This window comes from Aphelocoma coerulescens, chromosome 1A, assembly GCF_041296385.1.
Source record: "Aphelocoma coerulescens isolate FSJ_1873_10779 chromosome 1A, UR_Acoe_1.0, whole genome shotgun sequence".
In the NCBI taxonomy this organism is placed as follows: domain Eukaryota; kingdom Metazoa; phylum Chordata; class Aves; order Passeriformes; family Corvidae; genus Aphelocoma; species Aphelocoma coerulescens.
Window position 1 is genome coordinate 73,510,543 of NC_091014.1, and position 72,089 is coordinate 73,582,631.

At 39.6% G+C, this 72,089-nt stretch overlaps 1 protein-coding gene across 1 annotated transcript; it reads left to right on the forward strand.

Annotated features, from left to right (window-relative positions):
• The first annotated feature begins 13,194 nt into the window (after window positions 1-13,194).
• Window positions 13,195-44,926, forward strand: ETNK1 (ethanolamine kinase 1). The gene is made up of 8 exons (XM_069003503.1): window positions 13,195-15,276; window positions 24,693-24,952; window positions 25,658-25,798; window positions 26,509-26,651; window positions 33,027-33,110; window positions 34,750-34,910; window positions 36,893-36,966; window positions 38,070-44,926. The coding sequence occupies exons 1-8, from the start codon at window positions 14,854-14,856 to the stop codon at window positions 38,140-38,142; spliced, it is 1,359 nt and encodes a 452-aa protein (XP_068859604.1). The 5' UTR covers window positions 13,195-14,853; the 3' UTR covers window positions 38,143-44,926.
• Window positions 44,927-72,089: the final 27,163 nt, after the last annotated feature.

Consider the following 72,089-nt stretch of genomic DNA (forward strand, 5'->3'; position numbering starts at 1 on the left):
AGGGGGAATCAAACAACTGGATCTGATGCCACATTCTCAGCCAGTAATTTGATATCGTTTCTCTTTCTCACAGTTCTGAGGGAAATAACATTGCATGTGACTTGGTGCTTTTTATGAGTGGCAATGGCATAATTGGGATATCAGTTCACAGAGATTGAACCAGAAACCATGTGCACATGCTCTAGCAAAGATATTGAGTTACAAGCAGTAGAATAAAAATAACTTCCCAGAGTCCTTCCTGTGTACAAAGCCCTAGTTAATTAGTCAATATCTAGTAAATAATTTAATTAAATGTAGTTGTCAGCAGCGGTATTTATAGCATTAAAAAATAAATAGTCCTTCAGTGACACCTTCAACATTTCTGCCTTTTTTCCTTTTAAGGGTTGAGACAAATGAGATCTTTAACGGGGTCAGTAATATGTATTAGCCTTCCACAGTTATTAAAACAGTTATATTTGCTGGTTATATTATGTTATTTTATGTTGGTATTTTCCTTTTACCTGCCTAAATGTAATAAATAGATCCTTTATTCAGGTCCCACACCAAAACATGGACATATTAATGAATGCATGTATTTATATGTTGAAATTGCTGTTAGGATCAAAGGTGATGATCCTCCAGTTTTGAAGAAGGTTAAGGCTTATTAAAGCCATTGTCCTTGTATGTCTCATCAACAACTATGGCACAGGCAGCAAGAACACATAAGTGCTTCTCCACAGGTCAGTCTGGGCTGCCAAAGAGATTATTTCAACTGTAATAACTGCATAAACTATCTTTAGAATAGTCTTCAAGATACTTCACAAGATATGAAAGTTATTTTCTGGTGCATTAAAGACATTAAATTGGATTATAATCAAAACAATAAATCTTTATATTCTAAAACATGGAGTGAGTGCAGTTCTTAATAATCATGTGATGCTTTTGCTTTGTATGTTCCATTTGAAATGGACATGGTGATGTGAGTTATTAAATGTTAAAGTATTAAATATATAAAAAATAAAGCTCATTAACAAAGGAAATTGCTGAGTTTTGGTTTTAGCAGTGTGTGATGCCTCACATCCAGCTTCTTACAGAAGTGGAATTCAAGCTTGTGTCTACACAGTGATACCTATTTGTTGTCAAAACATGATACAGAGGGGTTTGTGTAGTGCCAAGCCAAAGGAGACTGAAGAGGCTCAAGATCTGAATTCTGAGTCTTCTTATCCATGGCTGATGGGTTAATGGAACAAGATGAATAATTCTAACAAAGCAAATAATTATTTTAGACTTATCTTTATTCCTGAATGCATACCCACCTGAGGTCAGAAGGAAATATCCATTCACTGAGAAAGCAGAAAAGTTCAAGAACTGCAGGATAACCCCAGAAACCTTTCAAAGAGTCTTAATGTATGTATAGCGGTGGATTCATAAAACTGAATTATGTACAGTGGAAAGAAGATGATAATTCCTTATTATCCAACAGGAATTAATCCAGTTCACTTTCTTGATTATTAGCCATTTGAACAAACTACTTGCCATCTTAATTCTCAAGCAAAAACTCTTGTCCAGTAAAAGCTGGCTAAAGGAGAAGCCTATCATTGGTACTTGTTCTTTGAGTACTTTCTTAATTCATTCCTGGCAGAGCTGTGTTCAATGCTGCATTTGACTCTGTTAACAGCAATTTATGGGGCTTTTGAAATGCAAGGACAGTGTCTTCAGACTGTCTTCAAAGCACAAAAATTCTCTTTCATCAGGCCTGTGCCGCCTTTCTCTTCTTTTACGTATGGAAGAATTATGATCATCACCTTGGAATTTCTTGATAGCAGCTGAGGGAGATGCTGCCTTGATTTTCTTAGGCAAGATTATTATGAACAGCATGAGTTGAGAAATACTTGCTAAATAAATTGCTTAATTATACAGAATAATACTGCAAAATGACTTCCTAGCACCAAAGCACCTAGCAGCTGGGAAAATTCTACCAAAATTAAAAATAAACTAGTATTTAAGACAAAATAAGGAGACGTGCTACTGTATTTTAAGAAGTAACAAAAAATCCCTCTCTACAGTAGCTGAGAGTTTTCATGTACACAAGTATATGATTGCCATCCTGTAAGAGCTGTATCCTACAGTTTAGGCTCTTGGAGTAAGAAAGATCTCTACTACCTTGCCATTATTAATATAAGGACAGACAGACCGTCCTTTGCTAATTTTAGCAGTCTGAAAAAGGCAAGGAGGAATAAAAATATTCCAGTACATCCATCCTTATTTTTGAACATGTTCACTAAATTTGTGTCATAATTTTACATTCCCAGTCTTGAGATGCCACAGAAAGTCACAGATGACTTTTCAGTAGTATGAAAACCTACTGGGCTTCCTGATTTAATTGCTATGGGTGCTGAACCCTCCAGTGAAGAAATTTATATCATCAGTTCACAAAGGACAACCATTCCAAGAATTTGTTGCAAAGTGTAGCTGTGATCTGTGTGAAGGCCTAATTCTAAATCTGAAGAGTTGACTGCCTTTACCTGGAGCTTCCTATTTTATCTGTGGCCTTCATTTCCAGTGGTTTTCTTTTTATGCCAGAGATTACATCAAAGTTTCAGTGCCTCAAATCAATAGATTAATCACTTCATCAGCCTTCATTTTGGAGGATTGTTTTGAAATTAAGACAGATCTATATTATTTTAACCTTGTTTTTGTTTTCATGTGTAGGGAAACAGCTTGATAGAACTGATCTTCAAGTTTAAAAAAAGCACAAATTGTCTCAGATAACATTTGAAACATTTTTGTTGTATATCTGCCATGTACAATCTTTCTTAATAAACACATGCATGTAAGGGCTTGGTTTTGGTTTTTAGGTATCTCCAAGATAAGACAATGTGAACTATCCCAATAGAAGAGTTGTACTGCAGATAGATTTGAATTTACATGTAGCCACTGATGTGGGGTTGGTAGTTGGTGTAGTCAGACTACTCATAGTCCATGAGCTGAGTGAAGGCCTAGGGGAAACTCTGCTAGAAGTGGCTGGCTTTTTATCCATGAGTAGGAATTCTCATTACATTATGAAGTGTTTGACATGCACACATACAATCTGTTTAACTGTCATGGACTATGATATTCCTCTGAGCCAGGAATCCTTAGCGCAGAGCCTTAGACAGATGAGAACATGGGAGAGAACTAAGAGGCAAAATATCTTTGGGATTGATGCTACCAAGGTGGGGTACCACTAGAGAAGGTGGAAAGGATGATGACTCCCCCTGCCATTTTAGATACTTGCCTGTCCTTTGTAATTCACATCTTTCAAGGTTTTTTTTTAATCAGGGATTGTTAGATAAGCTTAAAAATGGTTTCCATGAACACTTTTTATTATCTGCTTGCAGCAGAGAAGTAACAGCTCAGTCTTTCAGGTGCAGGTTTTGCAGCTCTGATCTTTTCCAGCCTCTGAGTCTGTGTTATCAGAGCAGGCTGTTAGAGAAGTTGTGTTTCAAATCTCTCTGTGAGAAGTTTTATTTCAAATCTCTCTGTGATACTGAGTGGCTCCCAGAGGGAAGGGAATCTTCACCTCATAAACCAGATATGTGGCACAGTTTCATTTTCTGTTCATGATAGTAGACATATTTTTCACACAGCCACTGAAAATGACTTTGTTATGTAGTAAAATGCAATCCTCACAGCTTTGTTAACTGGAGGTATCTAAATTGTGATGAACAAAATCAGGTAGTTGAAAAGTGCAGCTAAAAAGTAATCTGGAAAAAGAATAATTCTGTTATAACAACATGGTCAGATGCAGAGAAATATCAAAACTCTTAACTAGAGGCGGGCTGGATGTATACGGGGTTATGCTTCTCTGTATATCCCTCCTCATTCCAAATTGCAACAACTGAAAATAGTGGGATGCTGAATTTAAAGTACAGCTCTAGCATTCCTGGGAATGTCTGGTGTTCCTTACAGATATTACACTACCCAGCATTAAGAAGCCTGCTATTTTTGATTCAGTCTTGAAGAGGACAGAGTGATTAGGATTCTTGTGATTTAACTATGCTTGTTGGTTGGTTGATTTGGGGGAGTTTTGTTTGTTTGTTTTGTTGTTGTTGGTTTGTTTGTTTGTGGTTTTGTGGAGGTTTGTTGTTGTTTTGGTTTTGGGGTTTTTTGGTTGTTTTTGTTTTTTTTTTTTAATTGAGACATTTCTTGTCCCCATTGCTCATATTTGAAGTCTGTTTTAGGACCTGTGCACGATTAGAAATTTCGAGGTAGAACTCCAGTATCAGTTTATGCTGGATATATTTTCTGCACACTAATGTTGTTTTATAGCCTAAATGTATATTTTGCCTTCAGGATACATCTGTGCAGAAACTTGTGATGAGTGGTTCTGTCCACACACAGCTCTTCTGTTAGGAGGTGGAACCAGCCACGCTACAGACTTCACTTACAAGAGGATGGGAGTCTCCATTTACCTTTTTATGTCATTATCCTTTATCCATACTTGTTTTGGTTTTCTGTTTTGTTTTTTACTATATGAGACCAGAATTGGACATGGTGTTTCAGATGAGGTCTCAGCAGTGTTTATACTACAGTCCCCCTACTTCTTTACCCCATATGCCTCTGGATTTGCAGGTAGTCCCTGCTGTGACTACCTTTTCTAATACATCCTGAGATTCCTTCTGCCTTTTTGACAAGTGTATTACATTAGTGAAACAGACAAGTTTATAAAAACAGAGTAATGCCCATTCACAGTGCAATTATGACAACAGAAGTCTAGAAACTAAAACCTAATCTGTGTGTGTTCTACACATGCAGCACCAGTTGATGAACAGCTGGGAATGTGCACTGCTTGTGCAGTGGATTATCCCTCTGAGGACCTGGATTTCCTCAGCAGCCACTGAAGGGCTGGGAAGCTCATTAAGGCAGCAGAAAGGCTTGGCGACAGGACTCATTTCCCTCAGATCTCCACGCCAACATGCAGCAGCATTTGTTCTGAATACTCAGTGTAGGAAAGGGTTCTAATTCTTCCAGAACACCAAACCAGGAAATTTAAAACATACTAAAGATGGCTAAATGAATACTTTAGCATCCTTTTGAATATACATACAATGCAATATACAGTTCTCACTGCGAATTTCTGCAGTGCTGTGTTTGCAGGCCCGGTGGCTTTCTACCACAGACACCAAAAATAATCCGATGCCAGATGATATCAGTGATCCACTCTTATATTACCAGCTGTATCCAAGAAGCAGAGGCTTCTTGGTGAACATATTCAAATATTCCCTAAAAATATACAGTGAGCAATAAAAAAGTTCAGAAGAAGAAATTCACTCCTGACTTTTGGCAATTTAATTTATACTATATGAGAATGAGATTTAATCACCTTTATCTTAATTATCCTTAGCTTGGTATGTGCAATAGCTGCATGTATTGCTATCAGCTATGAAATTATTCAGCCACAAAATTTACCTGAACTGCCCAAAGCACTATTTTCTACATGCCTATCTCAGCTAAAAATGCCTTTCTTTAATTTATTCTAAATTCATTGGACATAAATTTTATTGCATGAATTCCTTGTTTTGCTGATAAGGGTCATAGAAGTAATGATTAGTTTTTGGAAAAGGTTTCCATAGGCTATACCTATGGAAACAGCTTATCTTATTTTTTAAATGCCTGTACTGCTTTCACTCACCTTGTGTTCACATGGAACATCTTTTCCTCAAGTAAAACTAGAATTACCTTTGGGGTTTTGTAAAACAGGGTCATAGACATGAGAAGTACTTCTCCATGGCTGCTTCTGTGCCTATTTCAGCTGCTTCTTGTACTTCAAGCCCAAGGTTCTCTATCATGAAATTTTTCTATCATCCCCCTCCTCCCAATTAAGGTTGTGTTTCACAATACAGTATTCAAACCCCCAAGCCCTTTACTAATTACATTTCATTCTCTAAACTTTTTCTGACCTTGTTTATGCATTTATCAACTGCATCAAAAGTGTTCTATATTCTTGTACTTGTGTTCTACTCTGTGATCCTTCCCATATGACACTCAGATTTTGCCAGGCTCTTTCGACCAGGTGAAACCTCTTGTTTGTGATCTTTTCTATCCAAGAGAAGCCTCACTTTTTTTAAAATGAAAACATGTAGTGAATTATGAGGATCAAATTTGAACAGCTAGCAGGAAAGGATGCTGAAAAACACCACAAAAATAAAAAGGGCAAGTTAAAATACAACAGAGAAGAGCAGAAGCCCAGAATATTTCTGGAAGTAATTGAAGAGTTTGCTTTATAAAAGAGTAAGCAAGTAATATGTTATTATAGGGAAAGTAGTCTTGGCCAGAGGTTTAGGTTTTGGCATCAACTTTCTTGGTGGAAAAGTTTTCCTTCTTGGTGGAGGAAATGTAAATCCCTGACTGGCAGAAAGTGGACTACCAATAAGCTGTGACCCTAAATTCATCAAGGAGATTTTAAAGGTGATTTTTTTTTTTTTTGTAGGTTCTGCAGGTTCAGATATCTGGGTTTATTCTACTTCCTTCATCAGAGTGTGATGCTGCTTTGTAAGAAAGGATCTGATTGAGGCTATGGCAGAGCTGGTTTGGGGACACTTCAGGAATCACACAGAAGTCGACCGTGAGCCAATGACTTTATGCAACTTAGCAAAGCAAAGGAAGACAATGATTTATTGAACTAGAAGTGATTGTCCCAGAGCTGCTATCTCACGGGTTCTACTTGTCCACCACTAAGGGTCTATGAACAGCACTGCAGGTTTTTATATAAATACATAAATCTGGCCAATTAATCCATGAGATGATGGCATCAGTCAATCTACCCTTCTAACATTCCTTCAGTATTCTTGCTTTTGTGTACTTGTGGGTTTTTGCCACTTGGAGCTTCCTGTTCCCAAAGACAGTGGGGAACAAATACTTGTAAAGGTAAGCAGGGAGTTTAGTGTTCACTGAATGGTTTGGAAGCATTTTTGTCATTTAGTCATCATAAAAAGACCAGTGGCCAGCTTTTAGTCTTTGACTTAGTGATACATTTTGATAACATGATCAATAACTACATATTAATGGCTTCCTACTGTTGCTTTCCACCGTAAGTATTTGCTGTTGGGGCCAGAAAGATTATTTCCTTTGGAAAAAAAAAGAGGAGGAAAGATGATTATCAGGAAAGCTATTAGAATGTAAAACACTTCTAGAGAAACTAAAAACAAACCTCTCAAGTTCCCTACTTTTTTTGCATTATAATGACCTGTAGCAGACATTCAAAAAAGCTGCTGACTGGCTGCTTTGCTCCCTCTAAGCATTCCTTTAATGGTGAAGATTAAATAAATACATTGCTGCAAAGCATGATCAAGTGATTTTTAAAAAATTATTATTGTTAAGAAGAGGAAGTTGGATTAGAAAAAGTAATTCCTCTGAGAAGCAATACCTCCAAAATAATCTTTCAATGAAAACCAAAAAAACCCCAAAACAACAAATGAAAACCAAACAATACAAAACCGGAAAGAGTCTTAATTAGCAGAGCTAGCTGACGTGCTGTTCTTTAAAAGTTAAAGATGTACATCAGTTGGAGATAGGATATCAAGTATCAGTAGGGAGAGCAGCAGGAAACTTTTTCCACTGGATGAAAGGGATAAAAAGAAGAAAACCAAGTCTCAGTTGCAGGAACAGCTGACTAGCTCCGGACATACTTGAAACACAGCCGATTGTAACAAATACCAGGGAAAACAGTATCTTCTAAACAAAAATTCTCCTCACTTAGAATCTAGATAAAAAATGTAACTATCATAATAACATTGAAGCAACAGATACACGGATCACAAAGTAACAAAATGTTGCAGCTGCGATTGTTTGCACAAGATTTTCTCTGTACTCTGGGCGGACCTCAGCCTTCAAGGATTGCGGGCAGGGAAGCCCAGCTGACATAGAAATGCAAAATTCCAGTCAATGAGAAAGAATCACAGGCATGGCTCCACACCTCTGGTGCTCTGGGGGAAGGGGTGGGGGGAGGGGGAAGCCTGAATGAATATTCTTTGCTTTACACATGTTAAAAGTTTGGTGGATTCAAAAAAACCCCACAAACCTTACTGGTATGTCGCATCTTCAAGTGCAAAGACTGCAGAGTTGGATCTGCTACACAATCCAAAATATTTTAAGGGAAGAGAAGAAAGAAACAGAATCTAGGAAATCTGGTAAAGATTAAGAATATATGTTTGCTTACACTGCAGTGACACTTCCAGTTCTCTTCCAAGATATTTTGATAAAACTTAAACTCTGAATTTTACTTGCAATAGAAATTCCTAGTAAGACACGATGTTCTTGTAGCAACTCTTGATACCTTTCTCCTTGATTACCCTCCTGATTGCTTAGTGCTGTTTGTCCAAGCTGCAGGAACCAGGGAAGCAATTCTCCCCTGCAGTCCTCTGTGCTTCCTGTGGCTGTTGAACTCTATAACCCTATGGAAGGGAAAATAGAGAATTGGGGAAAGTTTGGCCCTTTACCTTTGATATAGTTGCTATAATTTTATTGTATTTTTTTTTTATAATATTGTTTTACTTTTCCAAGAGGAATACATAGCTTTATTATCCTTAAACCTGAAATGTAATTTAACTAATGTTCCAGATCTCCCTTAAGAAAAGTATAAATGAAGCTGACTAATTTAGTAATTTTCTATGCTTAGCGACAGTTGTAAACAGACAAGTCTGTAAAAGATATTTACAGCCTGTGATTAAATATCATGCTGTTCTGAGCTGTTCTTCTCTTGTGCCCACAATATTTCTTTTGCCAGTCCTCTGAGAATCAACACCTTGGGAGTTAATAAAATCTGTAAGGTAAATAATAAAATAATCCTGAAAGTAATAATAATTATCTGTAGGGCTTTCAAAAGCAGCCTGAGATGATGACCTACAGATTGTAGCCTCCACCTGTTCAGTAATTCCCATTTATAGGATTTAAAACTACCTTTGGGATTAAAAGACCTAGTGAAATTCTAACGTTGCTCCTTCTTAAGTCAGTAATGGAGGGCAGACACAAAATCTGGTCACATTAACCTTGATTCTGTAGGAAATGGGCTATGAACAAAGTTGAAGTAAGGCCTAGAGAAAAAGTACACAGAGGGGCACCAAAAGAGCATCCAGCTTGGAGTCTACTGGATACACAGGCCTCAGCACACAAGCTGGAATGCTTAGGAAAAGGACGTGGTGTTGTCCCAGAGTCCTCCTGTCATCTGTCAATTTAATGTAAAGGAGCTGGCCATAAGCACAGGAGTGCAGTGCAACTTTTGCATAATTTCTGGTTTTATTGATCCTTGACTTCTTGAAACTACCAAGAAGGTTGCTGGGAATGGTGTTTTTGTGAGGAAGACATATAAGCCAGTTTAGTAATTTCTTCTCTCACTGACACAGAATTGCAACAATTTCCTGCTCTTTCCTTTCCCTTCTGTCTCTTATCTCCCCTCTTCAACACCCTTCTTTGCCTTTCACAGAATCACAAAATGGTTGGGGTTGGAAGGCACCTCTTGAGATCCTCTGGTCCAACCTCTCTACTCACCTGAAGCAGGTCATACAGGATCAAGTCCAGGTGAGTTTTGAATATCTCCGCATAAGGAGACCCCTTGGCCTCTCTAAGCAGCCTGTCCAGTGCTCTGTCACCTTCAAAGCAATATTTTCCCTTTTATTCAGATGAATCTTCCTGTGGTTTTTTGTGCCCATTGTCCCTTTTCCTGTCACCAGCACTTTTTGACAACTTCAATTAAGAAGCATTGATAAGGTCCCCTCCCAGTCATCTCTTCTCCAGGCTAAACAGGCCCAGCTCTCCCAGCCTTTCTTTACAACTCCAGACCCCTAATAGTCTCCACAGCCCTCCACTGGACTGTCTCAGGCATTTTCTTGCCTTTCTTGTGCTGAGGAGTGCAGAATTGGTCACAGCCCAGAGGTGGCCTCACCAAGGTTGAGTAGAGGAGGAGGATAAAAGCCCCCTTGACCTGCTGGCAATAATCTTCTCAGTGCAGGACACCAGGATGCCAGGACGCCACTGGCCTTCTTGGCCACAGGGACATAGTTCTGGTTCATGGACAGCCTTTTGTCCACCAGGACTCCCTGGTCCTTCTCGGCAGAGCTGCTTTCCAACAGGTCACCCCCAGCCTGTGCAGGTGCTCTTCCTCCCCCTGGTGTAGGGCCTGTGTTTGCCCCTGTGGAGCTTTGCTGGATTTCTCTGTCCCTAACTGTCCAGCCTGCTCAGGTTTTACTGAATGGTAGCTCAGCCTTCTTGTGGATCAGCCACTCCTGCCAGCTTTGTATCATCAACAAGGTATCATCACCCAGGTCACTGAGGAGTAAGTGGAACAAGACTGACCTTGAGGACACCGTAGCTACAGGCTTCCAACTAGGCTCTGATCACAACCCTCTGAGATCTGCCATTCAACCAGTTCTCAGTCTGAGGTTTCTCTCTCCCATTGATTCAGGTTGAATGTAAAGTGGCAGCCATTTATATGTGATAACCATGCTCTCAGTCCCTCAAGATAATTCCCTACACAATTTTTAATTGTTCTAATTTAGTTCAGCAATCTCCTCCTTGCCCCGCTTTATACTGTAAAATTGATTAGAGATTTCACTAGAGAATACAGAATGACATTCTGATAGTACCTTAGAAAGAGGAAAAAGTATTCCAGGCTTCTTTTACAGCTTGCATGACATTTAAATACTTATTTGATATTGTCTTTTTCACAGACTGTGTTTTAAATTGCTGGTGTTTGTAACTTTCCCTTGTAGGAGGATGTTTGATTAGTCAATAAAATGTTAGAAAAGCATAAATTTCTAGAAGGTACAAAAGCTGTTCAACTCCTCCTCCTGTATTGCTGCTGGTGAATTTATTCTTGAATGCAAGAGATCTTAAATCTGCTGAAGTAGACTCTTTTTGGGTACTTACACAATATGTGTACTGGTTGCCCTTGCGAAAAACACCAGGATATGGTAAATCATTGGGCACATGTAGAGTTCAAGTTTGGTCAAGGATCAGTCAACTTGTAACTACTCTTCAAATATTAAAATACAGCTTTGTCTATTAAAATGAACGCAGGCAATGGCCTTAATTATGATTTTGTGTTGCTTTATTTAATCTCTATTTTTGTACAGGTATTTTTTGAGTAGTGTAATTAATATGAAGATTTTTTTATTCTTTCTTTTAACTCAGTGGCTATATTGTTTTATAAATAGCCCTAAACAAATATACAGCATGGAGAAAATGGATAAACTGCAGAATTCCTTGCTAAGCAGCTTGTTTTGATTTAGCACCTGCTTAAGTGTAAACATATCTTTGGTCCTACTGACTTAGGCAGGTTTTATCAGGTTTTATCTCTTCCTGGTGTTGAGATTAATTAACAGGCCTGGTTAAGGGGTTTGTTTAGTTTGCTAAGGTTTCCAGCAGGAAGTGTAACTGGGTAACTATTCACATATAGTTCATGGACTTGGAGCCAGGGACAGCACAGAGGGAAGGTTCCTGGACATTCATCTGGAGAGGCCTTGGAGGGTAACCAAGCCCATTAGCACAGATGTCTAGACTTCCACTAGAAAATTCTTAGGTTTCTATTTGAAACCCTGAAGATCTGAAGGAGCTGGAAACCTCTTATCTGTTTCCCATGTAATCACATATCCTAACACATTACATTATGCACCATACCACTCCCATGTTGGAAAAAGGATTTAGATAGTCAGGAACTAGGTTATGTCGGGGTTCTTCCCCCCTGCCGTGGGATCTGGGGGGAGGGGACCCTGGGGTAGAGGCACGGGGTTTCCCTACTCCCTGCTGGTCCCCTGATTGTCGGGGTTCTTCATCAGTTGTCTGGCCATGCAGCTGGAGAATAAAGATGTCTGAAAAACATCTATCAAGAATCGGTCTCTATTTCTTTTCCACAGGCCTCGCTGTCTATACATGTTGCAGAAATCCCCACTGCAACAAGGTTATGATATGGAGTGTGTTAAATGAGTGTCAGTAATTAGGAGCCTACTAGAAAATTGAACTGTAAAACTGCAGTGAGCGTTGAGGCTTTTTACTGTCTCATATAGCTTTCAAAATACACTTGAGAAAGCTATAATCTATTATTTTTTCAAGCAACTTGCTTGAGAGAGGAGTTTTTACCATTTCAACAACATACCGAGCAGTATCCATCTTCAAGAAATTTCTAAGGTGTCAAGATTTTTGTAAAATAAACTATTTCAAGCTCATCTTCCCCAAGATGAAAATGAAATTTGTTTACAGAATACAATAAACGTGACAGAACAATCAACTTTGTGTGTCAAGAGTTGTTGCTGGTAAATCAGTATGGATACCAGGCCACCAGGCACTTCGAAAATCAATATAATAAATAAATATATAAAGCTGACTTACAGTTTTATACCATGTGTACGGAGACGATTCATCTTGAAACAAATAATATATGTGGGATAATGAACAGAAATTAAATGCTTGAATGCACTGAAGAAATCCTGTGATCAAAGGACAGGACTGGATGTCAAAAAATTATGTCCAAGCCCACTATCTGGTCTAATGGCAGATTTAACTCTCTGATGACTCAGTTCTTTTATTTGTGAGATTAGGACAATATAAAGCATTTTGAAATGCTACTATGCAAAATGTTATTAAAATTAATTATGGCTAGAAGGGGTCCCATTTCTAGTCACATTTATGCAATGAGTCCTTCTGAAACAATTACTGGCTTTGGAAAGCAGCCAGGTGAACTGCACCTGGGAAGTTAAAACTGGTTCTGATCCTGATATTGCTCTTTTTGCTTTTTCTTTTCTTTTTTTTTTTTTTTTTTTTTAAGAGCTTATAAAGTGTCCAGCACTGACATAAAGGCAAGGTGAAAAGTGTAGGAATAATTTAAATGGCACAACCTGTTCCCTGATTAACAGAAAAGGAAAAGAGAATGGCAGAATGAGGAGGATATGCAGGTCAGACAGGCTGCCTGGTAGAGCACAGGCCTGGGAGAGAAGCAAAACATCCTATTTCCTTCAGTTACTTGTTGTGAGCATCTCTGACCGGCCTTGGAATGAGTTTAGTTTGGTGCAGTGGACCTGCAAATGCATCAAGCATTAAGAGAAAACATACTTCTTGGGGGTTTGATTTGGACACAGCAAATGTTGGTGGGAAACAAAAGGTAAAAATGGAAGGAAACCGGGTGAGTAGCTAACTGCAACTTTTATTGATTAAAATAACAGGAATTAGGAAAACTAGGCATTTTTATAATTTTTTTAAAATTAAAACGATGGGAATTAAGAATTCCCAATGTACCATGAGAACAAGCCAAAAGGCTGTGTCTTTATACCATGACCAGAAACATGAGAGTGCTACTGGCTAAGTGTTTCAGGTTCTTTCATTTACTTTTGTAAATATTTAATATATAGAAGTTCAGCTCTTATCATTCCCAAACAATCTAAGCACCATGACTGCTTCAACTTTCCCCCTTTATGTTAAAAATACACTAACAAACAATTTATGGAAATCTAATCAGACTTGGGTAAGTTCACAAGGCTTCTCAGAGTTAACAACTGAAACCTTCTGGTAGATGTATTTATTATTCTCAGCATTAGCAAGACTGAATCTCTGTTTAGACCAGTTCTTGTTAAAATTAACATTTGGAAGCTGGAAAATTCAACCTTTGATATTTTATTTCAACAAAATATCACATTGGCCTTAATCTACAAATAAATCTTAGTTTATCATCTACCAAACTGCCTAAGCAGAAGCAGAGGCCACCATGAATCACATGCTTGATCTGGTAGAGTGATATCATGCCTCCATGGTAATATTGACTTATAGGGCTAAACAGTGTATGAAGGTGAATGTGTTGAAAGAAATCTATTTTTCAAGGCATTTAAATTTCAAAATATCCTTACTTGCATAGAAGAAAAAGTGAAGTGGGATAATGGAAGAAATGGGTGAAATTTTATGGCATTTGAAATTTGATTCTTTCCCTTTTAATGCTTGATAGAAAAATCCTATTAATGTAGAAAAACATACTTACACTAATAACACCAACCCATAAACATTAAATTTTAATTTAAAATACAGCAGAAGGAAAATTTATTTTTTGAGCTTCACAGACAGATTCCTGGCTCTGAAGATTTTAAATACTTGGTCTGAATCAAAGTTTAGATGGAAAAGAGTACTAAGATTAAAGATCCCCTGACCTGGGTCTGTTTTAGGGTAACAGCTCTTCAGGGGAGCCCGATTATTACTCTGTTTACATGGTTCTTGTGTCTTCGTCTAACTCAATTCAGTTGTTTTTACAGAGGAACTTCTTGTTCAGTGTTTCCCTGTGTGGGTAGATCATAGAATGTGAAAGGAGGCTGATACTCGTAGGACGATTAGGGGGAGCATCAAAATATTTCTAAAACGCTGGGATTATTTTTCTCCCGGTTGGTACAAGCTGCGGTATAGTCTGGGCTTTTTTTTTTTGGTTTTGTTTTGTTTGTTTGTTTGTTTTGTTTTGTTTGTTTGTTTGTTTTTTCCCCCGCCGAAAATAACTTCAACGCAACAACATTTCCAGAATAAAATAAGTCAGGGGAAAAAAATGAAAGAATGTAACTGTCCTGTAGAAGGAACGGATCAAGGTGCTGAGAAGGTGCGCGCCCTGCAGGGGCACGGCAAACAAAAGGGGGGAGGCGGTGAGGGGTTCCGAAAGCCGAGACGCAAATTAAAGACAAAAAATCAACCGCAGCAGAAAACTCCAAGCCCGATTAAGATCAGCCGCTCGCCCGGTAACTGCCCGGGCGGCGCCGCGGCAGCTGCCAGCCCCTCATTCCTTTACGCCTGCTCTCCCGCAGCAGCCCCGAACACATTTGGTTAATCCCCTCCCTGGCCGCGCCACCGCCGCGGGGTCCAACGGCGGGCAGGGTGATGCTGAGTGGGACAGCGGGGCACTGGACGGGGAAAGGCGGATGCTGGAGGGGTCAGGCAGGTGAGGGGAACAGGCGAAGGGCAGGGCTCTTCCCGGCTCCGCCCGCTCTCCCAGGCTGCTCCGCGTTGCAGCCAGGGGAGGTGGAGTCGCTTTATCGGGTGCTGAAGTGGAAATTTCCCTCAGTTGCCGGTTCCGCCGCGGAGGAAACACCAGCGTGGGCAGCCCGTTCTCGTCGCCCCGTATCGCGCCGCGTTCTGCTCGCTGTCATGTCCAACTACATCCACGTCCCGCCTGGCTCGCCGGAGGTTCCCAAACTGGACATCACCGTCAGTGAACGGGAGGGGCCCGGGTATCGCCAAGGCGCCCTGCAGCTCCTGCGCCGGTTGCGCCCGCACTGGAGACCCGAGGAGGTGACGCTGCAGGTACGGCGGGGTCCGCGCCCCGGTTCCCGCGGGGGGTGAGGTAGCTCGGGCTCGGGGAGGGAGGGGAAAAGCAGGCAAGGAAGGGGGGAGGGCGAGCGGCCATTGTGCGGAGGAATTGCTGCCTCGCTTCCTCCCCCTCCCTTCTTCCCCCGCTCTCCGCCGCAGCCCCCTGCGCGGAGCCCCATTTGCTAGGCGGCTCGGCGGCGGGGCGGGGCGGCGCGGCAGCATCCCCGGCTCCCGCCTTCCCTCCTTCCTTCCCGGCGCTCCTCCCTCCCACCGCCCGCTTCTCTCTTCCTCCTCCCATTCCCTCCCCGCTGGAACTCGGCTGCCCGCGTTAGCGGCAGGGAGAGCTCTAGTGCCGGGGGCGAGGGAAGGAAGAAGAGGTGTTCCTGAGAGTCGCCCTCGCCATGTCTCTCCTGGGTGGGGCGTGTTTGTAAACCGAGGACAGGCCGCCGGAGGGGATACCGCCGCCGAGGTCGCTGCTGCCGGTCTGGGGCGCTCCCACGGGCCGTGGAGCCTTTGTTGGGTGCTTCCTGTAATCAAAAATGTAATAAATATCTGTCATGTATTCGCAGCCGGGCTGGGGTTCAGGCTGGCGGTATCGGCACACACCCGCCCCGCTAACGCCCTTGCTCGCTGCTCTTGGCAGAAGTACCGCTGTTCTCTCTGGTGTTCTCTAGGTGAACAGTCATTCGTATTTATGACGAGTCATCTGCTGGAGGATTGGCTGCTTTTGTGCTTCTAGAATATACTTAACATGGTCCTTTGGACTTAAAAAGTCTTTAGCCAATTTGGCTGGCTAAAATAACAGTTCAGTCTGTGGTTAGTTGAGCATTTTATGATATGCTCAACTGTGTTATTCAGCAGTTGCTATTACGTGGAGGTGTCTTATTTCAATGAAGTTCCTCTTCAGAGAGCTGCTGAACTAATTTGTATCGGAAAGCTGAGCACATTGAGGTAATGGCACATAATTTGACAGAAATTTTCTGAAGTGTCTTGAAAGGAAAATGAAACTTGACACATCAGTCCAGTTAGCATGAAAATAAAGCTAATGAGCTTTTTCTAAATAATTTGTTTGAGGCAGTGGGCCATAAGTTATGCAGAGTCCCAAGATCTCGAGGTGCAATGAAAATAATTTTACAACATGTAAAAACAAGGTTGTTAGAGTTCATAGAATATCTTGAGTTGGAAGGGATGAGTGAGCATAATCCAACTCCTTGCTCCTTGCAGGGCTACATGAAGTTATACATGGTTTTATTTTTTTGGTTCTCCGATGAGTGCAGTTCTCAGCAGAATATTTTTCTTTCTTTCATTCGGGGATGTTGAAAAATGAAACCAAAACATTTTCCTGTTAAGGAGGGATAACTATCCTTTGGGTAAAGTTCTAGTAGGTTTAAGAAAAAAAAAAAAGTTGCTTCCTTCCACCACTCCCTTTGCAAGAAGCAATTAACAGGATGAAAAACACCATTGGTGCAGAACAGGGATTCTCTTACTGATCACGCAGAAGTGGAGATTACTGCCTGTGGTTAGAGGTTTCTGTCTAAAAAATGTCTTGAGTTTAGTTTTAACCAAATTACTTTAAGAGCACAACTTTTCAGCTTGGTGTTTTCCTTTTTAACAGTGGGAGAACAATCTATTCACAAAGCCCTTTAATGGCCTTTTATTTTTAACTCTTTAGCCTGTGTTTAAGCTGCTGTGAGTGTGTAACAAGCAGGAATGCCTGTGGTTTGAAACAGGTTCCAGCAGCCGTGATGGTAATACAACCAGTTACAAATGCATGTTGCACGTGCATCAAATACAAAAAGGTGTTGAAATGAAAAGTGACTCTTTTTTGTGAAGGTGATGGAGTGAACAGGAGGATGCCCTGGAGGGCAAGTGTTTAGGCGGGAGATGAGGGTGGGACTCCTGTATTGCATGGAAAATATGCCTGACTAATCTGAAACAGCAAAGTGGACAAAGAACAGTGATAGGTTTAATGAACTACTGCTTCCTTGGTGAACTCTGCCATTAGCTACCTTTGCTCTTAGTAATTCTTGGGTTAGAACAATTAGTAAGACATTGAAGAGCCCAGAGTTTGATTTGAAAAAGTTAGTTAACTTCTCTTGCAAAAATTTACTGTTGTGTGTTAACTTGTTTAGTCAGCTAAACAATTTTGAAATTATAATTAGTATATGTTAAAGCTTAATCCTCACTTTTCCTAAGATTTATAAGTACCTAAAATCAGGAGTATATTTTAACATTTAATTTTTTTTTTTTTACACCATAGCATAAAACACAAATTTAGGGACGGAAGATGAAAATAATTAAAATCTTCAGTGCTTAAATTATTCTTTTATTGCATTATTTATCAGAAAGTCTATAACATCAGAAGCATTCCCCATTTTTTTTTTAAATGGAAGCAGCTATACTGTAATGTATCTCCTTTATATCAAGTTATATGTGAATTTTATCCCTACAGGGCAGTACAGATATTCAAGTTATTCTGCATTGCTAGGGAGAAACAGAATTTTTCTGTCTAAACACTCATCTTCATGTAGGTACATTGTGCAGTTGTCAACTGAAAATGTCCTAGGAACGGTATGGAATTTGGTGCTTGATTTTCTAACTCCTGAATTTTTGAGGTTTGCTTTCTCTGCTTTTTGTGGTAGTCACTTTTGATTCTGGAATGGATGTTTTTTAGTAGTAGAAACGTTGAGTAGTTCAGGTTGGAAGGTATCTTTGGAAGCCTCTCTCCCAACCTTGCTGGAAAACTCACTGATTGCTAAATTCAGAAGTTAGCTGTAGTGAACATGAGAAATAGGTTTTTAAAATTTCATTAAAAAATGCTCTTCTAACTCAAAACAGGGCCTCTGAGTTTTGTAAGCAGCTTGAATTTTGACAGTGGGCATTCCGATTTTTATATACTACACGATTCTTAATGAAATATAAAAACTTAATTTTTAAAATTCTTTAGTCTTTTAAAGTGGTTGTATTACCCTTCCTACTGTAAAAATACACTCACAGATTGTATTTTGTTGCCCACTTTATGAATTCCTTATTTTTTCTCTGTTAAGGTGATTCAAGGAAGGCCGGTGTTTGCTTACAGTATGGGAAAATTAGTTACCACTTCAGTAGTGCGCATTTGGGGTTCTTTTATCCCATTACTGTCTACCTCTTGTAAGTCTGGTGGTAAAGAAGGATTCAGTGGGATAATACACAATAATTTCTTCTCTGCAGTGTAATACTATACTGCAGGAAAAACCATCAGTATTTCTTACCACTCTGAAGTAACATTTAATATTGAGACTAAATGCTGCCTGTTTTTATTGGTGAAAAGACTTAATACTAAAAGTGTTAATTTATACCATTATTTGGGTGGACCAGAATGATATATATGGAAAAAAATTTGCTGAAGAATCATTCAAAGTTCTAAAATCATTAAAATATTAGGCTGGCAAACAGTGCTCCCGTCCTGGATGAAACCTGAGGAGAGGTGGAAAGAATCTGTTTTGGAAAGGGGATGAAATTTTTCTTGAAGACACCCCATAACCCCCCCTGCAAATCCTGCAAGCAACTATCATCTCCAAATAAGTTGGATTGGTTTTCTTTTTTAATTCTCTGAAATAATTTGGCATTGCTTGTTTTCTGGTACTGTGGTTTTTTGTTTTTAATTATTTTTTTTCCTGAGATTTACTTGTCTTTGCTCTTGTCAGCACTTTGCATGATTTTACAAGTGCAGCACTTAATAATTCCCAAAGATTTGTTCCTACAGCTATGAAATGTGAACATGGGATGGACCCATGCTTATAAAAAAATTGTACTTTTGCCAGTGAAACAACCACCCACCTATTTTTATGTTTACCAGATTAGCTTTTGTCCTTGTTTCTTTGCTTTTTCATCCTGACTTGCACTCAATAGCTTTTCTTCAGGCAGTATTTTCTGGCTGCTGATGTAATTCATTTGCTTGTGTTGATCTTCTTTTTATAACAAACTATTATTTGATTCAGAGTTCTGAACTTGTTGGAGTATTTCGTAGTTTATTTAAGCAGATTGAGTGTGGGCTTAAAAGCATTGAAATTGAAAATGCTAGTCTCTGAGAAACAAAGTAAACTAACTTTGTTTTGTATCTCAGTGCTGTTACATTTTTCAAGTGAGATGTTTATTGCTCAGCTGGTTTGGGGATATCACCCACTTCAGCAGTTGGGAAAGCAGTTGCCATGTGAAGAGGAAGGACTGAATTCACAGAGAAGTGCTGTTACCTCCAAATGGAGAAGTGATGAGTGAGGGAAAGAGTAAGAAAAGTTAGAGTTGCAGAATGGGCTGCATTACTCATGTGTTGTGGAAAAACTGTAATTTGAAGCGTGCCTTGAATGCAATGTCACAGTAAGTGGGAAATGCCAGCAGAATTGGATGTCCTTAGAAGCTGGGTTGGTTTCTCCAGTCTTTTAAGCTTCTGATGAAGCTTGATTACCTCAATCCCCTGTTTTTAAAGGTTTTTGTGGTGTCTGTGTGGGGCAGAAACTGTAGTGGCGTTTTATATAAGTGATATGCGATATGTACCTGATGTAATTCAGCTGTGCATGATAGAGGTGTGTTTATTGATGACTGGGGCTCTAATTACAGAGGATCAATATTTGTTTAGGGACAGCTTGGATGAGTCTATATAAAGGCATATACCTTATGCTACAGGTTTGTAACTTTGGAAAGGAAGAATCCAAGACAGTTTAGGTTTAGTTCCTTTCCCTCCCCCCCAATATTTCACGTCAAAATATTCCAGGGGGCTTAGGGTCCTTTCCTATTAGCTTTTTTTTTTTTTTTTTTTTTTTTTTTTTTTTTTTTTTTTTTTAAATCTGTATCTGTTTTAATCAGTATCACAAAATTTGTAAAGCAAATTCATAATTTTAAAAGTGTTAACCATTTACCTGATACTGACTGTTTTCAAGTAGAAGAATGTTCTTCAGAAACAAGGTGAAAAATAAGTAACTTACTTGTTCTTTTTTTTTTTTCCTGGCATTAAAAAAAATAATAAAAAGCTTTCACCTCTTGATACACATTTCAATCAGAACCAGTCCTCAACCAAAAAACGCCCGAAACGAAACCCACACACACCTTGAAGCTGAACTGTTGATGGTTTGGTAGCCCAAAAAAACCCGTGTGAAAGTGATACCAGCACTCCAAGCATTGCTTTCTCCGTGCTGCTGTCATGCAGAGTACCCCAAGAGTTGAGCAGAAACTGCTAGTTCAGTCTCTGGCCAAACTTAGCAGACAATAGTGCTGTAAACTTGCTTGCTTCCTGCTTGTCTTGGTGTTTTTAACACCAAATAATCTTGCTCCTGATCATCTGACCACCTAAATCATGCAGACAGTGGCTTTCTCCTGCTGAGTGTAATGAGCTAGAGGATATAGCTCCAGAGCCTGGAGACCTTTGAGTGAGGTTTCTTGTAAGCCCTGCTGAGCATATGAGAATTTACCCAAGGCATTTTCCAGTAGTTGTACTTTGTCTTTCTTTTATGAACAGCTACAGAAAGAGTTACAATAGCTAGAGAGAGCGAAATAACTAGCCTTGTTTCAAGAAATTTAGTTCTTGATCTGTATGCCTGTGGATGTGTCTGTGTAGACTATACTTTTCCAGAAAAAAGATCAACTTAGATTTACAATACAAACTTGAAGTTTTGTGAGCATTAAAGAAGCATGTTACTAATGTCTCTTCCTTTCTGGAGATCTCAAAGTCAGTCTGGGGTTCAGCAGCAGAATCTGGGGAATCCCTACTTATTTATGCTGCAGCTTTACATCACTGTTCTGCTTTTTATCGCACTACAGTACTGTTTCCTGTGTTCTCCGCTTATGGATGTAATAACTCAGTCTGAAGGGAAAAATCTGCTTGGTTTAACAGTTCTTCTGAGTCATAAGTACTTTCTACTTTGCCCCATGACACTTTTGTTTCTGTCTATTCATTCTTGTTACATGTGATTGCAATTTTGTTCTCATTCTTCTCGTTCTTTTGAACACCTGGAATGATGGGATTAGATAGAAGCTTTTCATGAAACACTTGCTTATTAGAGGGAACATAGGCATCACATGCCCTTTCCAGGAATCTAATAACCTAGTAACAGTGCTTTTAGGGTAAACTGTCTCAAAGATGCTTCATGTCTTGATTGAATTTGCACTTCTTGGGCTCTCTTGGCCTGTCTTGTTTGTACCATGTATTGCTCTCTGAGACTTGAGTAACTTAAGCTTATTTGTAGCTTTCTCAGCTTTAGTCTGCATTTCAGTAAACAGTTTCTTTTTTTTCTAGAAAGCCTTGGATTCAAGCTAGATCTGATTGTGGGCAGTATGAATATAATTTCCAGAAATGTTTCAGAATTTAGTTTTACCTTTGTATCACCTCATCTGAAAGTATGTGTTAAACTGTGGTAAGCGCATATCAGATTAATTAATTTTTTGTGGATTACAGGAGTGTCAGAATCTTGCTGCTGGAGGTTTTTTTCTGTGTTGCATTGTGTTCTTAACCTCTGTTGTCTCTGTATTTTTTTTTAATTTATTCCCAGAATTTTCTACTTTCATTGCATTCTGTAGATTCTTCCATCTTCTTCCACGTGGCTATGATAGTTTACTGGTTATCTTATCCACATCAGAGTCTGTTCTCTGCACATGATGCTCAAGTGATGCTTTTGCTAGAGAACTGTTTTGTTCTGCTTCATTTCAGGTTATGTTTTGGGCAAGGCCTTCTAAGCTGATTCTTTAAGTGCTTATGTAAAGGCATTCTGAATAAAAAAATAAAATTACTATTATTTTCTTTTACTGGTGGTAGTAAACAGTAGATGTTTTCTTATGATGGAATATGGAAATTGTCTACTTTGAATAATGTTATTAGAAAAGTAAGTGAACCCTTTTGCCTTTTTAAGAAGCAATAGCTAAAATGCTCCTGGGTGTAAATAATTATTTGTAGCAGCATGTTACAAATAGATACTAATAAGTAGAGTTCCTAAATTAACAGTTGAGGGAGTCCAATTTCCTTGTTGCAGATTTCTCTTTATTAGTGCTAATGAGACTTGTTTGAAGGGAATAATAGACCTGTGACAGAAGGTGATAGAACTGTGCCCAGTAGTTTCTGTTCAACAGCATAACAACTGAGATTCAGACTGTTGCTTTTCATCAGCACTATTAACATCTGGGTGGTTTTTTTTTGTTGTTGTTGTTTTTTTTTTTTTCTTTGGTAGTATCACTCTTTCTGATGACCTTAGAGCTGTATCTTTTTCATAGTACATTTTTTCCCTTTAAACTACATTTTGGAAATTTTTATCTAAGTATGGCAGACAAGATGCTTTTTAACTCAAACAGCTCAACATGAATCACTTCTGCAAAGTGCTCTTCATACTTTCTAAATGAATTAATTCTGAGTTTATGTTAAAAGTTATAAGATTTAGTACTTTTATGTTGATTTGCCATCTTTAAGTGCTTGTGTTCTGTTCTTGGCTCCCCGGTAGAAGGAAGACACATGCTCATTGGAGAAAGTCGAGCAAAGGTTCATGAAGATGACAGAGGGACCTGGAGAATCTTTCATATGAAGAGAGGCTGGGTCTTATTTGGCCTGGAAAAAAGGAGGCTTGCTGTGGTCTTAGATATATAAATACCTGGTGGGGGGGAATTGAAGAGGCATCCAGACTCCTCTCAGTGCCCAGTGACAGACAAGGCAATGGGCACAAAATAAAATGTGTGAAGTTTCATCTCAACAAAAACCACACTTTTTATCATGAGAGTGGTCGAACACTGGAACATGCTGCCAGACAGGTTACAAAGTCTCCAGAATTCCTGGAGATTTCCCTGGGCACAGTCCTGGGCAGCTGGCTCTAGTTGGCCCTGCTTGAGCAGGGAGGTTTAACTAGATGACCACAGGAGGTCCCTTCCTCATCCGAATAGTTCTGTGACCCTACGCTTATGATTGGGAAGAGTACGAATGGATATTTATAGTATAAAGGTGTAATTTGTGATTTACAAGCATTTTGAAATGCATTTAAGTACTCAGTGAAACACTGCTCAAGCCCAGTATCTATGGTGCTAAATGGAGTAGTTTTCTTAGTTGCAATGCTTAACTTTGTAATAGTTACTATGAAGACTGTTTAAGATTATTCATCCTGAGCTATTAAAATAATAGGTAATAATAAGATGTCCCCATAAATTGTAAAGTCTGAGTTTTGAGTCAGTCAAAGAGGCTTTGTAAGCAGCTTTATTTGAATTTAAGGTTACCCTGTCTAGATGAAAGTTTTATAATTTGCTATATCTACTTCTGCAAGACTGTTTGTAACTGTTCAAGAAAATAGAGTACCTTTGTATCTTCTGCAACTTTTCTAAGGAGCTTGAGCTATTTCTTCCAATTTGTGATGACAACTAAAACTTCCCCACTTGTTTTCTGCATTTATTGATGAATCTGTTGACCTCATCAAATGAGGGGTGTTGGGAAAAGCAAGGCATATGAGCTAAAACACATCTACTGTAAAAGTCTTGCCTTTTCCTAAAGGGGGAGACTTGACCCAACTTCAGATTTTTTTTTTTTTTAGTAATTAAAAAAATTTGCTCATGATTCTCAACTTGTCTAAACCCCTGAGATTTGGAAATAATCTGTCACTTGTGTTTGAGAGATACTGCTTTTGAAAATAAAGGCTATATCTTGAAGGGGGTGGGGGAATAGAAGTCAAACTTTCTGAATTGTGTTTTACTGCTTTAAAAAAAACAAACAAAAAACCCCCTAAACACCCCCCTCCCTCCGCCATCCATAATAAAACCCTACTCACACTGTCCAAGGTTCTAAAGAATTATTATGACTGTAGATACGTTGCCTGTTGTTGGCATGTGTTTTCAGCAAAAGTACTTTTTCATTAAATATTATGGCTCAGAATTAGGTCTGACACAAAACAGATCATTGAATTTGTCAGTATTTTTGTTCTGGGCCTGACTTAGGGCTTGAGGGAGAAGTCATATCAGAGGGTGCATGACTGGACATGAGTAAATAAGGAATTCAAACTGTTGTCATCGAACACTTAGTATTCTGATCTTGATAAATAGGTTTCTTTTCTTTTTGAGCTGACTTTCTGGCCTCATTGCTATTATGTATTAAAAAATTTTTGTGTTATCCAACTTGAAGCTATTTTTTGCTGCTTGCTTGTTTTACTGTGAGGGTGTTTTGTGGGAGGGTTTATTCTTTTTGAATTAAGAATTAAGGTTTTGAGGGCAACAGTGGAAGAAGAGGCATGACTGTAAATACTAAAAAAAATTTATATTCAAGTATTTTCTTCATGATATTCCTCTGTCTTAAAGATTTCTTAATGCTCAATCTAGTAAACTTCTGTGTTTTGGGAACTAAAGGACAACCCAGCATTCTTTTCCTGCTTGTTGAAGATGCAGAGTTGAGTTGCTTATGCATTATTTTTGCTTTTCAGCTATTCACTGATGGAATCACCAATAAATTAATTGGCTGCTACGTGGGTGACATAACAGATGATGTTGTTCTAGTTCGGATCTATGGGAACAAGACTGAGCTCCTGGTGGATCGGGATGAGGAGGTGAAGAGTTTCCGTGTGTTGCAGGCCCATGGCTGTGCACCTCAGCTCTACTGTACCTTTAACAATGGCCTGTGCTACGAGTTCATGCAGGGAGAAGCCTTGGATCCAGAGCATGTGTGCAATCCAGATATTTTCAGGTAAGCTTTTTTTAAAAATTTCTTAATTTCATTCTGCATTAATGAAGTTCTGCCCGGCCTGAAGGACTTCGAGCAGAGTTTGCGCAGGCAGAAAATAAGTATTTCTATAAGCATGCGCTAAGCTGATATTCACACCATCTTAGTTATGGTATTTCAGTGCTGAAAAAATGATCCTTGCTGCCTCCACAGAAGACTGTATTCTGTTTATCGTGAGTATTTAACACTTGCACATCACCATTACAGAGGTCATTGAATATGGTGGAGTTGTAGGGAGTTGGACTTGGTTAAAGTACTTTTAACTGTTTCCAATACTTTCCTTTTGTGAATAGATCCCAGAAAATTCCATTGAGAAATTATTTTTTAAACTTTTAGCAGTGAACATAAAGTGCTGATGTCTAAAGATTTTAGTTTTTCATGTGTGTGCTGAAATGTATTTGTCTAAAAATAGCAGCTAATTTAAATCAATACTTCAAAACGTAAGCAAGAGTAGACTGTAAATGCAGGTGAAGTTTGTGTGCTGTAACTGAACTCCAATCCTTCTCCCTTCCCTTCCCACAAGTAATGATCCTAATGACCTTTTGAGTCTTGAAAGATGCTACCCTATGGCTGTACTACTCTTGTTTAAACCCTCTTTGAATTCCTGTGTTGCATTTTTTAGAATTTTTCAGTTAAATATAACATTAATTTAATTTTAATTTTTTTTAGACTCATTGCTAGACAGCTTGCTAAAATCCATACTATTCATGCACACAATGGATGGATTCCTAAATCCAATTTGTGGCTGAAAATGGGAAAATACTTCTCTCTCATACCCACAGAATTTGCAGATGAGGGAGTAAATAAAAGGTGGGTATGTCATCATGTTCTTTCCAGACTTCAAATTCCTTCTGCTGGAATTTGTGTTTGTACAATATCATCAGACTTCATATTGCTCAGGAAGCAGACTCCAGCTTAAAAATATTCTTCACGTGAGTTTAAAATTATGGATGCCCTTCTTGCTGCATTGTAATTAGAGAATGCTCTGGCAAAGTGGTTTTTCTTTCACAACAAAATTATTAGGAAAAGTGAGAAAACATAAATAGATAACTGAAAATGAAGAGGATAAATGGCTATTTAAGTCTATACTGTGACTAGACTAAAAATTAATGTTAATTTCCTTAGTATAAATACAGATAGTACCTAATACTGTTGTGTATTCTTCTTGGAGGAAGTAATGTAATGTGAACAAAAAGTGAATGAAATTCATGCAATAATTTTTTTAATCTTTGCACCTTTAAAATGTGCAGGAGTGTATTCATATTCTGCTCTGGATTTTTGGACTACTGTTGTGTTTACAGCACAGATAATCTTCAGAAAATTGTTTTTTGGGAAGGACAGAGAAAAATGATTTTCATAATTTGACTGCTATTGTGTCTTGGGAAAGAATGCCCTGATTTGGGAAAGGGTCTGTTGAACTATTTGCCGGAAGAATGTAGAGAAAAATACTTCATTACAAATGCTTGATATGGAACACAGAGTATTCTATGTTAACTCTCAGTTTCCTTATACCTGAAAAGGTTTTTAAGTGACATTCCGAGTCCTCAAGTTCTTCAGGAAGAGATGGCCTGGATGAAGGAAAGACTGTCAAATTTAGGATCACCAGTGGTGCTCTGTCACAATGACCTGTTGTGTAAGAATATTATTTACAACAAGAAACGAGGTAGGTGTTGAACTAAAAAATGAGTAGTGAGTGGCTTTATCTGTGCTGTAATTGCCTGTGCTGCATCAGTGGTGTTATTTTACTCACTTGTTGAGGTGAACTCAGTTTGAGCTTTTAAGACCCAGTGTAATGGTAGTGATTCCTATGCAAATACTAAGTTGCTTAATTAGCTAATTTTCATCTGTATGTTACTGTATAGAGGAAAAAAATCAGTGTTCCTTGCTTTTCTTTAATGAACTCGTGAATTTGTTAATCCCCAGTTTGCCTGTATGCCTGGGCTTGAAAGTATGTAACTGGATGTTAATTCTATTCTGGTTATATAAAGCTTTTAGGAAGAAAAAAAAATCATGCAAGCATAGAAAATAACATGAAAATTTTCTTCTGCAATGTATTTTGTTCTGGTTTGTGATCAGGCGGAATGCCCTTTCATAATGAACCATCTTAGTGATATTGACTACTACATTCAGTAGCTCAATTTGTTTTTGCATGAGGTACACAGACATCTTAAAAGATTTCTTATGTAAATACATGCTTTGTTTAAACTTTTGTAGGCAGCACACATCTTGGCAAAGATGAATTCGTTTTTTGTTTCTATTCCAATACATTTAACTCGTAGTTCATGTTATTAAGATCTGTTAAAGTTTCCATATAAACCCACAGCTTATTGATTTTAGTGGTTTGGGGTTCGGTTATTAAGGGAATCAATCAGGTATTAAAACAAACGAGGCAAACTTTTGACACTAAAATGGCTGCTGTGCAGTAAAAATACACCATTTTCCTCCCATTTCAGATACCCGAGCTCAGCTAAATGTGACAAACCAGTTTACAAGGTTTTCTTTTGAAATAAGGATGATGCATTCCTTCTAGTAGCTGCTTATTTTTGTGCCAGTTGGGTGAGATTGTTGGTATGTAAGCCCAAAATGAGTGAAGTAAATAACTGAATGGAGCTGAAGCTATCAGTTATTATTGGTCTTTGACCTATTAGAATTATGTGTCTTAACTACTAAAGAAAAAAAAATAACAAAAGCAAGCTGGAGCTTGTTCTAGTATGAAAATTGGCTGTATGTGATAACACATTTCTGCATCATGTGTGAATTCTGCATCATTTCTGCATCACCATGTGTATTGAGGAATAAACTCTTTTGTTGACTTGTATATAAGTTTCCCTCTGAGTAATAGCACCTTTGAAGGGAATTGCTGCTTTTAGTTACGTATACCTATATGTGTACGTGCACCCTAACAATGCTATTAACATGAATTTTAAATTCTATGACTTTAGTACCAAGCTTGAGTGGTTTTACTGAGTTTCAGTGATGGACTATAGTTCTGCTTAAACAGAGAAAGGGGGGAAAGCATGGAAGGTGTGCATAAGACCAGACTTGTCGTCTTACATTCTTGGAGTTGTGATACTGTAGTACCATCTCTTTTTGCCATGTGGGTTTTTTTAGTGCTGAAATTACCTTGAGTTTTAGCATTCCAGAGCAGACCCACTGAGGTAAAAGTAATTTTTATAGTCACTTTTCATAGTAGAACCATGCAACAAAAAGACAAAAATCTGAGGAATTCCTTTAAGAGGTTCACTATTATGGTCAATGGACTTGAAGCTCCTAATTGAAAAACAAATGCTGTATGCTTTTCTTTTTGTAAACAGAATGGAAGAAAAAACAATGCCAGTAGTGCATCATTTGTGAGCAATCCTACAAAACAAGTGTGTGAATGATTTGAGTTTGGGGACGGGGTGGGGAGGAGGGAGGTGTGTAAAGTACTTAGGCTTCAAGCAAGCTGTACACAGCTGGGGGAAACACTTGAAAATACGATTTATATTATTAAACATATGTTTGAATATTGTACATGTACTGTGTTATAAAACTTGTGCACTCTGGGTACAGCAGGGACCATTTTCATGGTAACCAAACCTCAACGCCATCTGTAGAAAGGATGATTGTCATTTGAAAGCTGTTTTTTATAGCACACTTTTACAGAGCATAAACAGGAAGCTCAGCTTTAACTGTAAAGAAACATGTATAACTGGAATAGTGTTTAGCAGAGCAAAAGCTTTTATTGGTATACAAATAATTTCACAAGAGCACAAAATAGAATCTTTTTAAAGATGAGCTTCACTAGGAATGGCATCAGATTGTCTGAAGGTAGTTAACAGCTTTGGTGAATGCAATACTTTGACTAAATTCACTTTTCCATCTAGAAAGGCTTCTGTGTATCAAAAGACCTTGGTAAGCCTAAACTGAAAACAAGAGAGAATTGATTTTCTAGTTTAACTACCTTATTTTTTCTTTACTCCTCAGTAAAATTTGTGCAAAGCTAGTAGTATTATCTGGCTTTTCAGAAGCTGGCACAAACAAAACTTAATTTGTTTGTTTTAGTAATACTGTATTTATAATTTTGCTTTTGAATACTTAATTTGCACATTTACTAGTCGGGGGGGGCATGTGTGGGTGTGTGTGTAAGCTACAGACTACCAGGACATATTAGGACTTGTGTCCAGTGCAGTACGAATAATTGTGGCTTGTTCCTGAGCTTTGCCTTAGACTTGTCCTCTGCATTAAATTCACATTAAGTTTTCAGACTTGAAAGAAAAATCATAGTCATGCCACATACTTCTTTTAAGAAAAATCAGTCTCCTGTTCTTAACTTTTATTTATGAGACTGGAAGAGCATGTTGAGTGTTAACTTTATTTAATGGAGTTTCACTCATCTGATTTGAATTTGTTCCTGCTGTGGCTGAGAGAACTCTGCCCCTTGCTGTTTTGTTAATGTCCGTTCTCTGTCACTCAGGATATGAATATCTGCAAGTGTTACTTTACGTAACTTATAATTATCACTGTCATCTAATCTTTGAAGAGTATAGCTCGGCACTTCACATTGCTTTTTATTGCAGTTTCGACATCAAGAATACTCAAAACATGCTTGAAGCTTGGTACTGCTTATTTATAGACCTTGTGTTCTGATGCTCCTAATTTGTTTAGTTGTTTTTTTTTTTGGTTTTTTTTTTTCCCCAGTATGACCTGGGAATTTCCAAAAATATCTGATGTTTTAAGAGTATTCAGCTACTTGATATTCAACAAGATCAAGAGATCAAGTATCAGAATTGTTTTTTCTGTTTCTATGTGTGCTCTTTTTTGAATATATGAAAATCAGTTGGCAGGGAGTTGTGTGTAGGTAGATGGATAGTTTTGTTCTGTTTATTCCCTCTGCCTACCCAATGTTTTCTATGATCTTTGGTAGGAGTCTGTGGGTGCTCAGTGCTTCTGAAGACTGAGGTATGTTTAAGGCTTCTGGTTTTGACCTAAAAACCTGTTTTGTTTTGCAGAGCTCTTTTGGGTGTTTAGAGCTAAAATTATCCTTTGGGTGGGTGACCTTTTTGTGAATTTTCAAGTATGTTCCTAGCACAGATCCTTGTCTTTGAAGCTGTTTTCTAGGGGCTCAGTGGGGCTCATCACCTGATGAGCAGGATGGGACAGAACTCAGGATGCATCATTCAGCTGTGGTAACTACAGCCAGGACTTGGACTTTCCCTGTTAAACCATTAAAAAGGAAAAGCAGGTAGAAAGAGAGGTATCCTCACCCTCCTACCTGTCAGAGCTCTGAGGAGATCTAGCAGATGCTTTGTTGGTTACTACTTGATCTGTTTAAAACTGGATTTCTGGTATATGGAGCACAACATGAATTCCATTCTGTATCCTTCTATGGTTTTTGTGGAGTGTGTTGCATGTTGTCTGCACTAGGAAATTCCTGGAAAAAAGAAATGTGTTTCAACTTGAAATACTCCACACTCTTGACATGTCTATTCCTGTCAATAGCAGTAGCTTCTCCAGAGAGATGGCATAGCTTGTTTTTAAATTGTTTCTCATTTCAATAAAGCACAAATATACTTAGACCAGGGTCTCTTGTTGGTCTGCCTGCTCCCAGGGATATTGATGGGATGTACAAATTGTGGATACCTTTTAGAAACCTTGAAACAACAGCTACCTGCTAAACCAGTTATGTAAGCTTTTAGAAGTGGCTTTCTCATATGAACTGCAGTAAATCTTAAAAGTAGCTTCTAATAAAATGATTATTTAAACAATTACTGCAAACTTTCTTCTGCTTTTTCTAAAGCAACGTAGATGTATGTGTGTGTACGTATAAGTACATAAATGTTCCGTGTTTTTGAAGCAGCAAACTTTTTGTTTTTGCTTTTTCAGTTCCACAGAAAGAACTGTGCATCTTTATTTTGAGCCTTCATGCAAAAATTAACTTAAAGGTTGAGTTTCACGATAGTATGAGCCTGAAATGGATCAGTATAAATGCAAGGCCTTTTCACTTTAAACTTTTGTCTTATCAAATGGGAGATTGCCAAGTTTTCTCTATCTGCTACAGGCTGGATATGCCCTTGTTCCTGCTTTGAGAGGACAGTGCCTAGTAACAGCCCTACCCATATCTTGTGAGCTTCAATTTCTGCTTGTTTGTAACATTCTTTATATCTGGAAATAAGTTTTTTAAATGTTACTGTAATTAAAAATTCATGATGGCACATAGGGATGTTCTACGTGAAATCTGCACATGAAAAATTTAAAGTATATATGTATATATTTTACTAGCAGACTTTTACCTGCTGTGTTTGGATTTTATGTGAGGAAGGAAGAAAAAAAACTTCTCTTAATACAAGCAGTATTAACTGTTTGGGGGGCAGAAGGGGTTCAGGCAATCAGTTGTGTAGCAGAATGTTAGCCAGGGTTGGGGTTTTAACTGGCTTGTAATTTTAGAGGTGCCTGTTTTGAAAAGCAGCACTGGAGAACCAGTGGGAAGGTCCAGCCTGTGAATCTGCCATTCAGGCAGTGGCAGAAGTTCATCTGTGACAATAAGATCTTGCCTGCAACTGCTGTAAGATTTGCCACTTCAAAGCTCTAGAGAACTTCAATTTTTCCGCTGCCAACAGAATTTCCTGGAAGGAGCTTGCCACTTTGCAGGGCTGTTGGTTCGTTAGAACCTAAAAGACTTAACATCATAACCTTGGTAAGCAAGCCTCTCTTTCAGTGGAAGTAAGGGTGAATTCAGACTTGGAGGATTTGTGACTATGTGATTATATTTGTCTTACAGAGTTTTATTTCCATTTTAAGTGCTTAGACAAAAAGATTTGTCCATCTGGAAAACATAATTTTGTTAGTAGTTCAAGTATGGGGAAGATGAACTGCATAGAAAAGAGCACTTTAACAAACTTCTTCTGAGCTAACTTGGTCAGGACATTGGTGAAACTATTTTATTTGAGATGCACAATATTCCTAAATCTTAAGGAGGCAGTGTAGTAGGCACTTAAAATCCTTAGTCTAGGAAATACATACATAATGTACTTAATTTTAACATTGTTCTTGATTTTCTTTTTAGCCTAGAGTTTTTAAGTCCTGTTAAAAGATTGTTCATTATAATAGAATGAATGTTTTTGTTAATTAAATATGCAGCTAGTGATAATAAGAGTATAGAGAGGGAGAAGGGTGCAATGGTGAAAATTACTCATTTCAGTATAGCAGTGAGAAATGTAAGTTTTTATTTTTTAATGTTCTAGTGCAAACAGATCTTTTGTTAACCCATTGCTTCCTTTTCTGACTTTTTAGTAATTTTGCTGTTTTCCCTTAAAATACAAGAGCTCTAGTTTTACCTAATCCATCTTGCTTTCATTTGACTGTTTTATGTGCTTTAGACATTCTTGAACAGCTTCAATGCATTTTCCCTAGCTTCATTGCAGGTAAATGTAATTTGGAAACTTTTGGGGCTGTGTTTTGCTGCTTTATCAGCCCTTGTTTTTACAATGGCACATAGTTTGATAGCTTTGGGGACCTTACGACTATCTGATGGTTTCTTGAAACTAGTTGAATCCAGCTTAAAAAAGCAACAATTAAGAATAGTCTTGCTTTGTAAGAGTGGTTGAGGAAGCAGGAAGTATCAGCATTTTGCAATGTGTTAGTCCACTGTGGCTGCACATTTGTGTGAGAATAAACAGGACTGTTATTTTTTTAAGTCAGGGGAAAAATTGATCTACTATTTCTACATAAATTTAAAATAAAGAATATGCTACTGTACTTCTCATTTTGAGGGTAAGGGAGGCCCTCATGTGGTAGAAGTTAAAATTGAAATTTTCCTACTCCGACTTGAAGCAGGGAGAATTGTAAGCTCTAAATTTAAGAGCTTTCCCGAATGAATATTTACCCTTAAATATCTCATATCGTAGAAATCACAGCCTGGAACATCTGAGTGCACGCAACTGGGTACAAGATGAATGTGGTTTGTTTTCCCCAAAGAACTTCAAAGGACACCAAAGGATTAGGGCTGTGACTTGATTTGATCTGGACTCTGATGTTGCTGCTGTTGTCTCTTACATAGGTGATGTGCAGTTCATAGACTATGAGTACTCTGGGTACAACTATCTGGCTTATGACATTGGAAATCACTTCAATGAATTTGCAGGTAGGAATTGGGTTTCTGAGGTAAAAGTTGACTGGTTTTATTAAAAGCCTCAACAAACTCATTCTTTGTATATCTAGTTACATGTTTACAGCTGTCAGCTCATGGTATCAGAATGTGTTGATGTCTCATTTTGCAGGCCAGTTATGCCCTTCCTCTGCAGATCTTCTAACTCAGAAATGGAAACATCATGTCCTAAGTTCTGGTAGAATTAGATAAGTACAGAACACACAGCTTTCACCCTATCCTTCTGTGAAGTGACACAGCAGAGGCAGCCCACTGTAGTGAAATACTGTGGATGTCACACTAGAGGTGTATATAGTGACAATATTCTGTGTGATTCCACAGTGTCAAAAGGCAGGATTATATGTTTTTTGGTGGTTTTGAAGGTGTGCACTAAGTACTTGGCCTGTCCTAAAATGAGAAGTAAAGACTAAGACTGTCATAGGAAAAAGGTGGGATTTTAGGAAAAAGACGTTTTTAGATTAATTTATTAACTAGTTGAAATTTTTTACAGTGCATGCCCATTCCTCTTACTCCATAAGGGAGAAATGACCTCAAGTGTATGCTGTTATTATTTCAGAGCATGGGCCAGCAGGGAAAACCTACATAATGATTAGTGCAGACAGAAAGTATACTGCGGTGAAATGAAGAGCCTTAATTTACCAGTTGCTTCACAAACAGTGTTAAGTTTAGATAACTAAAAAAAAAATGGAGTGTGTACTTGGTAATTTAAGTTGTAAAATTGGTAATTTAAACATTTGGAAAGCAAGTTAAATTCTTTTACAAAATTATATTTGAAAGCTTTTGATTTTTCACCTTATACTTCTGAAATCTGACATCAGTAAGAAGAGTAAATGAACAAATACATTTTTTTCCTATGAAGAACAGTTGTGCTTCACTTTTATTCTCTATCCAGTAAAAGTCTGAATTTTTTTTTTTCAGCTAAATTTAGGTGGATCTAACACATGAAAGAGTTTAGGTGCCAGGGGATTGCAATGTTCATAATGTAAGAATTAATGAGAATTCCCAAATTCCCTGAGAGTGGTAATGGGAGTGAACTGTGACCCAGGTTTGGAACTCCTGGCAGACTCTCTATAGCCTGTGACTAAGCACCGCCAGTATAGGAAGAAAAATAGGATAAAAATGGGTCATGGGCTCCTCATTCTATCAATCACCGGTGGAGGAGAGAGGCAGACTTATAATAAGTTTTCTTCAAACATGAGCTTAGTGATAATTGGATATGCATCTGGATTCGGCTTGGTATATTGTGGCATACCAGTCTCTTCCTACAAAATAGGTAATATTTGATCTATTTATGAGGGTTTTTGTTTCATAATGCAAATACTTTTTCTTAAAGCTTTTCTCAAAGGCCAAGGTGTTGAATCCCAACACACAAGCAGACTCTATCTGGCTGAGAACATAAATTTGTAATGCAGAACACTGATTTGCATGTAGGAAATTCTTGTCAAGATGTAATTTATAAGGCCAGGTCAAAGTAAAAATGTGGATATTTGACAATATCAATCTGTTCCTGTGTGGGAAGGGGTACAGTAATGGACTACTAATAGTAGTACTAAAGGGTTTCTAATGGTCTTTTAATGCAACATAAGGTTCTAATAGTATTCTGTTCTTTTCCTAGGAGTAAATGAGGTAGACTACAGCCTTTATCCTAACAGAAAATTACAAGAGCAATGGCTGAGATCTTACCTTGAGGCCTACAAAGAATATAAAGGATTTGGCACAGAAGTCAGTGAAAAAGAAGTTGAAGTTCTGTATGTCCAAGTCAATCAGTTTGCACTGGTAAGTAACAAACACTGGATTAGAATATGTTGAATGATGAAGAGAAACCTGATACTCTTTGAACAAATGTAGTTGCTATTTTCTTGAATTTGTGTGTTGTGGCATGTAGAGAAACTTCCATAAGAAATAAAACTTTGTTGTTCTATGGAAACTTGCTTCTCTGTTGCATATTAAAAATTCTGTGTAGAATATTCCTAGTGAAGGAGGCACTGGGCATTCAGAAAACAAGAAGATGAGCTTTGAGTGAGGATTTCTGTTGGCTGTTTATTGGTCTGGCAAGTTTAAGTTGGCCACAGCTTATGGTGGGTCATTGTTGAACTTTTGCTTGTAATGGTGAGAAGACAGAAGAGCAAGGTAGTGCTTCATGAAGACTTACAAACTTTAAAAGCTGTTTTTATAATAAGGTGGTAACAATTCTGGTAAACTAGAATATTTTGCTTTTATTTATTTTTTCTTTTACAGATAAATAGGTCATTCTAGAGTCTCTTGCTGATCTTGTTTTGTCTAGATGATGTGACAGGAAATGTTACAGCAAAAGTGCTTGTATTTTTTTTCTCCTGAAGAGTAACATTCCCAGCTATTTGTAGGAGGAATAAGGCTAAAGTAGCCACTTTGGCCTTATTTTAGTCCTCTTTCCTACTAATTTGAGCACACTTGTGTTACTGTAATACCCTCAGTTTTCTGGCAAAAGCTACTGGTTGTGGTGAGGAAGTATAGTTAACAAGGAAGATGGTTATTAAGCAAGCTTTAAAAACAGCAGCTTGTGTGCTGCTATTCTTTTCAAATGTTGTTACTGTTAAATTCTGCTGTCCTATTCATTTAGGAAAGTTAGAGCTGCAATTAAGCACTCTGGTGGTTGTTTGAAAATATATAGCACTGTTTTGTCAGTTTTAAACAATGGTCATAGTAATGTTTAAGAGCATAGAGTTGTGTTTAGAGAACAGGTCAGGACTTGCCTATAAATCACCCATGATGCACGAACACTGTGTGATACTTGTGTCAGTTCATGTGGGAAGCTTTGTTAAGGGAAAACTTGACATAAAGTTAATGGTTGTTTATGTAAAATGATGAACTGCAACTCTCTGGCACAGTTAGCTGAACTAGGTATACAAGATTCACATGGACATAGATTAGTTGCTATTTTGAGGCGTTTTCAGGTGTGTCCATGGATATCTTCTAAATTCCTGGTCAAGCGTTACATGCAAGCTTCAGGAAGCCATTTAGGTAATTAATATGAGCAGTCATTTACTGAAGTTCAAAGTCTGTCACTTGTAACCTGGGTGTCCAGAAATGTCTTCCACAAGGATACTGTCAAGCTTATGGCCATTGCATGTTCATTTTGAAGTATATTAAGTCATATCATTAATATAACCCATACTTTCAATCTAAAAGTAAACAGAGGCCTCCAGACTACTTCTCTGGACTCCTAACAGAAGTAAGTTTGGAACAGATGACAAATTTGTGTAAATGCTGATGAGTTAGAGGTTTTCTTAAAGCATTACATATTTCTTTGTCCAAGTGAGCAGTAAAAGTGAGTGTAATTATAGAGATCTAAGGGTGTAATTGAAGATTCAAAAACAATTTCCTGTTTGCAGTGGAGTTCAATACACGTGGAATAATACAAATTTAGTTAGCAGCAGTAGAGGTGGTAGTTACATTTCTGTGCATTTTTTAGCATAGTGTATATAGTCGTACAACAATCTACTTAATAGGTGACATAGTTTATAAATGCAACATTGTTTCTCTTGAAAATGACACATGGGGAGTTAGAGTCCAATGGATTTCCTCCTCTACTTGCCAGTAATTTATTCTAAAATACTGCTTATAAATCTCTTTGGTAAAGAGAGATCAAATAACTTTATAAAAAGATAGGATTTTGAGTGTTCTCTTATAGATAAAGTTTTGTCTCTATGTGAGAATATGTTTATATGTTAGATTTAAGATAAGGTTAATTTTTTGATGCTAATTTTTTTTTCTTTCAGGCTTCTCACTTCTTTTGGGGATTGTGGGCTCTAATCCAAGCCAAATATTCCACCATTGACTTTGATTTTCTAGGGTAAGTGTGCTTGCTACGTACAATCATGGAATACTAGAGGGTGGAAGGGACTTGTGGGGCCATTTAGTCCAACACCCCAGCTATCAGAAACTGAGATCTGAGCAACACACCTGACCTATGTGATCATACAATAAAACTCTTCATTTTTAAGGGAAAACAAGGCAGCAAAAGCTATCTGTCAGTGGTTTTTTGTTGCTGAAAGTTCTCTAAATTATGTGCCCCCGGGGATAAAACACATGGTTTAAAAGGCAAAGAACATAATGTTTTTGGGCATTAAGTGTTTTTTGTTGGGGAGACAAAGACATAAAAGCCAAGTTGCTCAGTGAGGTGTGCTATCTTTCCGATGCAAGACCTACATTTCCAACAGTGAGAATCAAAGATAAAGTACAAAAGAGCTTGGTGACTTACTGCATGGAGTATTGATCCTGGAAGTTGCTATTCTTGTTTTAAAGAGTCTTTGTACAACCAATGAATGTTAAGTTCTGTTTCAGGTAGATACCTGTGTCTTTGGCCTTCTTAAAATGGTCTTTCATGGCAACAGGCAGAGGAATTAATTTCTCCATTAGGGGCTGAGCAAGGTGATAAAATTCATCATTTTACCTGGTAAAAGGTCCCACTTTAGAATTTTTTGCACTGACTAAGCCAGTTTACTGGGCTTAATTATGTCATTGCTGTAAATAAGACCGATGTGGATACCTAATTCTTTCAGGCTGCAGTACCTGGCAGTCACCACTAGATGGCGGAAAAACACCAGTGATAAACCCCAAAACTTACCTGCTTTAATACGTTTGTTTTAATCATCGTGATCAAATTTCTGTGGCATTGTAGTTGTCCGACAGTCCATCAAGAACAATTAAACACAAAACCACTACTTTGATAATCCTGGAGCAGCATCTGTTTTGCAAGCTGAGAGTGGGGGGTGGTGGAGAAGTAGTACTATATCATCATTGTTCTGTTCCTAATTTCTTCCTTTGGCAGCTGCTAAGAGTCAATTTTGGAAACAGAGTGCTGGGGTCAGTGGAATTTTGACTAGTCCTACATGACTGTTGTCATGTGGAGAGTTAGCTGTTCCTAACTTGGAATGTCTCTCTCCTTTTGACCAGGTATGCAATTGTTCGGTTTAACCAGTATTTCAAAATGAAACTGGAGGTCATGACGTTAACTCTTCCTGAGTAATGAAGAGGAGGACTCTTACCAAGTGGATAGACAACCCCTGAATCTTTTCTGAGAACAGATACTGGAAAAAAAGCTAAACATTTGTTGAAGTGCTGTAATGCTCACTTGGTGGTTCCTGCTTTATAAATAATGCCTCTAGACAGTCCTTCAATGTTAAATTTATTATGAAGAACATACGTACTGCTGTTGATATAAAACGGATTAGAAACTTGCTAAATCTATAAAAAGTTGTAGAAATGGCAATTTAATCCTTCTTTGTAATTTAACATATGTTGTATGTAAATTATTTATTATAAGTTTAACATGATTCCATTGCTGCTTTCATCAGTTTTTGTTAAAGTTGGGTGCAGATAGTAAAGTTGTTCCAAAGGATTCATTTAACAACTTGTTTTATTGAAGTTGCATTAACTTATGCTAAAGAAGACATGTCAGAGACAATTATTCTTTTAGAGGCCTACGAGTAAAAGGAGTGACAATAGATCTATGTGATTTCTAGTGTGGTATAACTAGGGAGAATGGTTAGGATGGTCTTTATTTTTCCCTTTTTTTTTTTTTAAGGTAGCTTTCCATATGATGGTACTTTTCTTTTGCACAAGAATCAAGCAGCTTGCTGAAATGATAAAATAACATTTTGATTTTTTTTTTCTTCTTGATTGAGCTGTAGAAATGTTCAAGTTCTGTGACCACAAGATTCTTTGAGGATATTGTACCAATCACTGTTGTTAGTTGGACATCCCTGACTTCTGTGGGAAAGCTGCTTGTTTATTAAGTGTCCTCTTAAAGTCAAAAGACCACTATTCCAAATTTCTTTCTTTTTGAAACTTGATTCTATATTTGAACACTATTTTGGTGTCTGTATCTGTTGTGCTTCAGTGGCAGAATGGACTGTTGGACTGGAGATAGGAGAGCAGAGATCCTGTTGCATGGGGGAGCAAGACACAGGTTTACAGTTCCTGTATTGATGACAACTTTCTGCTTTGTCATCTTCTAACTTTAGATTCTTAAGTCTTAAATGCCTGGTCCTGTTGTGCAGATTCTGGTATGTCTGGTGGTTCTTTTTTTTTTTTTTTTTCTCTGTCAGCAAGTTGCTTTTCAAAGCCTCCAGTTTGAAGGACAGAATGGAAGAGTGTATGACTTAAGCAGCGGGGCTTTGATCATCACACACACTTTATTTCTTAAAGCTATTATACCAAGAATGGTCTGGATTACAAAATGTGAATTGAAAAGAAAATGTTTACTTAATGGAAAAATGCCTAAGTTTGTGTGGAAAAGAGGCTTTAACTCTGAAAGGGGAGGGTGGGTTTGGGGGGTAGGAGATGGGAAGGAACCCACAGCAGAAAACTAAAGCCCAACAGTTTGAGGCTAGGCAGGCATGAACTCAACTCTGATGATACTCTGAAAAACTTTGCACTTTGGTCACATAAGTGCCCACATGTACAAAGTCTGTGCGTGTGCATGAACACATGCAAACACAAACTTACCCGAGGCCTAAATATTGTGGGGAGTCTTTTGTGCAGACTCCAGCAAAGATATTTATTCAAAATTGCTTTATGGCACATGGCAGGGTGTGTATGTGTGTATAGTATGTACACACATACATACATATGTGCTTTACAAAAGCTTGGAGTGATTCAGGACAAAGAAAATTCATGTGAATGAAAAATCTTCACCATTAAAGACCATTTCTAATGGCATTCTGTTATTTTGTAAAAGCACGGTTTAGGATTTGTTTTTCCTCTTGTTTATAATAATCTCTGAATGTTTCCATTTTATTTTTATTCAGTCAAAATGTTAAAAATCTTTATACAAAGGGTAGAACTGGGATTTTTTTGTAACTTGAAATGAAGTAACCATTTTCATTAGCTGGAGGCTACTATACTGGAGAAACTCTATTTGATTTGAAACAAATAGTTAAAATAGACATTTATAATTTACTTTGTAGCAGTTATCAAGGATGTTGCTAGAGCTCATGAAGGCACTGAAGACCTTAATCTTCTGTACTTTCTCTCTATGGACTTTATTGACATTTGATGAGTAATACCCTGCTGTCTTGTATTTTCTTTAAGTTCAGGAAGATGTGCTTGGAACTAAGACTGCTAAAGATTTTTGAACTCTTTGTTACTGTTTTCTTCCAAGCAGTGGCTTTATTTCTGACAGCGTTGCTTTGTATTTGTGAAACATTTTGAAAGAAGGCTGTGAAGTTCATTTGGTCTTGGGAAATCCAACACTTGACAGATCCTAAGTTTCCCAATGGCTGGCAAAACACATTCCCTTTTCAGGTACTAGTACTACTTAGGTTTGGAGTTACTGTAATTTTTGTCAGTAGTATTTTTGTTTGTATAGCTCAAGTAGCAATAACTGTAGGAGTGGAAGTTTGCTTCCGCAGAACCAAAGCTTTTCCTGAGTGCAGCTCAATCTCATCCTTGTGGAGTGAATTACATAAAAGCACTTTGAAGCAGGTAGCAAATACTCCAAGCTTTTCCTGAGCCACTTTGAAGGAGCACAAGGACTGTCACAGGTTACAGTGGTTGACTTTGCAGTACTGGTCAAGGCTTTAAGTTTGCACATTGGAATTCACTTCAGACACTTCAAGACTGCTCTGCATCAGCCTTCTCTCAAAAGAAGTGCAGGTTAAATCCATTCGTGATCAGCTCTGAGGAAATACTGTAAAACATCTCCCAAAATGAAATCCTTGAGCCTTGTTCCACATCTGTTTGAGCCAGTAGCACTAGGACATCCTCATTTCATGAGGAATATCTACATATACATTAAGTTGGAAGTAGTAGTTTGCATTGCAGATGATAAGGTAGCTTGAAACTGTGAATACAGGACATTCTGAATGTAAGTTAGGTACTAGAGAACATATACTTGTTTCACTTAATTTATCTCAGTCTCTTTAAAAGCAACACGAAGATATTTGAAGGAGGACAAAAAAAAATGACTGAGCTCTAGAAACATCCTGTAGTAGTTTTGACTGTGACTTGCCAAGAAGATACTCTGTTGCCTTTGTTAAACTAAGGGCATGAATGCCAAAATTAATAATTCTTGCTGTAGTTAAAGCTATATTGTAAATATAAAGAGGATTATTAATCTGGGCATTCTTGCAGGAATAGCATCAAGTCGATAGACTGTAGTGGCCTGGTTGCTTTTGTAAAGCAGAATAGCGTGATTTTTTTTCCTTCTCATTTCTGCAGTCAGATCTGGCTAATCCAGGCCTAATTTCTTAGGTCACCCAAGCACTAAAGATTTCTGAATGGTCAGTAGTCTCCTGTCACATAATTTTAAATACCTTCATTGACACTTGTTGTTTTGCTTTTGAAAAGGACGTACCAAATTTGCATTAACCAGGTCTGACTGTACATGTATATACAACAGTGTAAATAACCATTTGTAAATTAGTGTGAATTGTACTGTATCTTGCATTTATGGACTTGTGTATTGCATTGTATTCTCTCCTATTTTGTAGAAATTTTGATGTAAAGAAGAAATCTAACTCTGTGTGCGGACTTCTTTTGTTAAATTGACTTATAACGGAGCATAATACTTTCATGTTAAGATATCCATTTATAGCCTTGGACACCCAGTGTCTTTTTTCCCTCATTAGCTTTTTGAAATCTTGCTCTTGGGAATGATTCTGGGAATAAAGAGATTTATACAGTACTTAGATTAACAGAAAATCAGTTCTAATAATAGGGCAAACCATGTGTCAGAGGTATATGCAGTACTGGTGGGATAGGGAAAGCTGTTAAAATTGTTTATTTAAATTTCCCAAAATTTCCTACGCATTCTTGAATGCTGTTCACTTTTAAACTAAGGGTGTTGGATTGAAGCACTCCTGAAGTGTGTGCTCCCATGGGGACACTGGTTGAGGTAGCTATGATAGGAGTCCCTCAACTTAAATGCTTTTGGTGGATATAGCCTTCTAATAGGATTAGTTGCTAATTTGTAAATGCTTATACTGAATGTCCAAATCACTCAAATAGTTCTGTCAATTAATTTACCTCAACACGAGAACTATTGGTACCCCTTTAGAGTATTTAAAACTTATAGTGTGGGTATTTTCCCTGTGTGCGATTCCCTCCCCCTCTTCCTTGTGCCCAAAACCCTACTTCTTTTAGCATAAACATGAATATAAAATCTTCCTTTCCATACTTGGCTATCACTATGTCCTTTTGGACTAAAAATTATGTTCTGCTTTGTCGTACATGACTTCTCATCAGAATTTTTTTTTGTGTAAAAAGTCCCTTTCTGAAGAGGCCTTTAACCTTGGAAACACAGACATAATGAAGGATCGTTTTTTCCCTGACTAGATTTCATCACTGTTGCCTTTCATTGTCTGTTATGAACTCCATAGTGTCCTTCAAGCTGTTAGTTTATTCTAGTTTATTCTTCTCACTGGTGCATTTAATAACTGCTGGAAAATTCTGGTTTGCAAATCTTGTTCTCCATCTGACAAAATGATCTTGACGTAGTATGTCTTACCTGTGGTGACACTTTTAAGTTACAAAGGCCTTGGGAAATGAGTTTATCCAAGAAGTACTAGTCAAGAGGAGGGATGGGCTTGGTAAACGTAAGTAAAAGGAAATAATTCACTTGGAAACTAAAGTTTTTGCTGTAGCAATGAATTGAATTTGCTTGTTTCCTCTCATGGTTTAAGGACAAGAGAAAATTATAAAGAGTAAAGTTTGTTTCAGAATAAAGTTCAGATTTTTTAAAAGCCTTTAGTACGTAACAAAAGCTTACAAATACTCTTGTTACTCATACCAAAAGAAATCTTAAAATTGGGTAACTTTTTGATTAAATAAAACTTTGTTCTAAACCCCAGTGGCACTATAATCTCTTCTTTGGGGCAGTCCTTCCTGTAGTTAGCAGAGGAGGTTGACCGTGTCTTACCAGTCTGTGTTTTAGGTGGCCGTGTGTTCCTTTTTCTCATGTTTTGTGTTATTTGTTGTGTTCTAAGATTGCTAAACTGCTGGAATTGGCAACTATCTGCTGTCATCTTCCATACCAAGCAGGCTGTAATTATGGTAGTGGATCAGAAAGCAACTTTCAAACCTTAAGGGAAATTCAAGGCTGGTGTGGAACTGTCTTGCAGACAATTTTTCCTCCCTCTTTGTGAGTGGCAAACTGATTGTTTTCAATAGTTGTGAAAGATAGGAAAAACCAAGACCTTTGATCTTGTGCAAGATAGATGTTCTCTTAGCCAAACACAGGATTTTTAGGACTGGGGCTCTCAACAGTGAGAAACCACACCATTCTGGATGGAATGTGTTGGATTAAACCAGACTTTGTGACTTAGAGACCTTCAGTGGGAAGGAAAGTATGTGAAATGTTTGCACAGGCTGGTTATAAGGAGGTGCTCCATCCAAGTGAAGTGCTGAAAAGGCATTGTTTGATTTTTTTTTTTTTTTAGTGACTTTTACAGTTGGTCTGATCTGTAGAGATTATTATATAGAGATAATTAGGAAACCAGTCAACCTGGAGAGAGAGGGAAGAGACTGTTCAAAAAATAATTTATAAAAAAGAAAGCACCTTTGTAGCTGATTAGTTTGCAATACATTGTGTTTTGAGCTTTTCTGTGTATTAATAGTGTGGATGGTGCTCTGCACCAAATTCTTTAATAAAGGGTTTTATTACTATTGGGAAATGTCAGAAAACTGACTGGGATGGCCCTGAAGACCACGGGGATCTTAGATGGCCAGACTTCACCAGATGACCAAATTTTTGGTTCAAGGTTTCACACTCTGTTTCTGCAGCCTTCTAAAGTTGTCAAGCTGTTATCACAGTTTCCCTGTGGTGTGGAATTTAATTTGTGGACTTCCCAAATATCTTTGATTTGATGTTTATAGGGAGATAACACAGAGGGAAACTTAGTGGAAATGAATAGGAAAGAAAAACAAGTTACTTGAAATCTAGCAAGCAAACTTTGAGAGTGAATGCTGAAATAACTTCAGGTCCTGCACCAGCCTATTTTTTTGGCATTGCAACTGTGTTTTTCCTCTGTTAACTGGTTTTGGGTTTTTTTTCCCATGTAGACACCCGTTCAAAATGCAAGATGAAAGAGACCTTGGAAGAGAAACATGAAAAATATAGTATAAAATGCCATAAAATAAAGTGTGAACTGGAGAAAAAGTGTATGTTTCTAAGTTTTTGGTAGTAGTAATCCTTAAGTGTTATCAGAAAATAAGTGTCCAGTCTTCAGTGTGTGAAAGATTTCTTTTCTTTTGTAGCAAGTTTCCATTTACCATTTTGTATCACAGTGTGGTAGTTAATGCTGCTGCTTTGTACACAAGTGCTTTGAATAGTCTCAGCACAGAGAATGTATCCAATCTTTCTAAGGTGTGACTTCAAGTTAGAGCCATTGGTTCTAAGCCTCTTCATCCAAAACCCTTTGAACACTTGCAGATACAGGGCCACAGCATATTAGGAATATATTCCATTTTGTGTCATTTTCTTTATTACAGCAGATTTTTTCAGTGTTTTTTTAAACATGAGTTCACTTGTGTCCTGTGAGTAAGCTAAGCTCAATTTAAAGAAGAGCCTTTGTCATATTCTAGCACTGTAATCCCCCAAAAGAGTCCCCATGCCCCTTGTATGTTGTGGTGTTTAGGTGCATCATTTATTCATTGGAGTGAATTGTATTTCTTTTGAGCTAAATGTGATTGAAACTATTCTAAGGCCTTCTACTTCTGATTAAATGAAGTAATGTACCTTTCAAAGAGATTTATATTGTGTAAATAATTTCAAACTGCAACAATAAAGTTGGTTTCTAACGGCGCTGTTAGCTATATTGTGATGATTTAGTTTTCCCCAGGTTTGAAAACTTTATACAGAATAGTTAGGAGCTCTTAAAGGGTTTTGACTTGTGTCCAAATACATGCCTCTCTATGTGATTCACAATGCAGCTAAAAATAAATACTTTGAGCCAGAATTTGGCTTGCACAAAGTTAACTGTTAACAGTTTTGCGTATTAAATGAGCTTAAGTCATTGTCTGCTGAAATCTAACATGGGAGACAGGAATTAGATTGAACATGGCTGTCAGGAGAGCTCACTGCCATTGAGGAAAAGGAGGAAAGCATGGCAAGTTAGGGCTGCTCTGAAGTTTAATTTATGCCCCGTAAGGGCTGTTTTAACTCTGGGGACCATTTTGTAGGCTGATCCATGATGCTGAAAATAGGCTCTGAATCCAGTGCCAGTGGCACAGGGTTGGACACTTGCTTGTGGATCAGCTGGAATGTGTTCAAGGCCAGATTGGATTGGGCTCTGAGCAACCTGGGATAGTAGAAGGTGTCCCTGCCCATGGCAGGGAGTTGGAACTGGATGATCTTTTAAGGTTCCTTCCAACCCAAACCATTCTGGGGTTACTATCCCTACTGAATTGCTGCCTAGAGCCTGTTTGTCTGACATCCACTGTTCACATCCTCAAAGTTCCACAGGGATGGCTATGCTGTGGCTAATTATTGTTCACTGTTGAAGTTGCAGTGGAAAGGAGATCTGTGTTGATGAATTAATCCAAGGTAACCTGGAATCTTTCTTTTCTTCCCTAAGTAAAAATCCTTCATTCACAGCTTGGCCAGAAAATTCAGAGTAAGCTCTGAGATAGAAGTTGACCATGGGAAGTAATGAAGAGGTTTTTTGAGGCCACCCCAGAAAAGATGATCCTGAATAAGTTATTAATTCTTCTTTATCTAAAGAGCAAAGTACAGACATAAAATAGGAGGGAAAACAATGGCATGTGTAGTGGACTACACTGCCTATCATTTTAAAATATCAGCTATGTAAAGTGTGCACTCCCAGGAGTCTTCCTGAGTGAATTCAAAATAGCACATTTAACCTTAATAACAATAGAAAGCTGATTTGTTATTTAGGATGTATATATGATTATAGGTTAATATATTTAACATGTATACATTGTTAATAGATACAGTAATTATATCTATATATGTTTCCTTCCCATTCCTTGTTAATATTCCCTACAAGCAATCTGCAGTTTACCCTCATCCTGGTCTCTTGCTGTGCTGTTTAGAATAAAGTTGCTCATCTGGTATTTAGATTTTTAGGAGTGTGAAAGGATCAATATATAAAATTGTTGGAGCAATAGTACGTGCCTGAGAAGCTAAAGGTGGTGTCTACCTTAAACTACTTTCTGGCTGACCAGCTGTTCTGCCAGTTGATGGGGGCAATTTAAAGGACACAGACACCAATGGAAAGAATGGTCTTATTTTACTATGAATATAAAGACAACACAAAAGTAAAATGATACATCCAGTAAATCTATGCACTTGGCTTTAGCAACAAGCAAAACTAAGCAAGGTAATGCATCTAATCATTACTATACAAGAGAAAGGATAGTGATTGAGAAAGATATATCACCACTTGCCTAAATACTTTACCATCATCCAGAGTCGGCAGTCGCTGCTGGAGGCAGTTTCACAGCAAGGACCTGCAGAACCCTTCTTGGCAATTGGGAAAATCCTACACAGTGTGTCCACCCATAGGTGAAGTCTCCAAATTCACCCTGAAAGTGGGCCCAGCTTTTATAGGCCCAAATCAGTAAGTTGAAGTGACTTGATTATATTTTTAGCACAGAGACTCCTGGATCTGAGGGCACGCTTCCTGACCAGCAGGGGCCAAGGCTTGGCCAGACAGAGCCCAGGCCTCGGCTGGTAAGGTTTTCCCCTAAAATACCCTACAAATAAGCCTCTATTCATGTCAGTTGGGAAAGTTTCTTAAAACTATTCATTTCTTGCAGATAACTACACAAGGTTATACAGAGCTAGCATAAGCATCTTTGTCATCTATTTTTAGCTAAGTAATACTGATGGCGTTAGTCACACAGCACCCAGGATTCATCTTGTGAATCAACTCTGGGTGAGGCCTGCTGCTCAGGCCTCAGCACATCACCAGGGCAAGTCAGAAGTATGGCTTTTACTTTTCATCCTTCTTTTCTGTGGATACTTTTTCTTTCCCTGTGCTCTGGGAAATAAAACAGCATGACAGGCTCCAGCACACACCCGCAGGTGGCAATGGAGCTGCAGGCTCTGTCTCATTGCTGGAGAAGCTTTTTCAAGACGGCTCCTTTCTGTAGTGCAGCATGTCATTCATTGAGTTAAACAGGAAAAAGGGTATTCTTTTATCTCTCAATGAGTTGCAGCCAAGATCTGTAATTGCCTTGCTCTTAATGTTGCATAACTGTTAGCAAGACTCAAGCCAAGCATTAATGAATTTCATCAGAACTTCATTTTTTAATGAACATCATTAATCATTAGTTATGCATGCTACAACCTACATTTCTCCAAAGTGGGGCTTTGCCAATCCTGTTGCACTATAAAAACAGCAGCATGTCCTCCCCAGATTTTATCAGTGAAATAACAAGAAAAGACTGTGGAGAGAGGAAGACACAAAAAATTTTTATTTGACCTTTTAAATACTTAAGATGCTCTCTGAAGGTTGGACTGAAGCTTCAGCTTATGAGCAGCTGGTGCTCTACTTTTCTCTGGGCTGTGGTGACAATGTGAGAACTCCTAAGTTGCTCTAAGCCGCAATGTTGATCTAGCCTCTGCACATGGATTCACTGGACTCCCTTGGCTCTTGTTACAAAATTCAGCGGAGCTTTGAAGGTAAAACTTATTCTCAAGTTTGGAAAAATGATGTCTAGAGGTCTACTGGCTGGTCTTTACTCATTTGGATTGTGCAACAGGTTGTGTTTAAAAGCTACAGAAGGAGCAGTGGGTTCCTGACTGTCCCAGCACACTTATCTAGATTTAGCAATTCCGATAACAAGCAAGTGGCAGTGTTTTATATGTACCAAACTGTCTTGCAGCTCCTTCATGCTTCTTCTACATAAAGCAGAGCTAACTTAATTCACCCACCTCTGCAAGTTAAGTTGTCATGCAGGTGCCAGCCTGGTAGAGCTGTACAGGAAACAAAAGCTTTTCCTTGCTGTGTGTCCTGGGGATGCACAATGACTCGCAACTCCTCCCAGGCAGCCAGTGACAGGACAAGAACAAATGGCCTCAAGGTGCACCAGGACAGGTTCAGGTTGGACACCAGGAAGAATTTCTTCACCAAAATGGTTGTCAAGCACTGGCATGCGCTGCCAAGGGAAGTGGTGGAGTCATCATCCCTGGAAATGCTCAAGAAATGACTCTGCGTGACACTTGTGGTTTAGCTGAGAAGGTGATGCTGAGTCAAAAGTGGGACACCATGATCTTGGAGGTCTTTTCCCACCTTAATGGTTCTGTGATTCTAAGTCTGACCCAAAAGGTGCAGTCTCTCACTGCAGTTGCTGACTAGAAGCAGGATTTCAGAAACAGATTAAACCAAAGAAAACGAATCAAATTGTGTCTATTAACTCTGCACAAGGAAAAAATTATTTTCTGTATCTTATGCACTAGACAAAGAAAATGTTTTACTCTGATCTTGACTGATGTGAATACTAATGTTTGTGGTTAAAACAGAGGAGTTGTCTGAGGTAGTGTTTTATAGGGGGAAGAGTAAAATCATGGAATCACAGAAACATTAAGTTTGGAAAAGAAATCCAAGATCATTGAGCCCAAACTTTAACCAAACACCACCTTGTCAACTAAACCAGAGTGCTTGGTGCTACATCCAGTCATTTTTTAATATATCACAGATAATAATAATAGTATCAAGGGGTATTCATATCTTGAAATATGGGATCTTTATTTGAAGGGATCAGAAAAAAGAATATGTCTCCCTAATGGGAAGAGGAGCTAGCACCATGTAGGAGAAAGACAAGGAATGAATTATGGGACAGGTAATGGAGAAAAGGGATTAATGAAAAGGTTCACTGCCATGGGAGACAGTGCAGGGCTTAAAAACATGGATATGAAATAAAAGGGAGCACCCAAGATTAGGGGGAGGAGATATTGAATAGAGTGGCAAGATTAAATCAGAGGTTTGCTGCAAATAATCCATTTGCCTTTGAGAAAAAAATGGGAGATACAATTCTGCATAACAACTGTAACACAAAAAATAAATACAATGTTAACTTATCTATAAATATAGGCTGAAAATACCTGAAGATGATACAAAATTTTTGGTCATTGTATCAGTTATTAGACTTAGTTGTTGATAATGTTCTAGTGAAAACATCAGTCCTAACCAGTATCCATCATGTGTACATTAAATTAAGTAAAAGAAACCAGCTGGCTGTCAAATACAATTTCCTTGCCATGGGAAATGATCTGAAATTGCAAAATGTTATCTCACTGTCACATTGTTCTGCAAAGAAACACATGACATACAAGAAATTCATTCTTTCAAATAATTCAGTATTTTATTTAAATATATAATATTCAAGTCATGGGTGGCAGATAAAAACTCTGACTTGCACTTCCTAACTGTTGGCTGTATTTTTTTAAAATAGAGCAGTAGAAGGACAAGCATTATCTGTATTACAAACAAGCTGATAGGCTTCTTACTCTGTGTGTAAATATACACACACAGGGAGAGAGAAAGTCTTCCACCCAAGGACCTTACAATGGGTATAAAAGTAGAAGATCAGGTTCCCATTTTACATGTAGAGAAGAACACAATAGAAATATAAATTGCAAACCTAGTTCTGCACAATGAATTCTGTAACATGAGTAGTAATTAAACACTGATATTATATTGATCAAGCTTTTAATTTCTTTCCTGAATAAATTGTGCTTGCTGAGAGTAAAATATTTCTACAGAAATATTCTGTTTGCTGAAAATATCCCAAAGTCTTGGGCAATGTATGAGGCACCAAGGAAGCTTTGAATCAGGAAGGAAAGCAGGTATCCCTCTTGCATCTGTGTAAGCCTCCTTGCCACCAGGGCAGTGATTCTAGGTAATTTCTCTCATTCTGCTCCTAAAATGAAGGCTCATTAAAAGCTCAGTCTCATTAAATGTAGTACCAAAATTCTGAGTTAGAAATAATTTTGTGAAACCATGTCTAGGACAGTGTTTTTAATCTAAACATCTACCTTCAACAACTGTTGAAGTGTTGATGATAAATTCCTGATTTTTGGCATAATTTGATTCAGTTAAAAAAATCTTGGCTATCTTCAGATTACTCACCATGTGCAAATAATTGATGTGTAGTCTCCCATAGATTATAAATGTAGTGGATATTTAAAAAAACACTTATTCTGTTCTTTTCTGTAACTCAAGTCAGATATTTTTTCCCCTTCTTCTCCTGGGCTGAACCAAAATAACTTGTGCCTTCAGTAAAATTTTGATTTAAAGACATCCTGAAATGATGAGTTCACCATGTTGATAAGTACCATGTTTCTATGATCACTCAGACTCACCAATAAAAGAAGTTGCTTCATTTTTCCTTTGAAGTTGTCTGCTTTAAACTCCTTTTTAAAACTCTGTCCTTACAAAAACCCCAGTAACCTTTTTTCCTCATTTTCCCTCATCACTTTTCAGTCTTTGATGGGCAAAATAACAAAGGGCACTAACTTGACTTATTCTTTCTTCAGTGTATTTTTCCTCTCTCACAGTTTTATCTTGTTGATATCAGAGGAGGACACCACCTTCCTCCATTGGTCTCCTCTCAGTGTCCTGCTTGTTTCTCCCCTGCTTTCATTTACTGCTCAGTTATTTATCCATTAAAACCCCTTGATCCTGTCCTGACAAGGCAGAGTTGTTTGTGGGGGAAATGTCTGGATTTTCCTGACTTGAAACAGCTGATATTTGAATCACAGGTCTCCCAAACTGATCCCCATTACAGTGTGATGGCCCTGGTCACTCTGCCAAACTCCTTAGTGCCTAGAAATTTTTCAGAACTGGTTTTATGTTTATTTCAGGATCACAGATCAGAATATTAAATAACACTGACCCATGAACTAATCCCTTTCATCATATAGTTGACTCACAGTAATAATTTGCCACTGACAACTAACTGTAAGTTAGCCAGTTTTTAATTAGAGCTCAGCAAAACAATTCTTCTGTAAAAAAGATTTCTGTTTGTCAAAATCCAAATGTTTTGCAAGAATGTGTCAATTTCAACAAATATTTTTAACAAGAAAAAGTCAAAACATCTCATTTTTACTTTCTTGATTTATTTCAATAATATCAAAACATTTTGTTTTGATATAAGATAAAATTGTTTTGACTTTATCATGTTTTCATTTCATTTTCTTTCTATATTAAAGTATCTTTAACATGTTCCATATTAAATATACCAGCTAACACATCATATTTAACATAAGAGAAGCTCAAATGAGATGGAAAAAACATTATCCAAATGAATTATTGGAAATACATTCATTGTTCTAAATTAAATTGAAAGCAAATTTTAATCCATTACTGAATTTTGAAGTCACAAAAATTTTTCTCTGATTTGGAAACCTTTTCAGCTCCTCTCCACAGCCCTGAATTTTCCACAAGGTAAGTTTGCAATCTTTATCTATGTAACACCCACTCTTTAAATGATAAGCAGTAACAGTGGTTTAGTTACAGTAATAACACTGCTCCACCTACTAAAGTGAGCTCATTTTGTCACTTTATAATTGGAATAATATATATTTTAAAGTTTGGGGGTTTTTTTTAAGTTTTAGCAATTCAAGTTGTGTTCTCACAGTTCTTTATCTTGAAGGGTCATGGTTTAAGAGGTTGAAGCTGTAGTCTCACACAGTACAGACACTCCACAGGCCACTACACACCAGGTGTTGCAAAATTAGGGCCATTCCAATGAAACACAGCAGTAAAACTGTGGAGTTCTCTGCCAAATTTCCTGGCAAACACATGAACAATGTGTAGCAAAGGCTTGAGCTCTGCCACTCACCACTTCCCATCAATGGGAGCCTACCAGCCAAAGGTTGTTTGGAGACTCCCAGTCTTGATGCAGTCCTAGGCAGGAGCAGCCTGACCCCCAAAAGTCAACTTTTGAGAGCACTTCATTTTCAGCTAGGGCATTTCTTGACCCAGCTTATGATGTGGCCATGGGACCCAACAAGCTGGAAGGCCATGGCGGGAGGCTGGGATCCAAAATGAGACCATGGCTTTTGGGCAGCAGTCTCTGGCTGTTTTGGGCTGTAAGTGTTGGTGGTGGCTGCTGTGCCGCTTCCTAGCCACCAAAATATGAAACACTGCAGTGTGGCAAAGTCAGGTATCTTCTGATGGGTACCTTGACAATAAGAGAATGACTTGTCCAAGACTGATTTTTCCAAGTTGTCCATGGCTGGAGTGGAAGAGGAAAAGAAAAAAGAGATAGTAAATTGAATGGTTGAGGAACGGAGTTTAAAATAGGCTTGTAAATGGAAGGTATAACAGTAAAGAAATGAAAGATGGAAGAACCAAGAAAAATAGATGGAAAAAAAGTTATACATGAAGCAAAAGATAAAGTTCCAGAATTTTCCTTTGCATGTAAATAATTAATTTGAGACTTATCCTCAAAGGAGAAATCTGCAGTGTACCTGATTATCAGGTATGTTTATGTGAGCACTGGTACAGCCTTGCGCTTCTGGGAAGGTTCCTGTGTGACAAGGACGATGATAAAGTTGTGTGTCATGTTCCCCTTCTGTCCCTCTGTCAGCTCTTCCATGGTGTATCTCCACTTTGGGCATAACAAAATGGACCTGATCTGAATAAAACTGGTAGAAATATTCCAAAGAGGTTGAACATCTTTCATTTTTACAGGATTCAACAATAGATGGTGATTTCTGAGTAGGACATGGGTAGTGACATTATGAGCCAAAGGGATCCCTGGCAGAAATTCCTGCTGAGATTCACCTCAGTTGCTCAGGTCAGGAAGAGTGATCTCATTTTCAGTGAAAGTCTCATGGGAAGGAGTGGAGATACTCATTCATTGAAAATGACAATATTCTTGGGAGCTACTTATTAGGCTTATTAGTAAAAATTAGGCTTATTAGTAAAAATTAGGCTTATTTAGTAAAATATCGAAATATTCCTAGAACAGCCTCTGCTGGCTCAGTAAACAGCAAAAGCCAGAACCAGGCTGATTCTGTCTCTGAGTCCATATTCCCAGGTGTAGCTGTGGCCGCTCCACTGCACACCTATCACATGCAGCACACAGAAATGCTGAAGTGCCACTGACACCTCAAAGTACCTCAGCTTTCTTAATCTCTGTGTGCATGACAAAGAAACAAATGGAAGATTTTCAAATGAAGAGGGATGCTAAAAGCTGAAGACTTCCCTTGACCTGGAAGTTAAATAGTGTTTATCATTTTGCAGTTCATATGTGGGTAAAGAGAGGCACAAAAGGATGGTGATTTGCCAAAGCCCACTCCACGAAGGATTACAAATTAAAAGACATTCCAGCACAATGGGGAGCCTGTGTTAAAGCTCCAGATGATGTTAGGCAGCCTGGCTCACTTCACATCCCCTCTCAGCCCTCCCTCTTCTTTGGATGTCTTCCCTCCCTTTATTGCTAACAGAGCACAATAATTTTTATAATGAAGGGCCATGTCTTCAGCTTGTGTTCAGCCACCAAAATCCCTGGACACTGGCAGGTTCAGACCAGCTGAAGCTCCAGTACCTGAGTGTACTGGTTTGGTCTAAAATACTCATTACTGACCTATGACACTGACACTTCAGTCCCAGTGCAGCAGCTGGAGAGCATTGTTGCTGCTTGGGACTCTGAGCCGAAGAGATGAGTGGAAGAAAAAACGGGATTTGCACTGTTCTCCCCTCCCATGACTGGCTCTGCTTATAAGCCGGCACAGTATCCTTACCCAAACAACACATTGGATTCTTGTCAGCCAATTTAAAAACAGGTTTCCAGGCACAATCCAGCCTTTTTCTGCAGTTTCTGACTATCACATAGGTTCTTAATTTCAACTTCTGTGTTCCCCTGACTTTTCTCTTTCACTCCCCTCCTCCTGTCCCCACTGCAGCCTGACTGAGCTTCCGCCCATGACAAAGGAATAATCCCATTGTTGAGTTCTCATAGGACTGAGACATCCCGATCTGAACCAGGCATAATTGGTGCCTAAGGATCCCAAGTCACCTCTTCTACTGCTACACAACACTGCAAGGGATGGCGGGAAAAAATCAGATTAAGCCCCTCATGGAATAGCTTTCTTTCCACATAAGACCCTGTTGCTGTGGAAAAGCACAATGAGGGGAGGAGACGCAATCTAAAACCTGCCTCTTGGGAGTAAGTGGCATTTTAAATGACCAAATGGAGTTAAGAGTTGACTGAAGATTTTAGTCTTGCAGTGGAGCTGGATGCTGCTATGACCCAGCCCACTGCAGCGCTGGGGCAGCATGATGCCAGTCAACCCCAGAGCGTCCCATGGACCGAGTTTCCCCAAGACACAGACTCGGAGGGTGGGTCGAGGGGCGGCTCAGAAGCCTAAGCCACATCCCCCCGGGGCTGTGCCCGGGTACAAGCCGCTTCCCCCAGTTCGGGAAAGTTCTCGGTTACTCGGCTGTTCACTGGTTCTCTGTTATAACTCCCACCTCTCGGTTTCCCCCAGTGGTTCTTGTTAAATTGTATCCTCCCCCTGACTTGTAACTCATTGGTTGTTTTTCCCTTTCACCGCAGTTTTCAAACCCCCTATAAAAGTGAGGGAAAAGCCCCTCGGTGGGATCCCAGATTAAGATCATTGCCATGTTCTGGTTGCAAAACTTCTGACAATAAACCTGTTGGAAGCCAGACCAGAACGGCCTCTCTCTTCCTTTATCTCCGAGCTAACCTGAGCCTATATCATTGGCTCCTGCCGTGTTTCCTCTGCAAAGAAGCCAGCAAGTGTGCACAGCCAGCGCCTTTCTTGATGCCAAAGTTGCTTCTGCAATGCACAGAAGTAACGCAGCTGGACTCTCTCTGATCGAGGGCACGCCAGAGCTCGTGCCTCGAGCACAGAACTGCGTTAGCTGGAGGCATCTGCTCGCTAATAAATGTATGAAGGAAAAAATTGCTTATATCAAGCTGTGGTGGAAGAGAGCCTACTTTAAAACTAGTAAGTCCTAAATAAGCTCCAAGTGAAGCCTTTTCGTTATTCCAGACTGGGGAATGAGCAGATGGAGCAGCCCTGAGAGAAGGACCTGAGGGTGCTGGAGGTCAAGAGGTGGCCATGCCCTGGCCATGTGTGCTGGGATCCAGAATCCCCCATGTGCTGGGCTGAACCCCCAGTGTGGGCAGCAGGGGAGGGGGGGTCTGCCCCTCTGCCCCAGTCTGCTGAGAGCCCACCTGAAGAGCTGCCTCCAGCCCGGGGGGGCCAGCACAGGAAGGACTAGAGCTGTTGGAGTGAGTCCAGAGGAGGGACACCAAGGTGATCAGAGGGATGGAGCAGCTCTGCTGTGAGGAAAGGCTGAGAGAACTGGGATTGTTCAGCCTGGAGAATGGAAGGCTTTGGAGTGACCTCATGGTGGCCTTCCAGTGCCTGAAGAGAGTCCACAAGAAAGATGGAGAGAGATTATTTACAAGGGCCTGGAGTGACAGGACAAGGGGAAATGGCTTCAAACTGACAGAGAGTAGTTTACTTTGGATATTAGGAAGAAATTCTTCCCTGTGAAGGTGGTGAGGCCCTGGCACAGGTTGCCCAGAGAAGTTGTGGCTGCCCATCCCTGAAAATGTTCAAGGTCAGGTTGGATGGAGCTCTGAACAACCTGGTCTAGTGGAAGGTGTCCCTGCCCATGACAGAGTGGTTGGAACAAGATGACCTTTAAGGTCCTTTCCAACACAAAATACTGTGTGATTCCCAGCAACAGGCAGGTGCCTAAACCTGATGGGGTGGGGGCAACTAGCAGCTCTGTAACCCAACTCAAAGGTGGGCATAATACGAAGAATAAGAAATTATAATAGAGGTAATAGAAAAATGCTCATGGAACTCCTCCCCCACTTTTGTGTGTAGAAAAACAACAGCTTGGTCGAAGTGGAAAATTTGATTAAATGGACATTCCTAGGGGAAACGTCTATTTTCAGTTCTGTATCATGCACCAATACTTAAATTTGTTACTGTTTTGGTTTTCTCAACAAAAAATATTTTCTTAAGCAAGTGTTTGGGTTTTTTTTTTCTATAAAAAGAAACATTTTATTTCCAAAGGACAGTTAAACTTTACAACTTTTTAATAATAGCCACTAAGTATCCAGCCTGGTGAAATACTTGGCTAAAAAATTGCACATGCTATTTCAGCTTCAGTGTTTCAGCTTGTACATGTCCAAACCTTTATGGTTTGAAATTTTGGACAAAACAATATTTAACAAAAAAAATTTGGAACAAGATTGCCTTCCCAGTCAACATTTTTCATAAAAAGTAACAAACTTTTACCTCAGCTGTGGAACTGTGTGGCAGTAACATTATACCCAAAAATATACTTTCTTTACTGTATAGTGGTGATGTTACCAGCTAGTGACTAATCTCTCTAGAACTCAAAGTCCTCTCTCCATCTGCAAAGCTGAGATGTCACCTCTTAAGGAGAAATAATCTTAATCTAGGCTGCTTTTGAAATAAAAATGCTTACAGTGTTCCTAAACTTTTTGCAGACTTAGATACTTAGATATAAAGTACTATTTTAATTCATTAATTGACTTCTTTATTAAATTAACAACTCCCCCCTTTCCTAATCAGTAGATCATCTGTCTCTTATTCTGAGTCATATTCCAAGTGACAAAAATTTATTGAGTTTTCTCTCATTAACACTGCAGAGCAACAGTAGCAATGACTGACCTAGATGCTCTTTTGTTTCAGGAAGAGAATTTTACTAAACTTTATTTATATCCCCCATGCATATTCAATAAATCATGTTTTTAATGGAGAACCTAATTTTTTCTTTAAGAGCCTTTAATGCCAGTGGTGCACGAAGAAGATGCTTTGATTACAGCACTCAAACAGTAAAGAACACTGATAGAACAAGAAAATTGATTAGATTTTGATTCAGGTGCCTACAGATTTTGAGATAGGGGCCTAAATTCTTGACCCTCTGTGTTTAAGATAGCATATTCAGTGCTGGTAGCAGAATACATGAGCTTAGTGACAAACTGTGCAGTTTATAAATGCATAGTACCATTTCTCTGGCTCTTCTATCTAAAGAGGACACAAGCTCTGCTTTTAAAATTACATTTTACAAAAACAGATAAAAAGATGCCTCACATGATTTCCTGCTTACTTTGTGTCCCGGAGCAATACCTAACAAATTTAAAGAAAGCAAAGAGTGCAAGAGAATTAGGAAAACATTCAACCTAAACAAAACAAGCCATTCATGTAACAAGAGATACTGAAGAAATATAAAAAAGAGAAGTGCAAGCAGGAAGACCATGTCAACATCTGGAAGCATTAAATGTATGAAACTCTTGTATTACTCAGTTTGTGCTTTATCCTCACTGTAATATGACCAGGTATTTGCAATTTTCTTCTTTTATTCAGGAGAAGCTTATCAGGAGAATGCTGTTCCATAGCAAGGCTTTTACAAGTGACCACAACATCATTCAGTTCATTACTACATCAGAGAAGACCCAACAGGCAGCCCGTGGAGACCATAGTTATCTATCAGTTGTATTTTTAGAAAAAATGCTTCTGCTGCCTTTAAGCCTGTTGAATCTGTTCAAAGAGAGCAAAAAATGTGCGAAACAGTAATACAGAATTAATTCAAAATAGAAAGTCTGCCAGATGCTCCCTAAGGTCTCTGGGCAGTGTAAGACCAGAACAGATATTTTCAGATTGACACAGAAGAGAGGAGTTACAAATCATAGAACCACAGCATCACAGAATGGTTTGGATTGGAAGAGACCTTTAAGGTCATCTCATTCCAACTCCCTGCCATGGGCAGGGACACCTTCCACTAGACTAGGTTGCTCAGAGCACCATCCAGCCTGTCCTTGAATACCTCCAGGGATGAGGCATCCACAATGTCTCTGGGCAACACCTTTCAGTACTTCCCTACACTCTGAGTAAAGAATTTCTTCCTAATATCTAATCTAAATCTCTCCTCTTTTTGTTTTAAAGTATTCCCCATGTCCTGTCACTATCAGCCCTTGCGAAAAGTTGCTCAGAAGACATTTTCAGTTCAATCCATCTGAAGTGTTGATTACACCTGTATATAAGACACTCTAATTGTGAAATGTGAGTATGTATGGAGAAGTGGGTGGGCACAGCATTTTGTGTGAGACAGGGTGCACTTGCATACCCTGGGGGCTGTGCACAAGAGCAGGGGTTTTTCAGCTTGGGCACACTGTGCTGTCTTCTCAGTAAATGGACTTCACACCCTTCAATGAGAAGACTGATTACATCTGCCTGAGGTAGAGTTGAAAACCTGTTTTCATCTATAGCTTCCTTGTTTCATGTCTATAACTTTCTCAAACTTTCACCATTTGAACTGGAATTTTCTATGCCAGCTTTGCATCCAAAGGTGATTATATAAAGATCGGTATGATCAAAGAAAAGAGGAGGGTTTTATGCCTGCTTGCTTGTTTTTGAGAAAGACTAGAGTACTGTTACATTTTTTTTCATGGATAGCTCTGCTCTCTGGAGAAGAACACTGCATTTTTCCTCCTTTCCACGCAGACTTCTCTGGATTTAGCTTATTCACAGTTGCTCACTGCTAAAGCTTGTTCAATGAGATGACGAGTTCAGTGTGCTGTAGGAGAAAATAGGACTAAAACCTGAGGCAGACTGGCTTCCACCCCCAAACGTCTGCAAAATTTAGACTGGAATCTTCCTTTTCTACTTAATTTAGGATGTGGCTCTGATCAAGCTTTTCAAACTAATATTTTATTCCACTCTGTAATATAATCTATATAATCTAATAATTGTTTACGTCCTGCAGGGGCTTGAACAGCAGGAAGGAGGGCTGTACTGGGCTAATAGCCCACTGTATTCACTTGCTCATATGAGTTATTCACATTTCTTACCTATCATCCACATATCTGGAAGTCTCCAGGGCAGGCTGACTTTATGTATGTACAGCAAGCTCCATAGCAAGGTCCCTTCCGAATTATTCCTTTGCATTGCAGCTGTTGTGGTTGAAAGTCACAGTTAAACACAACCAGAAATATAAGGCTCTGTTGTCTCTCCGTAGAAGCTTGTGCGAAGTGTTGACTAAATGCTGTTGTCACATAGGCTCTTTTTGGTAAGTCCATTTCCTCTGTGAGTTTCAGTGTCACAACACTGATGGTAGATTTGCTCACAACACAGGCATCAAATGTGTAGCACCTCTAAAGTCCTCTAGACATATATGGCAAAAATCTATTTATTCAAGCTGTCAAATACAAAATTAACTACCTAATTCTGGTTATTAAAATGCATTGCAAATTTTCTGAAAAAGCCATTTGTTGATGCAAAATACTACCTTAAAAAATTCAAAATATATTCATATTGCAAAAGAGATTAAAAAAATCAAAGTATGGTTTTAGCTGATTTGATTCATGTGGAAATAACGCATAACATTACAAAGAACATTTAATTTTTCACCCTGCAATGAAATACTAAAATACATTTCTCTTTTAGAACATTGCTTTATTGAGACATTTCTCTCCTGTCCTATGCGCAAGGCTCCTAAAGGACCACATCTCTGACAACCCAATGGATACTTTCCTGTGACCAAGTGCAACTCAGTGTTATTCTATCAATCTCTCAAATTTCTTTGCTCTAACAGTCACTTTACTTCCATGGGCTTGATACACTTGATTTTTCCTGTGTTTTCCCTTCTGTTGCTTCAGAACATGAGTCAGGCTTTTTAACAGGGATTTTAATTTTGTTTTATTGCAAGGCACCTCTTTCTCCCACCAAAATTTCTTGTCTGCTCTTCCCTGTAACAGTGTGAGCAACCCTCCTCATGGAATAGAAAAATCTTTGTATAACTGAGATATAAAAGGCACAGGACATACCCTAAATATGGGAAGAGTAGTTGCAAATACGAGATAGGAAGTTTTTCCAATAGATCCTGCAGGGTACAGGCAGCCATACAGGTGAGTCTTAGGACACTCCAGTGACAGCAGGCTGGGCAGCTAATTTGGGAACACTGGGATAGCAGCAGTGTGCATTTTCTGCCTCCTATGGAAATTAAAAAAGGAGTGCAGGAAGGGGTCTAATGTATCACAAAACTTTCCCTGCCCTGTTTACTCAGGGACTTTCTGAGCTGGAGACTTGTGGCTTTGTGTTCCACAGCCCATGATAGATTTTCCTCCGTGAATTTGTCAAATTACATTTTCAACCCTATTATACTTTTGGCTTCCAGAGTTATCTGTGTTTGAGATTAATTATGTGCCACATGGAAAAGTGCATCCTCTGCTCATTCCAGTTCTGTTGCAAGATAATTAATTTCATGTCCTTAGGTCTTAGATACTGAGAAGGAGCCACAAATCTCCTCATCCCGTCCTTCGCTGCAGCCACCAGCACATGGAAGATCAAGTTCCCTCTCACCCAGGCTGGAGAGTCCCAGGGTGCCTCTGTTCCCCACACAAATGTTGCTCTGACCTGTGATGCAGCTGTTGCTCTATTATTTCTATATATGCTGTGTTATTTTTGAGAGTAACAGGCCCTTGAAGCAGACACAAGCACAGGGATTCTCCTTTCTATTCTCTCTGTTCTTCCTTCCCCCATGGTTCTCTGTGTCTTATTTCCCTTTTCAACCTTCCTGAAGCATGGGCTCAATGTTCCTATGGCATTATGCACAGTGACGCCGAACTCTTTCCTGAATGATAACTAGTGACTCCATGCCCGAGTGCAGTTCTTGCTTTTCGTGTTTATGTGCTATTCCTGGCTACCTTATCGCCTCCTCACCCAATAACTTTCTCCCACAGATGGACCTTTGGATTTCCAAGATGCTGCCTGTGCCAAACAGTTGTGCTGCTGGCTTGTGTCACAGTCCCAGTGTGGGAGCTGCACTTGAGATGTTTGGGATCTCGACTTGGCTACTGCTGCCCTATGAGAGATTTCTGCTCTGTTTTCACTCTCAATTTTGAAATGTGTCTCAAATGTTTCATAAAGCCCCTCAGTACCAAACATGTTCTCCCTAATGCTGCCTCCCTCCCAGCTCTCCTCCTGCTCTGCTGAGAAGACTTTCACAGCTTTGTGTATTGTCCCCTTTGAAAAGCATGGCTGTTTATTTCATATGTGGTTAGGCTGGAGCTGTTTCCTTTTCAATGGCACAAATCAGCAAGCTGACTTACATTCCTTGATCAGCTGGTAAAGCTTAGCCAAGATTCAAAACTCAGTCTTGAACAGAACTGAATGTGACATTTTCTTTTCCAGCTGCTTCCCTGAGTTTAAAATGCCACGCGTTTGTGAAGGAGAGTCCCAAAATAGAGCTGCTTATTCTAGCCCTGGACAAGACACTTTACCAACACAGGAAAAAACCGCATTATTTATAAAATCCTCCTTTCCATCCTTCAAGGTAAACAGGGTGTGGGCTCTCAGGGCTGATCAGGCAAAGGGAGCAAAAGTCCTTGTGCCATTTGTGAAATACTGTGTCTGAACTCTCCGTTTCTATTAGTCTGCCCCCCCCAAAAAAAATCACCGGCACTGTAAATTCACAGTAGCATATACTCCAGTTATCTTAGCCCATGGCACAATGGCCCAAAGGAAGGCAGTGGGGAACTGCTGGGGCAGGACTCAAGTGGTGAAGATGTCTCTTCCAGGATGTTTGTTGTTACTACTGCCATCACATCTCATTGGGACGTGCAGATAGGACAATGACAACGACTATTTTGTGCTGTGGCCTCCTTCCAAAACAAGAAAAAACAGCACCCCTAGATGTTGCAGAATGATTAGAGGATCAGGGACATGGATTATTAATAAAAGGAATAAATCAATAACAGAACTGTACAAGGCAAAGGCCTGCAAGCAAAGGCCTGCATGAGAAAAAGCCTCCATGAGAAGTGCCTGTGTGAGAAACAGGCCTGAGAACAAAAAAGGGAGTTTTAAGGAGGTACAGTCCTGTGCTGATAAGATATGCTGACCATGAGAAGGGAGGAAGATCCTTTGATCTCTCAAGACAAAACATAAAGCTTGCCAAATGTAGTTTTTATCTAACCTAATTATGTAGAAGTAAGAATGCGCCTTTGTAAGCTTAAACTAATTGAAGAATTGATAAACTTGTATTCAATGCTATATAAGTGCCTCTGTATTGCTAATAAACTAAGCTTGCTTATCCATCACATTGGTTGTCTGCATGGTTTCCCCCACCGAAGTCGGCACCTAGAGTTGTTTTTATTTTGGTCAACAAAAACTTAGATATAATGGTATTTTTGCTAAAGGCACAGTGTACAAGTTACTGAGCATCTTATAGTTTTTTAACCCATGTGCAAAACCATACTCACTGAAAAAAATAAAAGATTGGTAACAATTCACTGCAGCTGGCAATGTTAAAAATCCTACTCTATGCATTAAGTTTATGGTGTGCTGCGGCTATTGCTGGTTTCCCACATTCCAAAACAATATAACAGTCTGTCTTCATGTTAAGCACAATAATGGTGTGAGGTTGCCATGACTAGGAGTGATTGTTAAACAGATCTCCTTACTATATATAATTACCTCATTGTCTAAGCAAGCAGCCACACAGAGCAGCTTAGTTTTTGTTAAATTTAATTCAAATCTGACAGTATTACGAACTCTCAGAACGCCGCAACAAAAGGACTCGGTATTCATAAAGTAATTTGTTGCTAATTTTGTCCAGTGCCTTAAAAGGTTGCTGGAAGTAGGGAACCACAAAAGAATATACTGCTCCAAGCTGGGATTTTTATCACTTTCTAAATGACACAGTGAATGTCAGGGAAAAGCTGTGTGATAGTGGCTGAATGGGTATTGATGGCTACTGTAGCGCTAAATGCATTGGCACCAAAAGAGAGCCAAAGAACAAATCATCAGTGACTCTTCCTATTTTACTCTTTCAGGGAGAAAAACCCACATTGAGACTTGCAAAACCTGAATTAGATTTATTAAAAACAATTAGCTGAAGGAAACCTGCAGCAGACAAGCCCACTTATGTGGCCATGTTCTCTCACCCATTGCTGCAGCAGCACAATAAGCAAGGGGCTCTAAAAAAGCACAAGAATAATTTTGTTCAGATCCAGGCAGTTATTTTTACAAACCTGACAAGCTCTGAAGTATGCTGGAAAACTGCTGGATGGAGCAAAAAACCCCAAAAACAAACAAACCCACAAAAACCAGCCCAAAAAATGACATGGGAAGAGGGCGTTGTTCCTTGTGCCCACTTTTGTACCCCCAACCCACTTTTGTACACCCAGCTCTGCTGCCTATATTAAAAAGCTGGTCTTCCTCATCTATGCATGGGGACAAGCTCTTTCAGCTCCTTTTGCAGGTAGGAAAAACAGCTCCCTCTGATCTCTGCTGTCCAAACCAGACTGAATGTAATGTACAATGCATATTAAACTTTGATGCTCTGGCTGGTAGTAGGGAAGAGAACTGGGAGCCTTCCTGAATACTGCCTAAGTATTTCTCCATTTCAGGTTAATACACTTGGGATCTGAGAAATGTGACTGATTTTTTTATTTGCCCTGCAGTTTAGGCACCCACAGACACCTAACCCATGACAATCAGTTTTTACCAGCGTATGCACCAGTGTTTGTGGGACAGATTCCCAGGCTGGCCAAGCTCAGCTCTGTGATACATCAACAGCTCAGAAAGTCCAGAGAGTAGGCAGATCTAGATTTCTGTTTAAGGAGAGAGGGTCCAGGGACTTACAAACATCAGCTGGGGGTGGGTGGGCTGGACTGAGGAGCACTCTGGAAATTCCTGATACTTTGCGCCCCTTGGCTGGCAGGGCTGAGCTCAGTTCCTGCTAAAACCACAGGAGTTGTGCTCCAAAAATACGGAGAGTGTAGGATTAGAATGGAGATGAGCTCACTGATGGGATGTGGACTCCACCCTCCTTTCTCCATGGTGGGTGATAGCTGCCATGTGCATGACTGCAGGTTCCCTGCTTCCTGACATGAGCTGAACATGAGCAGTGACCTCATGGGCTTATTAATTCTTCTTACTTCACTTGGGTTTTTTCACTTGAGTTTTTCATTTAGCCATCCAAAATTTTAATTATCTCAATATTTCTTAAGCTACCCATGGGTCCTATTATCAGCAAAAAAAAGGGGAGCTAAGAATAATTTTGCTTACACTGCTAGGGTAGAGATCAGTCTTTGGCAGCAAAGATGTTTGTAGTTCTACTAATAAAAATCACTTTAAAAAAGCGCACAATCAATTAGATATCATATCATATAAAATGAGAGTTCATCCTCAACATCCCCTTTGTCCAGGTTTGCTTCCTGGCAGACCTTCGAGGGGACATCACACCTCACTGTGAAAATGTTTGGATGGCATATAGGGAAGGGAAGAGCCAAAAAATATCCAACAGTCCCTATATACTAGAGTGTTTCTCAGGAGAAGAACCAGCCCAGAGTGATGCATCTGGAATCCAAGCAAAACCACTGATACAATGCCTGCGCTGTGGTAGCAGCAGGCTGGGACATGGAAATGATTATGCTCAAGCAGCAGTAGAGCTGCTGCCCATGCTCTGTGCAATAAGACCTTCTGGAGAACCCTGGAATATATTCAGCAGGAATGCACGGAAATAATATATGGAGAGAAAGGGAAACACCTTTGTGGCACAGCTGTGACCAGGGAAAGGGAATTTAGAAATAGCTTGTTTCTATAGGGTCACCTGTTTTAATTTGAGTTAGTTAACCAATGTTCTCAAAACAGGAACTAAGGGGATGTGTCAATAAGAGTGAATGAGCACCTACAGCTTGGGCAGGTCAATAAAACTTTCACAAATAAATCACTAGAGTTGCTTCAGTAGCATGTAGCAGCTCAGAAGTGACATGGTTCACTTTTAGGGGCTACACAGTTAATTGATAACCCAAGAATACATGAACCAACTGCATTAATAAAGAAATACTTAGCCTTGCTTAGTGCAGTCAGCACAGGTCAGAGCACAGTACCTAAAGTCTGTCCTTTTACACCTCTCCCTGGGTTGTGAGTAAAGCAGAGCATCCACACCTCAAATTCTGTCTTTAGTTTTGGATCCATCACTGCAAGGAAGACATTGAGTTGCTGGAGTGTGTCCAGAAAATGGCAATAGAGATGGGGACAGATCTGGAGCACAAGTTTTATGAGGTGTCTTGGTTTGAAAGACAGGTGTCTGCTAAGGAAAGCAGGAGTCTCCCTTGGAATGGAAAATGTAACCCCCTTCACTCAAATTATTATAATTTTGAAATTAAGGGGCTTTCAGGCAAAGATATGAGAATAGGAATAACAGTTCTTTACTAGTGTGTGTAACAAGGCAAACAAACAACAATAACTATGGCAGTAACAGCAAACAGAACCACAAACCCAGTGACAGCCCTCTCTCAGCCACAGGCCCTTTCCCCTTGGGTGCAGTTCTGGTCGCAGCCGGCAGGGGCGCTGGTGGCTCCCTGTGAGCAGGGCAGGTGCGATGGTTCCCCCGCAGCTGCAGGGGGCGCTGTGGCGCGAGTTCGGGGAACACACGGCAATGGTGGCTTGGCTGAGCCGGGAAGGGATGGAAGAAAAGCTTCACAAACCCCCATGGCAGCTGATCCCCGTGCCCCAGCAGGACCCTCGTGAGCGTCTAATAGCAGGGATGAGCACAAAATCCTGGGTGGTAGATGAGATGTATCAAACTCCACAGCTGTAGGTGGGAACTCCGGGACCTCTCGGCAGGCAGGGAGTAAGGAGCTGCAGTGTAGCGAAGACTCAGAGCAGTGGCAAAGAAATGGCGGGGGCAGGGCAGTGGTGGCCCGGCTCCCAGCAGGGCAGAGAAAGGCAGGCTCAGGATCCTGGGTTTTTTTCCCTGAGGCACCCGAGCAGATGGTGAAAAATCCGTTGTTTAGTGTGGTAGGGAGGTAAATAAGGTCCCAGTGCAATGGCTGCTCCAGTGAGCAAGCTCCACTCACAGTAGAAGAAAAGTAGCAGAAGGCAGAACCCCGCAGTGGTGACGAATTCTCCCCACAGCAACCGCAGCCTCTCTCCCCTCCAAATGCCTAGAGCACCAGAGAGGTAGGGGCTCCACCCAACCCCGTTTTTCCAGTCTAAATCTTGCAGCATCTCTGCCCTGCACGAGGACCCTCAGGTAAAAGAGACTAGCCAGCTGGACCCCTCCCCTGAGCTGTGACGACTTCTTTTGTCTCTCTGAAGTATCCAGTCGTTACTGTCTCCTAGCAATAGGTATGGGGGGAAAGTCCTTAAGAAGAAAAAAAAAAAACAAAAGGAGAACTCCTAAAACTCCAACATGATGAGAATTTGAGGGTGCTGGGGGTGTTTACTGTGGAGAAAAGGAGCCTTAGAGGGGGCCCTTATGGCTCTCCACAGTTCCCTGAAAGGAGGCTGTAAAAAGAAGGTGGTGCGTGGGGAAATCAGTCTCTTCTTCCAATTAACATGTCATAGGATGAGAGGTAATGGCCTCAAATTGCACCAGGGGAGTTTTAGATTGGCCATTAGGAGAAATTTCTACACTGAAATTTTGGTAAATCATTGAAACCAGCTGCCCAGAGGAGTTTTCAAAAGACATTTGGATGTGGCACTTAGGATTGTGGTGTAGTGGTGAACAACAGTGATGCTGGATTAAAACTTGGTTGATGATTTTTGAGGTCTTTCCAACCTAAGTGATTCTATGATTTGTGAGATCAGCATGCCTGCCTGAGAAACAAGGTGTGCAGTATTGGAAATGTCTTTTACAGGTTTTGCATTTTTAAATAACTTTTTACACTGTATACTTTCTTGTTCAAGCACTGAAAGAAGGCAGTCGTAAGGCAGAGGGTGACCATGCAACATCCTGCCTACAGCCATGACGGGGCACTGCAGGGATGGGAAATGGAGCTCTTAGAAATGCTGGATGTTTCTCCTTTCCTGGTTTCCTAGTGAGTTCGTCATTGCAGGAATCTGTAACCAGCAAGTTGATTCAGCAAGTAAAACAAAAATGGGTCAAAGCTGTTGAATGGCAGTCCCACCATCTTGGCTCCTACTTGAGGAGGCCTTGACTCTTAAAAAACCCACAACACTTTCCAGAAGAGAGAACAAAAAAAAAGAAGTAACACATAGATGAGAAGTTAAATGCTCCCACAGCACTGACATGTATTTTTGAGGCTCAGGGACATATAAGCAGCAGGACCAGGGCACTGCATCTCCTGATGGGGCTTTAGATACCTATGTAAGAGGGGCTGGAGGTGTAAGTTGAAGCAGATGAGGGCAGGTAGAGGCTTCAGCAGGGAGCAGCGAGGAAGGAGAGGTTTTAATTAAGTTATAACCTGGTCTCCCAGACACTAACCCCCAAATTAGCCCTCAGGGTTTCTACCTGGACACTCCCTCTAGAAAACCCCTGTGCATGGCTGCTTGGGGTGGTTGTTGGTACATGTTGCCCTGCTCCCAGGAGTGGCCATGTGTGAGACTGGCCCAGCCTGGTCCAGGTGAAGGGAAGGAACAGCAGTGGGAGGCAGATGTGCCTCAATCAGTGGCTGTCATTGTAGAATCATTAGGCAGAAGAGGTTAAAAATAGAATTTTGCAATCTAGTGGGCAGAAACATCAACGAGATGGTGGAGGAAGGAAAGAGGCACTGTTCCTACTGTCTAGATAAGAATTTTTGTTAAACTGTTCAGGATCAGAAAGCTGGAGAGGAAGAAAGTGCTATGCAGCCCTGCACCAACAGGGTGTGGGGTAGGCCTGCTGTGGTGACCCAGCCCACTGCGGGGCTGGGGCAGCATGATGCCAATCAATCCCAGCCCATTCCCTGGATCGAGCTTCCTGAAGAGGCAGACTCGGAGGGTGGGTCGATGGGTGGCTCAGAAGCCTAAGCCACACCTCCCCTGGGCAGCGCCCGGGTACAAGCCGCTCCCCCAGTTCGGGAAAGCTCTCGGTTAGGTTACTCGGCTGTTCACTGGTTCTCTGTTATAACTCCCACCTCTCGGTTTCCCCCAGTGGTTCTTGTTAAATTGTATCCTCCCCCTGACTTGTAACTCATTGGTTGTTTTCCCCTTTCACCGGGGTTTTCAAATTGCCTATAAAAGTGAGGACAAGCCTTGGGGGAGCATCCCATTGCATTCCATCCCTTCCGAGCTTGTTTGGGTTGCAAAACTTCTGACAATAAACCTGTTAGGAGCCAGACCAGAACAGCCTCTCTCTTCCTTTGTCTCCGAGCTAACGTGACCCAATCCCATCGGCTCTTGCCATGTTCCCTCTGCAAAGAAGCCAGCTAGCTAGCTCAGCCAGCAGCTCTTTTCCTGATGCCGAAGTCACTTCAGTGACGCACAGAAGTAACGCAGTTGGACTCTCTCTGACCTGGGGCACGCCAGAGCTCATGCCTCGAGCACAAGTACTGCGTTATAGGCCCACAAGCCTGGGCTCTCTCAGGGAGCTGCTCTCTGTCCATTATGGTGTGGCTCATGGGGGGCTACCCTGGTCCTACCAAGTGTTGTGATGAAGGTGTGAGAAACTGCAAGCAACTTCTGCCTGCTGGGGTAGGTGGTGTGTCTGCTGTGGGCAGTGGCTGAGTGAAGCTTCACTGAGAGAGGAAAATGGCATCCTTTGTGCCTGTGTGTATTGTGCTCAGGTGTGAAGCTTTGCCTTTCACCTGAGGCATATGAGTTTCTTAGCAAAGTGCTGATAAGTCTGAGGTTGCTCAGGTCAGGTGCCTCCTACTGTGTACTGGAATGTCATGGAGAAAGGCTTGACTGGGGAGCCTTGGCACCAGGTCTTACCCCACTGGCTGGGTGAGCCTGTGTCCAGTGGAATGTGTGTGACAGAAAGCTCAGGCAGGTCTCTGTGTTGCCACATTCATAGTGACTTCTCATGTGATAAGGGAGGAAACCTGCACCTGCTGCTGTGGAACAGGCCAGGTCTCCTGTGCCACCATCCCCTCTCCCTCCCTCTGCCCCATTGCTTGGCCCTGAGGCTCCCCTGCTCACCTGCTGTGCTTCTTGCAAATACATCCAATAAGTTAGTGCAGGGTGAGGGTCACTTTCTTACCCAGTCTCATTTATGCTTTAAATGAGAATTCTTAGATGAAAAATTGGACCTAGTGTTTACCTGAAATAAATCCTGGTTACAAGGGAGTGCTTTATCTGCTAGTAAAAGGTAAAAAAGGAAACTACTATGTGTTAACTCCACTATAATGTGTTGTATCTCTACATCATTCAGATGTCACTTTCTCAACCTCCTTCCCAGGGTGAAATTATGTAGTCATGATGGGAACTGCTGAGATGGTGGGACACGAGGCTGTTCTGGGGCTCGGTAGTTGTGCAAAAGGGTCACAGTCAGAAACAGCACAGTAAATTATCTGAATTTACTTCTTACAGCTTTCTTTCTCTTAACTTATAATGGATTCACTTTGTAAAAGTAAAGCTGTATAGTTGTGTGTGAAAAGATGCTCTGATGAAATGAGTGTTGCCTGATGGAGTCAATACAAAAATATCTGATACTAATTTTCCAGCTACTATGATGGAAAACTGTGGAAGGAAGAGGGATCCTCTTGCAGCTGGGCAAACCCTATGACTTCCTCAGTTATCCTCCACTTAAAAGCTATCAATTTAGAGCTGTCCTGTGTATTGCCCCATGAATTGAACAAGTGTTTTCAGTCTTTAATTAAGGGTGACAAACTCTTTGAACATCACAGCATTCATCTGTTCATGTGTGGAAAGCCTGGTATAACAAAAGAATTTAATCAAACTACAAGCCTAATAAAGACTACATTGCCTGAACTAAATGATGTTATTGCTGCTGCAGCTCATAGTTTTACATTTAAAAAAGCGGGTCAGAGTGTTCATTAATCTTGATTAGCAATGCCAACCTAATTACTTCTGGAGGAAACAGTAATTAGCTGGAGTCTCACCTCATTAATCATGACATTCTTCTAGCAGACTATTTTTATCTCATAAATGGCTTGGATTGGAACAAGGTGTATATTTGAATTCTAGTTAATTGTACACAGCTTGCTGCATAACATTTCACATTTTTATAATTTAACTGCTTCCTTCCTGTAAACCTCTCAGCTATTTTTGTAGGCTGCTCTTGTTAAATAGGAGGTGAATGGCCCACATAAGATAAGTCAGTTTTAATTATGGATGGAAGGAGATGAAGTTGTGTTCCAGCAGTAGGGAAATGGAGTCCCTGCCTGCACAGGAGACTAAAGGGATCTTTTCTCAGGCAGAAATCAGGGCACAACTACTATTGCACTGACACTTAAGAGAAGCCTGGGCCAAGATTTTCAATGGGGAAAAATGATTAAATACATCCTTGTTATTAAAGCCAGGTTCCTGGGGATGTCTCCATGTAGGCACCTTGAAGTCAGTGCGCCTGAGTTGCCAGTCACTTCTGACAGTATTGTTACATGGTTTAAAAATGTATGTTGTTAGAAACTTAGTTTTGCATTTATTAAAACCAATGAGGAAGCAAGTACTTTTTTTTGGGAAGGGGAGGTTGTTTTTTGAAAAGTTGCATTAAACAACTTCTTAATTTTACAAATCGTGGTTGCCTTATTTATCTGAAATTTAAGAACTGGGAAAGAGAGAGAGCCTAGAAGCCACAGTTCCAGATTCAGTTTACTAATAAAGGTATTAGAACCTAATTTTCTAGATACGATGATTATGCAGGAGGGTGCATTAGTCTGGGAACATCAGATTTTTTAGAGGTAGTGAAGTAAATGGATCTTTGTATATATGCTTACAAAACATATGCCAAGTGTGTCCCTATTACTGGTCTGCTGTGAAGAAAGTTCTCCTGCATGAGGCCATGTTATATATATGTATATATATATATATTTTAAGGTTGAAATAAAGCGTTTTTTCCTTACCTACAATCTATCTTTTTAAACAAGCAGTATATTAACCTGAAACAATGACAGAAAATTCACAAAGAAACATAGGAAAAATAAAAGTTACTCTTTCATTTTTAACTAACAAATATTGTCAAGCTTATACTTGGCATTAGTTGTATGCAATGTTTTACGTTTCCAAAGCACACAAACATTAGCATCAGCTTTTTATTTGCTTTCAGTAAGAAATTAGCTGTGTTTTAGAAGTTGATCTATGTTCTATGAGTAGAGCTTTCCACTCCATAATCAGGTAAGTTTACATTACCGCAAATAGAAACTAGTAGCTATTTTTGAGTGCTTTCTTCAATGGTAGGGACCGAGTCCGGAGAGCTGGCCAGAGTAATGAAACGTACACCAATATGATTTGAGCATCGTTCCCCCTTTATTGTTCAACTATGCAAGCTTATATCTACTTTTGCAAAGATTCATGCCCAGTCCCTCAGGTCAGCCTCTAATCAGGGGGGGAGACGACCAGTGTATAACTGTGCCAAGGACTTTCAGGGCTGCCTGCAGCCAGGTGCTTTCCAGGCTTGCCTGTAGCCAGGGGCCAGTTCAGGGGCTTTTCCTCAGCAACCCTGAGTTGTCCAATCTTTCCAGGGGTATCATATGCCCCTGTTCCACAAGGAATCCCTCTGCACATCCCCCGTTTTCTTTTTGGGAAACCCAGGCCTGGTCAATAATCTTTTGCAGCCCCACTTTAATGCAAGAAAAAACGCACCCAAATACTATTAAGCCTATTATAACTACTATTGGCCTATTATAATAGCAATTGGCAGCTTTCTACTACCAAGGTACACAGCCATCTGGTAATACCCAGACCCTTAAGCTAATCTCTAATAGGGTCGTCTGTCACCCGAAGGTTACGCAGGCCTCTCTTCACCGCACCGGAAACAGGCTACTCCGCCTGTCTGGGGACCAGGAGATGGGCCAACGGCCCTCGCCCCCTTTTTACTTTGCGCCCCTCCTGTCAGCGCTGTGGCGATGACTTGTCCCTGCTTTTGCAGGACATTCTGCAGCATCATGGTAAATGCAGCTGTTTGAGATGACTGCTCCACACAGCTAGCATGCACGAGCATCTCGTCTACTCCTGCTCCCTGGGGCAGTGTGGCAAGAATCATCTTAGTTTGCCTATTAGCATGTTGTGCTAGTTTGAAAACAAACCAGTGGGAGGCACCAAGTCAGAATAACAATTTAATGGAAATTAAAGAAAAG

Bases quoted from the DNA above. Each gene is read 5' to 3' on its own strand.
- ETNK1 (XM_069003503.1), top strand. From the start codon at position 14,854: ATGCTGAGTGGGACAGCGGGGCACTGGACGGGGAAAGGCGGATGCTGG. The intron at 15,277-24,692 runs GTACGGCGGGGT...TTTGCTTTTCAG, and splicing joins CCGAGGAGGTGACGCTGCAG to CTATTCACTGATGGAATCAC. The intron at 24,953-25,657 runs GTAAGCTTTTTT...AATTTTTTTTAG, and splicing joins TGCAATCCAGATATTTTCAG to ACTCATTGCTAGACAGCTTG.